Below are 72,089 nucleotides of genomic sequence, written 5' to 3' on the forward strand. Positions count from 1 at the left end.
CATTTCATGGCCTGAGAATCCCTTATCACATGATTTATGGCCCGGGACGTCATGGTCTAAAGACATCATCCTCACCGTCCAAAGACAACTTTCATGGTCCAAAGAAAATTTGTATCATGTTTAAATTCTCGCAATAACCCATATATACTTGCATGCATTGTGTTTTAAGTTTTGCAGGTAATCCAGGAAGTGACCGTTCTCCTAACGGGAGCAATCTTCGCTCTAGTTTCCGTTCAACATTCGAATCCTGCAATTATTTCAAACGCAGCCAACCACCATCAGTTACCCACTTTTACTTGATAACCGTTCAGATACTCATTTTGAGATACATCCATAACTTTTCAGATTCACATTTATGATTTCGCGTAAATTCATATGATATTTTTCTACCTAAAAGAACCCTTTCCGAAACATACGACCATTCCTATAACAATTCCATCAGTTCAATTCACCGATGGATCCAGAACTACATACGGCCTGATTCCCATAACACCAGGGATATGTAGGCAACTCAGGAACCAGGGTTCGACCCCCATTTTTTCAAATCATATTATCCCTCGTTCAATTCGATCAAAATCGGTCATCATTTTCTTTACCCGACAACTCTTTCATCATTCCCAGGTAAAGAGGGGCAGCTGTTGATACCCAATTTTGCCCTCATATTTTTTGAATACATAAATACTTTCAAAATAGCATATTTGCATCATTATTTAGTTTATAAACCTATATAAGCATTTTCTATAATTTTCCCATAATATTTAGAGCTTTAAATTAATTTTTCTTATATTCTAATTATAGATAAAATCCTTTAAATTATTTTTATGATGACTTAGTTGCCTAAAATAATTGTTTTTTTACCTATAATATATGTTTCAAATATTTTATTTCATTCCATATAATTACATTAGTATTTTTTAAGCTATTTATCTAATTTTACAATAATGGCCTATATTCTACAAATAATTGCGTTTATTATATTATTTATGCCAAAGTATCATTTTATATTTTTATAAGGTTGAGTTATTATTTTTAAAATAGTTTTACAGAATTAATATTATTTTTCCCATTTATTATAAGTTTTAATAATTTATTTTTAATTAATTTTCAAGGGTTTCAAGAGCTGGCCCAAAACAGGCTAATTTTCGGACCAAATTTTGGCCTAAACCATTAGCCCAACACCCCAATTACCCCAATCCCAACACCAACGACCCAATACCCTATACCCGTCCATTAACACGACCCGACTCTTTTAAAATCCTGGCCGTTGATCTCTAAGATCAATGGCCAACAATCAATCCCCCTTTCAATATCCTAACCCCTAACCCTAATCCCCATTCCCTCTTGAAACGCCGCCCTAAAATCCTCTCCCCTCTCTCCCATCGAAACCCTAGCCGCCTTTTCAATCTTCTCCGAATCCATCTCAATCATGGATTCCTTCCAAGATTCTCTTGCCTTTTATGTGTTACCTCAGTATTACTTGCAAGACTAGGGAGTTACATAGTACTTGCCCCAATTTTGGCAAGTACCAGTCCTCAAATCGGATTCCACCTCCTTCAATCTCTGAGATTTAGACGATATTTTGTCTATATGCATTCACTATCAGGCTATATGGTTCGATTCAGTGAGATTTTCAACCATCCGTGCTTTCCTTTTGAACTAGGGTTCGAGATTTTCCTTTATTCTGTACTAATTTTTGATTTATACTCTTCTCTTTCTCGTGTTTGACCGATATTTTTCTTATTTCTGTTTAACCTATCGTATTTCCCTATTTTATGTATTATTTGCCCTAATTTGATTCTAATTGATTCTGGCATATTTCCTTATTTTGTGTTTAATTTTACCATGTTTCCTGGCATATTTCCTTATTTTGTGTTTAATTTTACCATGTTTCCTATTTTATGTGTGAAATATGCTATTATATAAACCCCTCCCCTAAAACCCCTTAGACAGATTTGAATCCTGATCCCTGCTACTGTTTTCACTACTCTCTTCTCTCACTCACTCAATCACTGTTACACTCGAACACTCTATAAATTATTGAACAACCTCCTCCAGTGCAAGCACTGCTCGGAGCCCATTCTCGAGGCTCTTGTGAACTCTGAAGCATCGGGAATTTGGAATTTTTGCTATTACACTCTTCATTCTTTGATTCTGCTACTAGTTAGTATCTAAACTCTTGCAATGTTCAAATTCCCTTCTTCTTTTGCAATATATATTTGAACTTGCATGAGCATGATTCAACTATGATAATGTTCAACATTTTGATGTCAGTCTGTGTTAATTAAATGCATGAGATAACCTACTATTTGTGTTATGCTTCTCTATGATTTGCACTCTGTGATCTCTTGTCTTCTGTGATGGGTTCTGTACCCTGTAGCATCTTAACATGTTTAGTCTTGGACTTCAATAGCAGTCCACTTCAACATGAGCTTAACTATTGTGATTGTATGTTGTTAAGTTACCAATTTCTGCATATTGTGTTTAGATACTACCCTAACTCTATGGAAATTCCCCCTTTACTTGAATGAACCTTTTGGTACTGAGTTCTGTGTATATTGGAATGCTCTTTGTGTATTAGCCCTAACTCTACGGAATGCTGCCCTAAAATCTGCTCTAAACTTGTTTCATGCTATCCTGATTTTCTAAAAGACAAACACTCTATTTTCTATTGACTAGGACTTTACTCCTATGCTAATACTTTTTCAGTATGCCTTGGTTCATTTGCTATTCTATCCTTTTTGTGATTATCAATGTGTGTATCCCTCCATCATGGCTAAGTATTGATTAATATGGTATTAGGTTAGACTTAACTTAATTTAGACCCTTAGGTTTTAACCATTTTAACTTCATGCAACTTATGTATGTCTGCAAACCTGTTTCTTCTCCTAATTCCTATGATGGTTGTCTATGTGGTACTTTGGCTATGTGAACCTTACTGGGCTACTTGACCAGTTGTGTTGTATGCTCAGTCTGGTGATTTCTGTCCACTCTCCTTACTTGTTACTCTGATATTCTAAATTCTTATTCTTAGCCGGCAGAAAGCCAAGACTACCTAGGTTCTATTGTTGGCCTCCCTAGTGTGAGCACTACTCGGGGTCCAATTGAGGCCCTTGTGAACTCTCACACACTAGGGCTTGGTCCTAGTCATTCTTTTAACCTCCAAAACTATCTCTAATACTTTACTTCCCTATCATGTATTGTGTTCTATATAAGTTGTTCCAAGTGGTGCAACACTTGGTGTTGTGGCTCATTGAAAGGGGTCTGAACTCCCCTATGGATCTGTGATCGTATGGTTCTTTATTGAAGGCCTAAAGTATGCTATGCCAGAAGTAATGAAGTCCCAGTAAGGCTGGGTATCTAGTTATTTTATTTGGGCCTACTATAGGCATGTCTACTGTTATGTAATATTGTTACTTTATTCATTATTGGGCATGTAATAATATCCTTTGTATAAAAAATTGGGGTTGTTAGTAAAAGGGAATGGGGTAGATTTTAATATTTACATGCGATGGGTAGATAACATGCCTATAGGACTTAATAATGTATTTGTTATATGTGTCGTTCATTCTCTATGTACACTATAGAGATCATGCTATTAGGAGAAGCACACACTCACACTACTTGTCTACTAGCAAAGTATGAGCTCAAATGCTTCAATTATCCTTGTTTCTACATGTTATTAGAAAACATGCCCATAGAAAATAAATATCGTTGAACATTCCTTCAATTTGCATTGCTATAAATCATGCCTATAGGATTTGGATCATTTCATTTGCTACTGTATTGCAATGTTCACTAGAAACCATGCCTATAGAACTAAGTATAACAATAAAATCAGTTCCAAGTGCTAATCGTTAAAGATCTTGCCTATATGATACCAGAATTTGCCTTAATAACTGTTAATGATGCCCCTCTCAACATTGTTTATTGTTCATTTAGACCACTATCAAAAGCACGAGTAATTTAGGGTTTCTCCCGATAGATTCCACTGTATTTAGTACATAAATCACTTAGACGCAACATCTGCAGGATTAATAACTAGAAATCTACAATTTCAACAATCAATATACGACAATTGTACCATTATGTCTATGGGCGACGCTTGGTTTCTGAAACTGCTTGCATGCCTTAACGCCTTGTCACATAGAAATCATGTCTATAGGGATCTAAGTTCTAGATTCTGAACTGCTCAACATACAATTTGTCTTGCGTGCATTTTTTGCTTAAGTGTGGAGGCAAACTTTAGCCTTGACTGCCTATATGTAAAGTCCAATGTATTTTGTATGTGGCCTAGTTTTGACATTTTCGAGCAGCCTAAGCGAGGTCTAGAACCATACAGATAGTAGGTCTAAAGCCTCCTGGGCCATAGGCATGGGACGGGTAGTGCACGTATAGGACGCGACCTGAAATTGATTTAGAACGCTTTAAGTAAACAATTTCAGCATAGTAATCGGGTAGTAGGAGATGATAGTCTGTGCCCGCTGAATAATATGAGCAATTCCTATCTAAAAGGAGTTACGAAGTATTATTTATATTTCACGGGGTGATCCTTTAGGCTAAAAAATTTATGACCCCCATTTTCTCTTTATATACTTAGTCATCTAATATAGACCGTTATAGTTGTATCCTTGTAGTCCTTAAGATTTGTACTAATTCTCATTGTGTTATAATGAAACTCTTTGACCTTTTATTCTCTTTGTTTATTTAATCATCTTGCCTAATTATAATCCACATAGTCTTATGTTCGGCCGGGACCCACAGTTGTGGACCTCGAAGAGTGCCTAACACCTTCTCTTTGAGGTAATTTGAGCCCTTACCCGATCTTTGGTGACGCTGACTAGTCAAACAGAGTTATCTGCAAAATAGGTGCCCTAACGCACCTTAAAAAATCGTTAGGTGGCGACTCTTCTCCTTTAGCACTTTATCTCCCATTCTAAAAGGAGTCATCACATGTCGAAGCCCGCTTTTCGCGAGAAAAACGGGGCGCAACAAATATGCAACAACAACAATGCCCCCAGGCTATCACAAGTCATCACAATTCAATTCCCGACATAGCCTACCTTGTCTCGCTACATGTGCAATAATAAAGTAAATGCATGTCTTATCTCGCCACACGCGCTTGTCACGCCGCATGTGCATAAATCAATACTAATAATAGTACGGCAGAAACCTCGTGCAAACACCCAAACAAAACTTTTCAACAATATAACGTACCAATATCACATCTCATAAATTACACCTCAAGTGCTCAAATATTACAATTTATCACAGATTGCACATCAAGTGCTCAAATATTATAATTTATCACAGATTGCACATCCAGTGCTCAAATATTACAATTTATCACAAATTGCACATCAAGTGCTCAAATATTACAACTCACCACCAAATTCAACAATACATTATTTTTCACAATAAGGATCCCATGGCTCGACTATAATGTGCACAAAATCTTAACAAATATATCGGGAGTGAACAACTCAACAAAATAATATTTCACATAAAAATCAAGGTAAAAATCACACCAAATCATCATATAAAAACAAATCCTACAAAACAAGGATTTAGGCAAGATAATTAAAGGAATTAATGAGTGCCAATAATTTTCAATTTAATACATAAGGGCGTCTAAGGATTTTAACCAATGTAATTTGCACATATAAATCAAGTACGTACTCGTCACCTCGCGTACATGGTTTTCAATTACACAAATTGCACATAAGACTCAATGCCTAAGGGGAATTTCCCCCACTCAAGCTTAGGCAAGATACTTACCTTTTGAAGTTATGCCGATATTCCAAAATCGCCTTCTTGCTTGAATTGACCTCCGGACCGCTCAAATCTAACCAAATTAATTGCATAACTTCCTTAAAATTCATCGAAAACAATTTTGGATAATAATACGTCGACTTAAAAATTTATTCCAAAAAGTCAACAAAAGTCAACACGGGGCTCACCTCTCGGAACCCGACATAATTTTTATGAAATCCGAACACCCATTCCGATACGAGTTCAACCATACCAATTTTATCAAATTCCGATAAAAACTCGACCTCCAAATCTTAAATATTCGCTTTTTGGAAGATTTTACAAAAATCTTGATTTCTTCCATTAAAATTCGAATTAAATGATGAATATAATCATAGATTCATGAAATATGAACACTTTGAGATATAGAATACTTACCCAAGTCAAAGTCGTGAAGAACTCTTCCAAAATCGCACAAAAATCGAGTTCCAAAATCCCAATCGAAAATGGCGAAATGACCATTTTTGGTCCTTAAATGTTTTTGCCCAGTTTCGCACCTACGGACGAGTCGCCGCATCTGAGAGCCAAGATGCGCACCTACGCTGCATCCGCTTCTGCGAGCACAGTGGTCACACATGCGCTTGCGCTTCTGCACAATTGTTGCCGCATTTGCGGCCTGCTCCATCAGCCTTGCCTAGCTCCCTTTCACTCGCTTCTGCGAGAAGCACCTCGCTTCTGTGATGAAGTATCCGTAGAAGCAAGAATACGAGTAATCAAAATCCAGCAGTTCCAATTGTCCAAAAATCGATCCGTTAACCATCCGAAATCCACCCGAGGTCCTCGGGACCTCAACCAAATAGACCAACACGTCCAGAAATATAATACAAACTTAGTCGATGCTTTAAACCACGTCAAACAACGTCGAAATTACGAATCACGCATCGAATCGAATTATGAGTTTTCAAATCTTCCAACTTCTATATTTTGCGCCGAAATGTATCAAATCAATCCGGAATGACTTCAAATTTTGCACACAAGACATAAATGACGTAATGCAGCTATTCAAATTTCCAGAATCAAAATCTAACCTCGTTATAAAAAATTCCACCTTCGGACTAACTTTCCAAAATCTTCTATTTTTCCAACTTTCGCCAAAATGCGTCAAATTGCCCTACAGACTTCCAAATCCAAATCCGAACATACGCCTAAGTCCGAAATTACCATACGAAGCCATTGGCATCATCAAAATTCTATTCCGGGGTCGTTTGCTCAAAAGTCAACTCTCCGGTCAACTCTTTCCATTTAAGTTTCTAAATAAGAATTGTTCTTTTAATTTAATTCTGGATCTTCCGAAAATCAAACTCGACCACACACGTGGGTTATAGTATATATTGCGAAGCTTTTCGAGACCTTTAGTCGTTGAACGAGGCGTAAATTCATAAAACGACAAGTCGGATCGTTACAGAAGTAAATCTATACCTCGCTTGCATATTGTTATACTCATAGTTCTAGCAAGATACATTAGTGCACAAATTATACTAGACATAAAAACAAATCATGTACGTCATAATTGCTCAAATTCACATAAGGATTTGCTGAAACTTTATTTAATAAATTTCTTGGGAACTTAATATGCTTCAGAATAATTTAAATCCTTCAAGAATTTTCATTATACGCATAATAAATTTTTCAGGTAATGCCAAACTAAAATCTGAAAGCAACTGCATCCACCACAAGAGAACATGTTTCCATATAATCAATGTTAGGACATTTACAAAAAATCTTATTTCACCCCACTAGCTTTATACTTTCAGGTGTTGGGACTATTAGTCCAAAACTTCACGTTTTCCAAGTGAAGTCAATCTTGATTGAATATTTTTCATTGACCAATCATTTATCTGTCCATATTCTATGACAGATTTGAGCTCAAGATCCTCGTCAATATTAATAAAATTGAGCACTACATTATATCAACAATATCGTCGACGATCATTTTAAATCGGTTCCATCATCACTCAATAAAGACATAACTTATTGAGATTTGTTTATCTCATTATTTTTAGGTACCTGAGCCTCTCCCATGAGGTCTTATGAAGTATTATGTCGTGGTGCTCGTCTAGAGCACTTGCCTCCTTATTATGACCATCTTGAGCATTTGCTCCTCTCCTTCTACCGATTAGTCTATTACGCTTCATGCATGCCATAAACTTTGTCCATCATGAACTTTATATTATTCAGAGCATTAGCAACTGAAATATAACATTTAGTTGTGGGTCAGTAAATGCCCTGTCAATATTTTGCAAATAAATTATCACTTGAACTTCAAGTTCACATTTTTTGTACAAGGATCTAGATGCACTCATAATAATTCATTCCACGTGTCATTTTTTCAGCTGTCCATTTTCTTCCCCTAATGTTGGGATCACCAACACATATCCTAACCTTCTTTGGAAATCCATCTTTGTGCATTATGGTGGGATAATTAAATCATATAGCACATCCATATTTCTAGATAAAAATTATTTGGTTTTTGGCCCCGAACCAATTGTGATGGGGAGAATTTATTATAACTTGTTGGCTAGATGCGTACATGTGCTGTTGTATATTAAATAATATACTTCATACCAATTTTTTTGGGAGTTTTGTTCTCATAACCAATGGTTTAGCTATAATTGGATGCATACAATTTTTGCTAAACCAACTTGGATTTAAACTAACATTATCAAGATAAATCATCATAATTTATATTCTGGAACTATGCTCTAATAATTTGAGTAAAGAACTTACAAAAGCCAAACTTTAAGTTGATAACAAACGCGCATGTGACCATACAATATATGCATCTATAAAAATCATATAATAGTAAACACACACACACACACACACACACACACACACACACACACACACACACACATATATATATATATATATATATATATATATATATATATATATATATATATATATATATATATATATATCACCTTTTATTCGTTCCATAAATCAAGGGATTCAATCCCAACCTTAACTGGTATATCATGAGAATAAGCAGCACAAGAGATTTCTTGAAGAATTTCCATTTCTTCAATATATACCAATGTGAATTCTCAATTAATTTTCGCATCATAATTGAACCGGGCCGGTAGTACCAACTAATATTTATTTCAGTAAACCTCTAGCTTACTTGTGGCATGTGATTCCATCATCATGCTTATACATGTGTAGTACAAATAGAAGAAAGACGGGTAACCTTTCATATTTACCCGATATGATTATAGAATTATGAAGATATTCAATCTTCCTTTCATTTATAGCCTCAATATGCCAACTACTTTGGCTAATACATTTGAAACTCAAAAAGTTTCTTTTGAGACTTAATTATAATATCAATGTCAAGAACAATTTCATTCATCCGGGTAGTAACAAATTTATTCTTCCGGAACTCTTTATTTTGTACTACAAGATATTTTGTAAGACTATCTATATGGTGAATGTCTTCTTTACGAAGAAAATCATATCATATAATTGTCATGGTCAAAATCATCATAAGCAAAATCATTTCTTGTTTTAATTTTGCCTTTAATAACTTTTTATAAGGCATCGCAAAATATTTTTGGCGTACCACATGTACGCGACCAATGACATATTCATGTAGCCACATAATAAAATTCATTCTCTTTATTTCAATTAACCTCCTTTAGAGGTGAGTTGTGGGGTATTCATCCGATCATGCATTGCACGTCTTTATTTATTACTTTTATCACATATTGCTACATTCTCCTTCAGGAATAGATCTGCATTATCAATGCTTATCACAAGTCACATTCTCTTCAATGAATGGAGCATAATCATCGCGACGTGCTTTATTATTTTTTCATACCACTTTGATGGTGGGACAAGCTTCATGCTTTTTCATAAAAAATACGTTATTTTTCTTTAGTCATCATTATATCATCAATATGGTCCATTGAGGCACAAACCAACATCTTACCCATATAAAGACATGTTAGGCCATACTTGGGATGGAATCCAATGACTTATCATCATGGTGCACCAGGACTCAAACTTGATGTCTTAATCTATAGTGCGGTGGGACTTGAACCCACCGTCTTACTCTCAACCAATATATAACAGGTCAAATTAAAAGAAACAACTCCTATGTAGAAGAGCATATCAACGGTGTAATTACATCAAAATATTTATTAGGAGGCTATACACCTGAAATAAAATTAGTACTGAGTGATATGCTCAAATATTTCGCACACTAAAAGAAACCTATAAAATTAGTTGGTGAAAGGATAAATACAACCCCATATTACAAGTGTGAAGCACATGTATTTAATTACCAGATGAACAACACGCTAAATTCCGCGAGATGACATTAGCTCAAATAGAAACCAAATTACATTTGTTGCATTTTGATCATTGTGTGTAATAAGTTTGGTGAAATAAAGTAATCCAATACTTTCTGCAGAGAAACCACCCAAACAATGAAAGATATAGTTTTTAGGCCAAATACCTATACAACCACTTAAACTTGGCTTCAGTTTCTATTTTGACACTTTAACTAAGCCCATTACCTATTGAACACTTTAACCCAAATCAAAGTATGCCTATTGAACACAAAAAACTTAGTCCCAAAAAATAAAATAAATATATGAAGCTCAAACGCGCTTATGTGGAAATATAATCAATGAAAAGATGCCAGATCATTAAAACAAGCAACATCAGTAAAAAAAAAAAAAAGCCATGCAGTTATTTTTTTGGTTGTAAAAAAGCCGCTGGACCTTACTCGCCGATGTTCATCTTCTCCACTCCCATCGTTGGTCATCCTCTTTCCCCCTCCCCCGTTCTTCTTCTCCTTTTGTTCATAGGCCCCTCGCTCGTCGGGATCAAATCTAAAACTGATAGTCGGGCAAATCATTTTTGTTTTTGAATTTCTTTACTGTAACAACAAAAAATTTCAGATCTAGGTTGAAAGAAGATGGCGAAGCTGAAGAAGATGGTGAGTGGAATCTGAAAAAGTTGAAAAATAATGGATAGAAATTTGGAGAAAATCAGTCATTGACGTATTTATTTTGCCCAAATTTGTTGTTGGAGAAAAAAATATTCTTCTGTCCATTTGTCACAGTTCAGAAGCTGAAAATAGAGCAATAATAGAGATGCATACTTACAGAGGTGACAATGGTAGAGATAAGGTGGTTATGGGTGGCCTTTAGAAAAAAAGTCAATTTTAGTTTAAACATAAAAGAAAAGAAAAACATGATTTCTAAACCATCAAAATTCACGCGCCTAAGAGGGGTTGAAATACAGCTCTTTTGCCATGTCAGCTTTTGTGTTCAATAGGCATACTTTGATTTAGGTTAAAGTGTTCAATAGGTAATGGGCTTAGTTAAAGTGTCAAAATGAAAACGGGAGCCAAGTTTAAGTGACTTTATATGTATTTGGCCTAGTTTTTATGTTAAATATGTGCCTAACTTATAGACAGGATCAATTGATCTAAACTATATAAAATTACAAAAAAAAAACACATTTAAATTATTACGAGGATCTCATCATGTAAGCGACAACCTAACCCACTTTTATGAATTAGTTTTAAAACACAAGCATGATTTTGTATTAAAAATAGCTAGTCAATCAACTGATATTGTCCAATTAGAAAGTATTAATTCTAGAAAAATTACTTAGTATGTTTATCTTTCAATTACCATCATGTATCACCAAGTAACTAAAACGGAAGTCAAAGGTGAGAACATGACAGAAGGAGCATACTAATTATAAACCATACTTATAATTCATACTAGGTATACATTGTATGGGTCAAAATCTGCCTCAGTGGGATTTAGCATGTAGTGGTATCATGAAAAACGATATGGCCGGGGTCGATTAATAGATAGAGGGGCTCGCAGCCGAGTAGTCAATAACGACCAAGGTCGAGTATCAAGGGCAGTGCTAACGACCAGTTTTTGGTAATAGAATATTCAGGAGAATATTCTATCGAATATAGATAGAAAGAGAGATAGAAGATTTTATCATTCATTATTTCATATTTTTCCATCAGATCCGAGAATAGTTCCAATATTATAGTATATGCCTATCATTCGTCACTGTCAGAGGGAGGAATCGTCCACCCCATTCTATATTGGGTGAATTATTCTCCTTATTTACGTTAATGCTATTTATTATTATTTCTTCTATTTGAGATTCTTCTATCATTAATGACCGGCATCCTTAATAAGCCCGCTCAAGAGGCAGTTAGAGAAAATGCAAGGACTTGCATTGCACCAGCAATGGCCAAGCTGCACGACCCTCCCCCTCCAGTAACATGTATCACTCATAATATTAATAATGCAGGTAATGACACCCTCATGACCATTCTAAGAAAAATGAAAGAAATGAAAAATGAAAACAAAATGCTTCAGGGAGAATACTAAGAAAGAGTCGACAAAATACGGGGTGCCCCAAAACTCTTGCCAGAAAGAGACGCTGGTCGGTTCGTTGAGCAACCCGACAATGATGAAGCCGCCCCACATGGCATACCCAAGACCTTCAAGATGCCGCCTTATCTGGAAATTTATGACAGTATGACTGACCCCGAAGATCATGTGACTCGCTATGTCACTGCAGTAAAGGGCAATGATCTCTCCAAAGAACAAGTCTCCTCCATCTTGTTGAAAACGTTCGGCGAGACGCTTACCGGAGGAGCATTAACTTGGTATTCACAGCTGCCCGCGCGCTCCATTGAAACATTCGAAGAGATGGTCGATAAGTTCGTAACGGCCCATGCTGGGGCTAAAAAGGCGAAGGCAAGAGTGAAAAATATATTTGCCATCAAACAATCACCCGGAGAGGGATTGAGGGACTTCCTCGCTCGATTCAACAGAGTAATGATGACCTTACCAAATGTATCGGAAGGAATGGCTGTAGCAGCTTTCCAGAACAGGCTAAACAGGAATGGCTCAAGGGCGACCATAAAACTATTAAGTCGGCTTATGAAATATCCTCCAACAACTTGGGATGAAATACACAATGCCTACTGTGCCGAGGTCCGTGCCGACAAAGACGACCTGAATGGGCCAACCCATCGGTTGACCTCGGTACAAGCCGAAACCAGGAAGGATCGAAGAAATGATGCTAGGAGAGATCTTGCAGCTCCACAATCCAACCGAGAAAGGCATCAGCCATATGTCAGAAATGCCATCATGCCCCCTCCCGCCACGAAGAGGGCCCATCTAGGCCAATGATAGGGACTCACCGGAACGAGAGAGGTATGGCCCCTTTACTATTCGCTCACAATTTTTATGTGTCACCCTCAGAAATAGTCTATGCATTGGAGAAGCTCAAACCAAAAGCAATGTGGACACAAAAGATGAGGTCAGATCCAAGCACTAGAAAGTCAAATGCCCTCTGCGACTTTCACCAAGAGCGAGGTCACAAAACCAAGGACTGCATCGCCCTGAGGCAGGAGGTCGTGAACATGCTTCATCAAGGGCACCTCAAAGAATTGTTGAGCGACCGAGGGCAGACCAACTTTGCCCGAGGACGTGAACAACACCAGGGACTGCCAAAACCACCCTCATAGACTCGCACCATTCAAATGATGATCGGGTAGCGGCGACGACGTTTCGATCAACAACGTAAAGTTCACCACAACCCACTAGCTCAAACGGTCAATCACTCATGAACAGTATGACGAACTCGAAGAAAGTATCATCTTCGATAATTCAGATACCCACAGTTTGGTTTTCCCTCACTATGATGCCCTTGTTATCACTTTACGAATATTAGATACAGATGTAGGATGCATTATGGTGGACGATGGGAGTGGCATGTGCATTGTCCATCCTCGAGCACTTGCACAAATGAAACTTGAGGATAAGATAGTGTCCAAAGAATGCAGTTGAACGAACGTCCAAAGAAATCATACTACCCGTCCTGGCCGGCGGCGTCACTCTGGAAACCACATTCCACATCATGGACCAGGATACGGCGTACAACGCCGTAATAGGTCGACCTTGGATACATGCCATGAGGGCTATCCCCTTCAGCTTATACCAAATAATCAAATTCCCAACCCCATGGGGAGTATTCAGCATACGAGGAGAACAACGCATATCGCGGGAATGCTATCGCATCGCCCAGGATTATACATATACCCAACAAAGGAAGGATAAAGCATAGGACGCATAGCAATTAATAGGGTCGAGGTCGAGCTGTGATGAAAAAGCGGGCGTCATCAGAGATCCCGAAACAATAGACGCCACGGGATCGACCGTAGAAGATGACCCCGTCTAACTTGATGATAACGACCACAATAAGAAAGCCTACACCGGCCGCAAGCTTCGAGAACCAGGTAAATTCCGTCAATTCTTAACTGCTAATGCGGACTTGTTTGCTTTTTCCCATGCAGACATGCCAGGTATCTCGAAGGAGGTCACCATACACAAGTTGAACGTCGACCCGTTCTACCCCCGGTAAGGCAGGTTAGGTGGAAGTTCAATTCTGCAATAAACGATGCAGTCCGCGATGAGGTTGAAAAATTATTAGAAAATGACTCTATCAGGGAATCAAAATACCCCCAATAGGTCGCCAATGTGGTCATGGTGAAAAAGAAGAACGGAAAGTGGCAGATGTGCGTAGACTTTATATATTTAAACAAAGCATGCCCCAAAGATTTATTCCCGCTACCTCATATTGACCAGCTCATTGACGCAACGGCCGGTCATGAACTATTGAGCTTCTTAGATGCCTACTCAGGCTACAATCAAATCCTCATGGAAGAAGAGGACCAGGAGAAGACCATCTTCATCACCAACCAAGAAACGTACTTATACAGGGTGATGCCCTTCGGACTGAAAAACGTGGGGGCGACATACCAAAGGTTGGTGACCAAAATGTTCAAAGACCAACTCAGCAAGACCATGGAAGTCTACATAGACGACATGTTGGTCAAGTCCAAAAGGAAAGAAGATCACATCAACCACCTGAAAGAAGCCTTCGATATACTTAGGCAGTACGAAATAAAGCTGAATCCTGAAAAGTATGCATTCGGCGTGACATCAGGAAAATTCTTGGGTTTCCTAGTATCGCAAAGAGGTATTGAGGTTAACCCCGGCCAAATCAAAGCCATAAAAGGAATACTAGAGCACTTAACCGACAAAAAACGGGTTCAGAGGCTGACCGGCCGTATCGCCGCCCTGTCGAGATTCATCTCGCGATCATCTGACAGATGCCATAAGTTTTTCGGCATACTTAAGAAAGACAACGACCTCCAGTATGGACTTCTGAATGTGTTCAAGCTCTGAAGAATTAAAGGCTTATCTATCGTCACCACCGTTGCTTTCCAAAGCGGAACTGGGAGAACGCCTTCTTGTTTATCTCGCCGTATCTGAAGTAGCGGTGAGTGCAGCCCTGGTTCAAAAAGATAAAGGTACGCAATCCCCCATCTATTACATTAGCAGAACCTTAATCAATGCCAAGTCGAGGTATCCCCACCTCAAAAAATTGGCCCTAGCTTTGGTCGTAGCTTCACGAAAGCTTAGAGCCTACTTTCAGTGCCACCCCATCTCGGTAGTCACAACTTTCCCCTTGCGAAGTATTTTGCATAAGCCCGAGCTATCATTCAGGTTAGCCAAGTGGGCCATAGAAGTAAGTGAGCATGATATCACATATCAACCGCGGACGACGATAAAATCAAAAGTCCTTGCCAACTTCGTCGCCGATTTCAGCGCAAAAATAACACTTCTCCGTGAACACAAGATCTATGGATTTTGTACACCGACGGTGCTTCCAATGTGTCGGGGGTCAGACTGGGACTTGTGCTCGAAGTCCCGACAGGCGAAGTGGTTCGCCAGTCCATAAGGTGCCCGGACATGACTAACAACGAGGCCGAGTATGAGGCCGTGATTGTAGGGTTAAGGCTAGCACACAAGTACGGGGCGAGGCGGGTCATCCTACGCTGCAACTCTCAACTCGTCATCAACAAAGTCACAGGGACTTTCCAGATCAAAGAGCAAAGGTTACAAAAATACCAGGCCGAGATCTGCAAACTACTGCCCGAGTTTAATGAGTGCTAGCTCGACCAAATCCCTCGAGCATAAAACATCAAAGCAGACGACCTCGCCAAATTAGCGGCAACAACTAAAAGCATAACCAGAGAAGGAAACGTGGTCACCCTCCTCCACTCATCGATAGATCAAATCAAGGTAAGGACTGGCGCAACCGTATTGTTACATACTTACAGGAAGGCATACTCCCAGATGATAAAAAGAAAGCCAAGAAGCTTCGGATGCAAGCGGCCAGGTACAACATCATTCACAATGACCTATACAAAAGGACGTATGGCGCCCCCTAGTGAAATGCTTAAGCCCAAATCAGACGCAGCGCGTCCTAGAAGAAGTCCACGAAGGCCACTGCGGAGGTCACTCAGGCAATCGAGCTCTGGTCAGATATCTCATACGGGCAGGTTACTACTGGCCTACCATGAAACAAGAGGCCGCAGACTTCATGAAAAAATGCGAACAATGCCAAAAATACGCCCCAATGATCCATCAAGCGGGCAAGCATCTCCACCCGGTCACCTCCCTTTGGCCTTTCATCAAATGGGGAATGGACATCATCGGCCCCCCTCCCTACGGGGCAAGGTAACGTACGATTTCTTTTGGTTTTAACTGACTATTTTTCTAAATGGGTAGAAGCAGGAGCATTCGCCCAAATACACGAATAGGAAGTGATCGCCTTCATATAGAAAAACATTGTGTGCCGCTTCAGTCTCCCCAAAGAGATCAGTTACGATAACAGACCCCAATTTACTGGAAAAAAAGATCGCCGGAGTTTTTGAGAAGTGGCATATCAAAACAATACTCTCCACACCATACCACCCCGGGGCAACGGGCAAGCTAAATCCTCCAATAAATCAATACTGAACATCATGACGAAAATGCTTGAGGACGCCAAGGGATTATGGCCGGAGCTATTACCGAAAGTGCTTTCGGCCTGTTGCACAACGCCAAAGACGAGCACATAAGAGACACCCTACTCTTTAGTCTATGGGACTGATGCGGTAATACCAGTCGAAGTCGGAGAGCCCAATTTGCGATACTCCCATGAGAGCGGGTCGAGGAACGATGAAAGCAGAAGGCAAGAGCTCGACGAAGCCGAAGAACAGAGAGATATGGCCTACATAAGGATGGTCGCCCAAAAATAGCAGGCAGAACACTATTATAACAAAAAGTCCAAGATCAGACAACTCAAAGTCGGGGACTACGTGCTCAAGGCCAAAACACAAGCAAGTAAAGACCCACAGGAAGGCAAACTAGGGACGAATTGGGATGACCCATACAAAATCATGGCAGCAGCAAATAAAGGGTCATTTCAGCTAGAAACAATGGAAGGAAAACTGCTGCCAAACAACTGGAACGTCGCCCACCTCAAGTACTTCAACTTTTAAGAAAAAACGTCCTCCAAGTCGTACTCTTTTTCCCTCACTTGAGTTTTGTCCCAATCGGGTTTTATAGAGGAGGTTTTTAACGAGGCGACAAGGGGGACACTTCAAGTCAAAATACGAACGAAAAGAAACATTGGATGATTAGTTCATTGCCCAACCTCTCAACACGTCTCCAGGTCACCCAATGAAGGGACTAGATAGACTGGGACTGGAATGTCAGCCCGAAAAACATGTAAATTTCTCCAAGTATATGAGCAAAACACAAATGTATGATGTTCGCCCTATTTTTGCCAGAGCAACATTGCCTCAATATCTACCCGGCCCCCTGCCACAATTAAGTAACTTACATTCGACCTCGTTCGAATTAACTCACATTCGACTTCGTTCGAATTAACTCACATTCGACCTCGTTCGAATCAACTCACATTCGAGCCAGGTCGAATGAAATTAACTCACATTCGACCTCGATCGAATCAACTCACATTCGATCTCGCTCGAACCAACTTAATACATGTTACATTCGACCTCGTTCGAATTAACACCTACTAAAACCTATCCATGACCAAAATCAAATTTTTATGATTAAAACAACAAAACAAAACAAAAAAATGTGCAAGCCCGAACATAAAGAAAAGAATTAGATACGAAACAGCGAAAATGACATTTCATACTTCAAATATATTCCTTACAAAGGCTAAAGCAGATGCCAACAAAAGTATGTACAAGAATTACAAGCAAAAGAAAGAAAAGCAACTACGCGCTACCTAACTCAGCAGTGCTATTTCCACCCGTCTCTCCACCATCGCCGTCGCCGTCGGGATACTCATCTTCGTACCAGGCATCCTGCTCAATCCCTTCCACGTCTTCCTCAGCATCACCAGCTTGTGGTGTAGTGGGGTCATAGCAACAAGCAAACCGAGCTTCACGTGCCTTAGTATGTGCATTCTCTAAGTCGGCTTCCGAAACAGCCCCCGTCCCCATCAAATCGCTGAATATATCCAGCTGGGCCTCGGCGTGAATCCATTCCTCATACAGATCCTGAGGAACATCAGGAAAAGTAGTACGGGATGAGGACGGTTGCGCCAGTAACTGTGCCTTTTCGGCCTCGAGGGCAACAACTCGATCAATAAGGTCTGCAACCTCTTTTTCTAACTCCCCAATCTGCTCATCAAGTCGCTTCTCTTTGAGCCTAGCCGTCTCCATGGTGCAATCCTATTCAGAACGGATAACACGGATCATGTCCTCTAAATCTGCCGCTCTACGCATAGCTGATAACTAGGCCGACTCTGCCTTCTCCAAACCTGTTACCTTCTTGGCGACCTCGCCACTCAAAACGGCCGCTCGAAGTTGACACTCCTCCAGCTCGGCACGCAGCGAGACCACCTGGACTTGAAGGTCGGTGCATTGGGCCTCGACCCCCCTACTCACCTCGAGCTCCTCCTCTTTGTCCTTCAACGCCCCCTCGAGCTCACTATATTTTCCAATGACCTTCATCAATTCGTCATCCTTCTCCTTTAGCTCGTTTCAAAGGGCTCGAAAGTTGCTACTACCACCAAGTCGCCGGCAAAGCTCTTTGTGCTTATCACGATATTCGCGATATTTCCACTCTATCTTTTGGAAGATGGCCTTACGCCTCTCCTCTCGACGGGAACTTTCAATCTCCAAGATCACGGTTTGAAAAGAAAGCGAGAGCGGGTAAGAACAAACTCAGAATCGACATGAAAAATGAATATGGAAACAATACCAAACATACCCTAAGAGCAAGGCCGGCTATGCTCTTCGAAAAAGTGGAATCCTTCAGATTCTCGAGGGTTTTACCCTCCACATCGGAACAGAGTGGACCAAGAGAAGGGACCACGTCCTCCGTGTCAACTAATAGATCCCGATCCAGAGGGATTGCAATAGTCCGCGTGCTCCCTTCCAACCTCACCTCAAGTCGGGTAAGTCCTTCCCCCATCATCCTAACCGAAGCCCGTCTCATAATCCTCTTCGGCAACACTTTTTCCCTTAGTATCAACCCAAGAGGAAGGGTCCTCGGTTGGTAACGAGGTCGATGTCTCACCCTCTTGCAAGGCATCAGGGACTCACGCCGACAACCCTTCAAAACCCCGTTCCGACCTCAAGGAGTAACGCATATCCCTTGGTCCCCAATAACGGCGGGATCATGGACAGCAACTCATACAACTCCGAGATCTATGGTCGTCGTTTCTATGATGACAAAGCCCTCCATCACCGAACTCCCCACACGGACACCTCTATCGCCAATATTGACGGATCACCTCTTGCGGGGAAGCAGATTATCATCATTCGGTGACGATCCTTCCTCATCTTCCTCATCAACTAGATGAAGCATAGGGGAAGTGGAAATACCCACCGCAGTAGCCGACGACCGAGCAGGTCTCACCGCAGCAGCAGGAACAGAAATGGCCTTCCTCTTACGGAATGCCAGAGCAGGAGCTTTCTGCCTCTTCGAAGACCCTCGGTCTATAAAAGTGATTAGAATGACAACTCTCAAAGTCATGACGAACACGCGACCACAAAGTCAGGACGACATATGTAAAAAGTCACTGTATACGAATACGGACGGACAAACTCACCGGTCGCTAAAAGCTTGGGCCCAAACTTTTGGAAAAAGGTCGGCCACCCACGAATTCTCACTGTGTGAGGCAAGATCTGGCTGACCCAATCGTGAATATCCACGACCAAATGAGGGGGCTCGGTCTCAGCTGAAGGAGAAAAGGACAGAACGGTTAGACTATGACCAAAACAAGCAAAATGAGCACTTAGTGAAAATACTTACGGGCGTAATTCCACGCATCAGGAAATCCATTTGCGTTCGCCACCACGTCATCAGACTTGGCGTAAAAGTAATTAAACCAGAATCGATGATTTGCTTTATTATCCATCTTTACTACCAAACTTTTTCCTCCACGATGGCGAAGGTGCAACATCGTCCCTCTATGGAAACTCGACGCGAAGAGATGTATCAGGTGGCGAAGAGAGACCCCGCAACTAGCCAATTCCGTGTACTTCATCAGCATGAGGATGAGCTTGTAGATATAAGGATAAAGCTGGGTCAGGCAGACGTCATAGTAGGGCAGAATTCCTCTACCAATGTAAGAATGGGAAAAGAGTAGCCCACATAGAATTGATATGTGTAGAAAGCGCAATATCCAGGGCGATGAATTTGCACCACATCGCATCCAGCCGGGACTAGATCAGTGTGGACTGGAATTTTGAACTTCGCCCTGAAATTAGCAAGAGCAGCTATGTCCATCTTGGACTCTACAGCCTCAGGATCATCCTCGAGCAGCTTTGAGAAGTCAGTTCTAGCCTTCTCGCTACGGGGAATTATTTCCTCCACCGTAGGAAAGCTTTCATCTTCTGCAACAATGGCAGCCCCATTGCCATAGGGGAGGCATGCGCACTACCAAAGGAACAGGGTCAGATATCCCCCCAGAATTGGAACATGCATTAACCATTTTGGTTTATGGATAGAGAGGATGTAAACGCAGAAGAGTCGAGTAGCAAGAACCACCGAAATCAGTGAAGGCAGGAGTATGAAGTAAGGTCAAAGAAAGCATAGATTCTGATTGAGGAAGAAGAAGATATGAGAATCCGATTTTTAGAATGCAAAGAGTGAATCGAAGGATTGAGTATCCCCGTTTATAAGAGTTAGGGCATCAATATCGAGGAAGCAAACCATCGTTGCCCAACTCAAGAATCGAAATGGTAGAAGCGCGGGAAACGATATAGGGTATCGGAAAAACGCGTAATAATGACGCATGATGATATGACGTCACTCCGAAACGATGTGACCCTAGGTTGTGGCTCACAGAAGGCCACGTTTCCTTCCCGTCCGAAGCGCTACTACTCGACCTGCTCGCATAAAACTTCTCAACCCTAACTAACAGAGTCCGCTCATCAAGGTCGCCCAGGGTCGACCTCAATAAGCGGAGGGACTAACTGTATGGGTCAAAATCTACCTCGGTAGAATTTAGCATGGAGCGGTATCATGAAAAGCGATATGGCCGAGGTCGATTAGTAGATAGCGGGGCTAGGAGCCGAGTAATCAATAACGACCAAGGTCGAGTATCAAAGGCAGTGCTAACGGCCAGTTTTTAGTAATAAAATATTCAGGAGAATATTCTTGGTGTATGTACTTTTAGGGTTGACTGGGGAATGACCCATATAAATAGAAAGAGAGATAGGGGGAAAAATATGTAACATTTACTGATAATAATACTATTTGAGAAGAAGACTTTCTCTCTAAAAAAGATACAAACACTATCTTTCTGAGAAGATTCGCTTACATATTATTCCACACTTTTCCATCATATTCGAGAATAGTTCCAATATTATAGTATATGCCTATCATTCGTCAATGTCAGAGAGAGGAATCATCCACCTCATTCTATATTGGGTGAATTATTTTCCTTATTTACGTTAATGCCATTTAATATTATTTCTTCTATTTGAGATTCGTCTATCATTAATGAATTGGAAACATTGAATGTGCCTTGCATTTAATCCTCCGCCAACACAATTTGATTTTTTTTGAGTTGACTAGTTATAAATCTGGGGATATTACTATTAATTAGGTTTAATCTTTTTTATATAAAATAAATTAGTTTAATTAAAAGTCTATATTTTTTGGTCAAACATATATACCTCATCTCACTTATTTATTAGAAATGTGCATACCTTGTTCGTACCGTTAGAATGATCAGTAGAGGGTAATTCTTACTGTTTGATGGCCATATAAGTGTGGTATAAGAATAGTCACAAAACATGAAAACTATTGAAGGATGAACTCTATATAACACACTAACAAAAGTCAAGACCTCAACGAAGCTAATTCTACAATTCTGTTATCTTTTGTAGGAAGTGTAGATAAAATAGCAAATCGTGCTGATAACGTATTAAAAAACTTAGCTCAAAGTAACAATATAAAACAAGAAAAAATAAGATACATAGAGAGATTTTTATTTTTTTCATGTATTCAAGTGTGTATAATGTGATGTCCGAACTCTCTATTTATTGAATGATATTGAGGTAATATTAGGGGATGTCATGAACATAATATTAATTATTGAGATCATTGGGGAATATCATGTAGTGGATTATGGAGGTTTAAGAGTTACAATAATAATAGTAAGAAGTAGTGCTAGGTTGAAAGAGAAAAGCAGTAGGAGTTACTTTTTTTTTTAGGAGTTCGGATGCATAATATAATATTTCATAACAAAAAATAACTTTTTGTTTTAGTAAATTCCCCCCAAATCCCCAACCCGCTACTCGGCTAACCGCATATCACTCTCCTCTGCCGCCTCTGTAGCTCCCAAACGCCACTTTCAATCAGGTAAATCTTCGTCTAATCTGTAAGCACAAATTGCTTCAACGCAAGAAACCTATAATCGCTCAATTCATATTTCTTTAACTTATTTGACTGATATTATCCTTCTTTCCTTTTTTTAAGATGTAATTTAGGAACTGGGAATTTTTTGAGATACGTTTTCTGCAACGTGGATAATGATTAGTAGATGTCTGTGAAATAGTAAATATTTAGTGGAATTTGATTTTAGGCTCAGTCATGACGATAATAGATTTTCCATGTATATGACATGGGTATGGATACTTCGTTTTAACCCTTCAAAATACACGGCAAAATGGCTAATAATTGAGAAAATTGGGTGGTGTACTTATCCATACTGATGCTGGATACATAGTTGCCCGCGAGTTCATATAACATAGTTTACAATTAACTCCAGTGCACTATTATTGTTTGAAGTTGTCAGATATTTATTCTTAACCTTCTTGGCAATGAAATGTGACGAGTCTAGGCTAGCGTCGAGGGAAAATGTTATCTGTATAGGGAAAGGGGGAAGTTTTGGTTCGCGTTTGGCGAGTTTCTGGTTTGTATTTGTGGTCTAATGAGAAGAAATGGTTAATACTGAAGGGAAAAGATCATTAAGGTAAACTTAAGTATCACAATTATCCTCTGGGACCTTCAACCTTCCCAAGCCCTGCTCCTTCAGGCCTCTTCAGAAACAATTATCCTTCATAGTGGAGGAATATTTTCTACTTTTTCCTTTTCCTTCATTTGTAATATAAGACCACCTCTAGGGGTGGCAAATGGGCTAGTTGGGCTGAAGTTGGGCGAGTCAAGGTAGGCTGAATAAATGAATGGGCTAATACCCAACCCTGCCCAAAGTTCATTTGGATCAAGTCCATACTCACGCTACTCCATGCTATAGAGGGCAATATGTTGTGAATTATATTGCGGTACCTCAAAAGTAGCCCAGTGTCCGTCCTTTTTTGCCAACAACAATTAGTTAAATACATTATTCGACGAGTTCTTTTAGTTCAAGTTTCAATATACTTTTTCTTAGGTTGTAAGAGTTATTCCTCTCACTTTTATGTCATTATCAAATACCTGTTGGTTTAATTATTGAAAAGATGTCTCGGTAATTAATAAACAATAAATAAAATTACAGCTGAAAATATTAAAATGATTTACAGGTAATATGAGTAAATGTTTCAGAATATCCAGGGCAGCCAAAAAGCATTAGCTCCAAAGAAATTATTTTATCCAACTCAAAGTTGAAGAAGGAATATTACTAACTGGATTCTTATGATACGTACATGATATAATATTCCATCCTTTCCCAGTTATTATTAGGAACGCGTAAATTGTTTGCCATTATGAATCTGATCATGTTCTTTACCCCTTAACTTAATTATGAATTATTAAGAAAATGTTGTTTGTATAAGCAATGAAACATCCAAGGTTAAAACAGGAAATACAATTTTATTCAAGTCTGTCCACCTTTAAACCAACAACAACCCAATATAATCCCACATGTGGGGTCTGGAGAGGGTAGTGTGTACGCAGACCTTACCCCTACCCTGGGGTAGAGACTGTCCACCTTTAAACCAAATACATATTTTGGGTTGTATACAGGATATTCTATTTTTAATCCAATGAACCAAACAAGGTAATAAGATTGAATAATCCAAGGGATTATCAGGATAACTTTGTCTGCGAACCAAACGAACCCTAAGATTGAGCATTTCCATATGTCAAGGTTGGGCATCATCATGGGTCCATTTGGGCTGATGATTTGTGATGAGCTAACTTGGGCTAGCCCAAAATAGCCCATCTTCCATCTTCAAAACTGTGCCAGCCTAAATCCATTAAAATTTGTGCGGGTTTGGGCGGGTCAAATGGGTTTCGGTTAGTTTTGCCACCCCTAACCACCTCCCACGGGTTTGGGCCAGTGTGTGAAGGCTGGACCACAAGAAGGGATTTGGCATCAGTGACACAGAATGTGAAACACCTTCTACTCCTTTTAACAACTTTTTATGGTATGTTTGCCATTTTGCATTTATATTATGCAACTTGTTTGAATGAAGAAGAATGCCCCATTTAGATGGACTCAGTGCTTAAGTGTTTCATCTAAGGTAGCCATGCACTTGCAATATGCGCACATGCTTGAATATATATCTTTGTTGAGTGTTTATATGGGATGTATGCTCGAATATTAACTTTCACAGCACACACAATAATCTTATTTTTTCTTCTTTTGATTGGTGATACTAAATAATCTGGATTGAGGTGAGGACTGAAATGATGCAGGAACATAGGATATGATGATGGATGCTCAAACGCAAGAAGCATTATCCCCTCCTCAAGTGAAAGCCACACTCCGCCTTGGAACAGAAACACACTCTGTCGAGGTTTGTAAAGGGATTCTTTCTGAGCAATTGATCTCTATGAAAGAGCAAAGCATGACTATACTGAAGGACTACATTACCAAGCATAATGTTCCAAATGAGGTCCCTGATGAACCAGAAGAATTTTCTTCAGAAGATGATGGTGAAATTTCTGAGGAGCCCTCTGTAAAATCCAAGAAGCGCAAGTAAATCTATTTTCTCCTTTTATGCTTATGTCATTGTAGGTTTTCCTATTTTTATGATGGCTATTAACACTCTTACATGGTGAAATTGTAGTTGAAAAAGATGTTGAATTAATTTCCAGTTACTATAATTTGAGATCAGGGGAACTGTTTGAGTAGTTTATGAGAGTGAGATGTGAATGCTTGGTGAAAGTTCTGCTTTCTCTTTAATTTGACAATATTTCATTCGAATGGAGTGTAACATAGGCCTTTCTGTTTGTTAGAACTTGTAATGTTTTGAAGATTGTATTCGTACGTCATATCTGTCTTTTTAAATGATTGATCAAAAGTGATTACGATGTTATGGTTGTGGACAATTTCCTCATTTCTGACTCTATTTCATCTGTTTCTCCCCTGCTACCAAATGTACGAAGACCAAATTGGTCCGTGCAATGTGTTTCTTGGGTAAAAACATTTATAATGGGTAGACACCAATTTCAGTTCTACCGTATAATAACTACTGTTGAGTTTCACCTTTCAGAAAGCAAAACTTTCTTTACAAACATATCTTAGGACGAAAGAACACAGAAGTTCTGCTCAGGCTAGCAGCAAACTATACTGCAACCTAGCCATAGAGAGCACTTTCATACCATTTGGAATTCACTCATAGTCTTTGAAACAACTGATGGATACTCATCAGCATCATATGCAGAATTCACCTGGGTATTCTCATACTTCTCTTCATCATCCCAGACTGCATATGCTTCCTCTCCATGGATAGCATAATCTCCAATTTGCAACACCTCTTCCTCCAACCTAAGAGGCACAATCAACTTGATGAACAAGCAGACCAAGCTTGTCATGACAATATTTAGACATACGATGAATCCGATTCCAGCTAGTTGAGCTCCCATTTGACGTAGCCCAGCTGAGGTCCGGCCTGTCTGCAGACCGTAGGCTAGGCCGATATACCTTTCCCATCCAGGTACAAGGTAAAATAGCCGACAGAGCTTTGGCACAGCGAAAAAACCAGTGAGAATACCTCCTAAAATTCCAGCTAGGGCATGGGTATGAAAGACGGCAAAAGTATCGTCGACATGCCTTAAGAACTTGATCTTCTTGTGAAGGACTGTCATTGTGTACCACGGTACACTTCCTGAAGTTAAGCCCATCAGGATGGCCGCCCAACATTGAACAACTCCTGTATTAGGTGAATGTACCGGTTAGTCTGGATCTGGAATGGAGAAAAAAATCTCTCGAGTCTATCTTGGATTTAAGTTATGTGTACGGATAGCAGGTTATTACTCTATATTCTAGGTTCGCATATTCATTATATACTGTCAGTGTACAAAATTTAAACTTATCTAAGGCAACGGAGAACACACCTGCACCAGGGGTGATGCAAACAAGGCCAGTGATCATGCCGTTAACAGCTCCGATTACAGAGGGTTTGCCAAAGACAGACATGTCTAGGACCAGCCAGGTAAGGAGGCTGGTGGCAGTGCAGACATGTGTATTCAATACGGCTAGCGAGGCGTCGGTGCTAGCTGTATAAGGTGCTCCACCATTGAACCCAGTCCAACCCATCCATAAAAGGCCAGCGCCGGCCAGCATCATCAGAATGTTGTTTGGTGGAAACCTCTCTCTGTCTTTGTCCAGTCTCGGCCCTACCTGTTAAGATTAGTATTGCCATGGAATGTTCCAAGTCTTGATCAGGATAAAAAGATCACCTCAAAGTAAGATTCTGAATAATCTAGGGAGAGTTGAAACTTTCAAGATTAATACTCCAGTTTAAAGAACTATTTTATAATATGATTATATAAGGTGCGCCTCTCTATCTTCGTAAGGTAGAAGTAAGTTCTGCGTACACACTACCCTCTTCAGACCCTACTTGTCGGATTACATTGGGTTTGTTGTTTGTTTGTTATTATGAAAGGTGTATGAATTGATTATAGATTAAACCTGTCTGAAACTCACTTTTTTTCCCTTCAAATCTACTGCTATTTATAAAGTCTATGTCATTATTCTTTAATTATTTTTTCAATTTTTTCAGATACAAAGTGGATGGTATTTGTGCTTTTTTTTTTATTTGGGTAGTTTCAATATCATAGCGTTATTTTACACAAAACACATCAGCCATAACTTAAGTGAAATCAAGTGTCTATCTGGTAATTTAAGTCTTATGCTTATTTTATGTCCATTTGTCAAGCACCAAGCTATAATATTTACCGGAATACATCTGGGATTATTTGCTTTTAACATGAAAAACTTTATCATATATTAACCAAACTAGAAAGTTATGAGAACATCAACTTTTGAAAAACGGATAGAAAGGGGGAGTTAAGTCCATGGTCTTGCGTTAAATTAATTACTTACCCAATAAGCCGCAGTGAAACCAGCTACACCAGAAGAAAGATGAATAACATAGCCTCCCGCAAAATCAATCACTCCTAGCTTGGACAGCCACCCTTCTGGACACCAAATGCTAAATGCCCCAATAGTATACGAAAAAGTATGCCACAAAGGCACGAACAACATCCAAGCTATAAAATTCATCCTCCCAAGAAGCGCCCCAGCGATCAAGATTGGCGTAATCGCCGCGAAAACGAATTGAAAAAACACCATACTTGCTGTGGGTAAGTACCCCAAGAATGCTTGTCCGAGAAGGTACTTCTCGTCCAAGGCAACATACGGTTTTCCCCAAAAGGCTACAAGCTTGTCACCAAATGACATCCCGTAGCCCCATCCTACCCAACATATGAGAACAGAAGCAAAGGCATAGAGTGCCATGAATGCTGAATTGATTGCCCATTTTTTCTTTACCATGCCACCATAGAGGATGACCAAGCCGGGCACACACTGGAGCCCGACTAAGGTGGCAGCCGTGAGCTGCCACCCGTTGTCACCTTTATTCATCCATTCTGGACTTGCCTCATCTGGTGCTAGATTTGAGGGAAGTCCCATAAGTGATAGTGTCCCTTGCAAGAGCTCGATTCAACTGCTATGAGCTTAAATGAAGCAATGTGATCGATAAGAGTTCATATAACAGATTGCATGCATCTTGATTGAGATTGGGGTATAGTTGTTATTGTTGTAATGAAGCAACAATAAGCGAGAAATATAACAATGAGATTGAACTTTGAAGCTAATGTTATGTTCAGCTAGGGTTTAAAAAGTTTTCTTTAGTCGTTCTTTTTAATTGACAACTATTACGATTTAGAATATGATAGAGATAGTGACTGTCCAAAAAATGGGCAAATGGCTTTCGGTTGTCAGAGTTTCATAGGAATATTGTGTCTGTGTCTTTTCTCCAAGAATGTAAGTGATATGTCATTGCCGGCTTTGGTAGCTAGTTGGCCTGCTCTCGGCATTGTTTCAGTACGTATTATTGTAAGTGTACGTCAAAAGGAAAATCAACAAACAGAAGGCCACAAAAAAATTCAAGAAATTAAAGAATATGAAATTCTGAAAATTAAATTCGATAATCATCTTCCTTTTTGATGGTTTTTCTGAAATAGAAACGTTTTATTATCGTGTATATTACTCAATGTAGAAAGTATTAGTGAAGCAATTCCCAAATCATTTTTCTTAAAATTTCCATTGCTCAGAAACAAAAAAGCTGCTAAATATTGGTTGAACTCCTTTTAATTTTTTTTTTTTAAAAATAGTGTGCATCGGCTCATGACTATCTCCAAATCTCCATCATCTTTTTTCTTCTTTTGCGTTTTTTCCCTTAAGTTTTTGTCTCATTCTTACATTTTTCATATTTATTTATCTTTAATTTTCTAAAGCAGCTACCTCTCTACTACTTATGATTCTTTCTGTTATATTATTTTGATCCTTGTGAGGACGGAGATGGAAGCACCCTGCTGGCTAATAGTAAAAGCGGCAAAACTCTGCGCTTTCTTCTAAATAAATATGCAATTTTGACGAAGTCAAATTTAATTATTAAACGAGACCATGTTCCTTCTCTTTTTGTCCTTTTTAATTCATTACTAGAAAATTCCCCAAAAAAAGTTCGGATCGAAATCTGTCGAAGAGTAAACCGTCCAAGAAACCGTCCATATTCGGTTGGAAAGGGCCAAAATAATGTTTCCTTTTTAAAAAAAAAAAAAATAATTAAACCGTCCAAATTTGGTCGATTATCGCCAAAACCCGGGAACTACAATTTATTCCGACTGAAATCGGTCGGTATATAGTCAAACTTTAATTTTGTGTAGATAATAAAAGATAAATTAAATAATCTTGACAATTTCCAACCGAAATCGGCCGGATAATTAAACCTGAAAAATATTTTTCAGTTTAGCGATTAATTTCAGGTATTGAAGTCAAACTTTGGTCAAACATGAATAAATATATAAATCATATTTAAATTATAAAAATAATTAGAATTTTTGACCGACATCGGTTAGAATCTTGTTTTAAGTTTATATTTATTTTATTTCTCCAGTTTTTCGACCGACTCTGGTCAATATATTAACTTATTAGCATTATTTATGATGTAGTATTATATATTCCGGCCGAAGTCAGTTGGTATCGTTTGGTAAGAATTGGTCAATATTTCATAATTATTCAAAATTTACATTCAAGCTTAATACAATTATTATCCTAAAGAAAAATATAAAACCATTGTTTTTTAATACAAAGAAAAAACATACTAAAATAATTTTTTTATCTTTAAAATAATACAAATAATTTGTTAGTGTTTAGATGTCGTGGAGACAGACACTCGATCGCTTAGACATTTGACCTAAAAGATTTACTTACGAACTCAATAATTCTGATCATCTAGTCACATAAACTCAAGAATGATTCATAGTCTATATCAAATAAAGTAATTGATGTTTTATCCTATGTTCGAGTAGAATTGGTTCACCAATTAAGATCAACTCAAGTTCTCGAACGGACTACTGCTCACGTATAAGAAAAAGGCATGCAAGTGCATCAAAATATAACAAAAAACTATAAATTGTATTCATTAATTTGAGTACGAATTGAAATTATCGAAGACACAAAATTACTAAGGCATATTGTACCATCTCTTACTGAAATACTACCATAGGCAATTAGGCATATTACTGTGAGCAATTACGTCATGCAATTCCACTAAATCATATGCGATTTATCCAAAATTTATAAAATAAATAAAGTAGAATTGATGAAAAATGTTACATTCAACTTTCACATATCTCTGTGTGGATTGTCTCGCATATATTTTTTTTCGCACTCCCATATGTTATGACGAAGTTCAAAGTCAAAAATACTAGTGCCACTTTCATTCTAGAAATTTTTACAAATATACTATCCCTCCACCCCCCCCCCCCCCCCCCGCGTTTCTCTCTCCACCCCCCACGTATCTTCAATAATTCCCTCCATTAATGCCTATTTTCACTCTTCTTCAAAAATCTCTCTACATTTTTTCACTCTTCTTCAAAAATCCCTCTCCATTTTTATAGATTCAAGCTCTAAATACTCTACCACACACCTCCATTAACGCCTGTTGCTTGCTTAACTTTCAATGAAGAAGAAAATACTTTCGAAAATCAGCCCTAATTCCAGTAAGAGAGCAGCAGTTCCACCATTGACAGCCATTAAAAAGTTTTGAAGCTTTGAATTCGAATTTGAGTTTTCAAAAATCATTATTTGTTTGGATTGGGTGTTGTTGCAAACAACTGGAAATATTGTTTGGAGTTTATATCTTAATTTTGAGGGTGTTTTGGTGAAGATTAGACTTGATTTTGGCTGAATTTCAGATTGAAACTCGAAGAAGAAGAAGAAGACATGACATACATTATACTTACGAAATTGTAGTAAAATTGTATAAAAATTGTATTCTGTTATTTATATATATTTTTTATTTAAATATTGTATGAAAGTTGAACAATATTGTATAAATTTTTTATTTAAATTGTATGATATTGTAGTTGTATATAACTGGGTAGAAATAATATATGAAAGTTGTAGATAAGTTGTATAATATATAATTAGTTGTATGAAATTTATTTTTACTATGTATAAATCAGATACAAAATATACAAAAGACATATTGTATAAAATTTGTATAAAAATTATATTTAAGTTGTATGATATTGTAGTTGTATATAACTGGGTAGAAATAATGTATGAAAGTGTAGATAACTTGTAGATAAGTTGTATAATATATAATTAGTTGTATGAAATTTATTTTCACTATGTATAAATCAGATATAAAATATACAAAAGACATATTGTATAAAATTTGTATAAAAATTATATTTGTGTAATAAGAAATAGTGTCAAGAATAGAGAAGTGGCTGAATCTGAAGCCATTTTCATCTATTTTCTTATAAAATTGAAACTTCTTTTGTGAACTTTAAAAGTGTGTATTGGTACTGATTTTTGACTTGTTTATTTATAGAGAAAATATGAAAATGTGAACAGACTAATTTTAAGTGTGAAATTGAGGCGCTGGATATTTGGTGATTGGTATTATAATCTGATTCAATATTTTATCCTTATTAGTGTTCTCCGTAAGATGAGGGCCACTGGAGGTGGTGAGAAGAAGAAATGAAACCTGTATCCTTGGTTGATATCAAAGAACCCAGTTAGTTAATTCACTAGCTTTTATGTTTGCAATGTATTTTTGTTTTCAAGAACGAAGACTTGTGACTAAAAGTTTCCGATTTATGTTCCATGAATATTCTGGAATTAGTGACATTTTAGATATTTTTTTCCAAAAAGACAAAGATGTTGATATTGAGAAGCTGGTTATTATTGATTTACGTATAGGAAGATTATCGTATATTAAGGGGGAAGAAAAATAAGGAAAGAGAAGAGGGGAGAAAAAAGGAAAAGAGTGTAACTAAATCACTTGATTAAAGGCACAAATAATGGATTGGGGGCCTTTTAAGGTAAATTGTATATATTTTGTAACTAAAATGTGTTTAGATCGGATAAATACCAAAATATAAATATTTTTTGTAATAATATTTTAAATAGTGTATATCAATTTAAAAAAACCTTCATTCTATCGTTGGTAAAGTTCAAAGGGATAAACAAGACCCTCCTAATTTGATATCTTAAAAGCCCAATATTCCTAACGATCCATTGATCCTTAAATTGCTTCTATTCATCTTTAACTCTCCACTAAAGTTATCCGATTAGTTCGTTGAAAACTTTATTTTATTTTTCATTATTTGGTCCAACCTACCTATTTTATTTATTGGCCAAATAGATAGACAACCCCTTAAAGTTAAACACTTCTAACTAAGACTTTTTCCCATCGGACATTTCAACCCAACAAAAATGTGTTTATTAAACACAAATGTAACAATTCCAAACCAACACGCGTGAATCTCACTCTCCTTTAAAGTGGCAGACTAGACTAATAGAAAAATTACATGCCAGCAACCAAAAAGAAAAAAAGAGACAAAATTTAGAGAAAAAAATCTGACAAAAAATAAGAAAGAGAAAGGAGGTGGTCGCCGGGAAACCATCACCTGCAGAAAGGAGCTGTGTCTGCTACATTTTTTTGCATCATTCTTTTAGATTTTTATCAAAGATGAAGAAGAAAAGGTCAGATTTGAAAAAAAGAAGGCGTGGCCGGATCCGAAGGAGAAGGTGTTGGAATCTAAGCGGCAGAATCTGAAGAAGAAGAAGTTGGTGATTATGGTGGTCGCCGCCTGGGTCTGAAAAAGGCCGCATCAGTATTTCCGAAATCTCAACCTTTCGTTTTTTCAATCTCCATTACTCAATTGGGTGTTTGTGAATTTTATTGAAATCAACGGGGTTCTCATTAACCAGGCAAATCTTTCATTTATTTGAGGTAGATTTAAGTTTCACTTTTGCTCGTGAAAAATAAAGGATGGTAATTAAAACTGATTCTCTGTCTTCCTGTGTTTTTACCTCTTCTTCTTAACCTTTTCAATCCAAGAAGACTCGCTTGGTATGTACTCTGCTATGCTTATTTTCCTCCTTTGTTTCCTTAATGTTTTTCAGTATTTTGGGTCTTTTACTTGCAAGAATGTTGCTGCTTCCCGTTGCTAGCTTTCGGTGAGTGCTTATATTTTGTCTCTTGTTGCTTTAGCGATTGCTATTGTTATAAACACTTTACGTTTGTATTAGCTTCCTGTTACAAAAATGGTGTTTCCCGGAAGAGTGTTGGTGGCAGAAGGATGAAGAAGAAGAAGGTTGGTGTGGGCAATGGCAGAAGGGTACTGACGGGAGATTAAAAAAAGGTTCTTAAGGAAAAAAGACGAAAATATTATCATTTGATTCAATTCACGCGCTTAAGGAAGGTAAGAAACACTTCTTTTGCCATGTCAGCGTATGGTGTTCCCAGGTACACTGTTGTTAGTATTTGAGTGTTCAACAGGAACAAGCCATATATATATTTGGCTTTATTTATTTTATTTCATTAGCATTTCAACCAGAAGTATTCACAAGCTTTTTATAAAGAAGGGGAGGGTTGCCTTACCTTGACAACTTGCTTTCTGGTGATGTAATTATTTGATGCAATAATCGTACTTAGGGGGTGTAGATAGGTCGAGTCGGTTCAGATTTTTCAATTATCAAACCAAATTAATGGTGTCGGGTTTTTAAATTTATAAACCAAACCAAACCAACAAAGTCAAGTTTTTCAATCTCGATTTTTCTCGGGTTTTTCGGATTTTTTCGGGTATTCGGGTTTTTTTCCGGTAAAGTCTTCATAGCATAAAATATATAACTTGTACTCCAAATATTTCTTAAGTCCTAGTAAAATACAACTATATAATGTATTTTCCAAGAAACTAACACAATAATATGAGATAAGTCATAACATTATACTAAAATATTCAATAACAAAGATAAAATAATAAAATTACATAAAACAAATATTGCTAATTAATAAGCCATAATAAAAATTAACATAATCTAAAAATACTATATAGGTTATGCTAAAATAAGTATAGCTAATGAGTACTAATATTAATTACATAACTAAGCACTAAAAAGTGAGTGTTGGAAAACACTTGTAAAAGAGTGAGTGTTGGGAAATACTTGTGTGAACGCTTTCTTTGGAGTGATCTTGTGAGGTTATTCTCTTGAGGTATTTGAGATTAATTAGAGTATTTACTCTAATTTTGTACTCACTTTTGTACTATTGTTTGTATTGTAAAATTGCTCCTCTCCGCTTGTGAACGTAGATCACTTTGACCGACCCACGTTAAATTTGTGCCTTTCTTTATCTGCTTTAATTACTGCTATTATAAACTTATATCTTCTTTTTTATTATCATTATAACGTTGTTTGGCTAAATTCCGCACTACCCGTGTTCTCGATCCTAACAAATTATTTGGCTTTATCGGGTTTTGTTTGAGTAGTCAATATGACTCTAACAAAGACTTATGTTGAGAAATTTGATCGAAGTGTAAATTTCGGAATGTGGCAATTAAAGATGAAAGATATCCTAATTCAAGACAGCTTAGATTTGGCACTGCAAGGAAAGGAGAACAAGCCAGATAAAATGACGGACGAGGAGTTTGTCGTCATAGACAAAAAGGCAAAAGAAGGTATCATTTTAAATCTTTCAACTGAGGTTTTGCGTGGAGTTGCCGCAAAAAGCTCAGCCAAAGACATATGGGAAAAGCTGAAAACCCTGTATTTGAAAAGAACAGTAAAAAACATGCTTTATGTTGACTTGAGCAGTTTTGGTTTTGATGATTGACAAAGGAACACATGCATGAACCAGGTCCATGGATAGTGTACACAGGTGACAGACAGAGTCAAGCAAAAGGCATGCACGTGAAATAGGTAAGTATAAGTGGTTATTTCTGATAATCCCTGAACGAAAAGGTCGCATATTTCATAAGGAGCAGGACTCCTTACTTGAAGAGAACTCTATCCAAGATAAGGGAATAGTTAGAAGTTGAAGTCGACTAGAACTATTCCACCAAGAAAGAGTAAAGCATTAGAACTCTAGTTAATCTTTATTTACTAACTCTATATATATCAGTTGTGTTCTCTTTTACAGATGATGCACACATACTGAAGTTAAACACGAATTGAGAGCAAAATAGCAAGGCATTTTGTGAGCAATTCCTGCGAGATTTAAGAGTGCGATCCTGAAGCTACATGAATCAGATTGAAGAACCAACTCCATAAAGAGTTTTATGTGTCTTTCTTTATTTCTAGTTCAAAGTGTAGTAGGCGTTTTGAGTTGTACCTTTCAACTTTCTTAGAAGCAAATTATACTAGGTACCTGAGTTGTATCTTTCAAGTTAGAGTTAACTTGAAGTAGTCATAACAGCCTGTGACGTGTTGCTATAAGGGTTAGAGTTAATCCTTAAGTATGTAAGAGGTTATAAACTCTAGTTGTATTATTCAAGTTAGAGTTAACTTGAAGCAGTCGCAACAGCCTGTGGCTGGTTACTACTAAGGTTAGAGGTAATCCTTAAGTTTACAAGAGTTTGTAAACTTTATTGTTGGCTCAGAGTTATAGTGAAGTGTTTGGAAAAAATCTTACTGGGTAGTAGGTCGTGTTTTTTTACCTTTTGAGCATGGTGTTTTCCACATAAAATCCTTGTGTTCTTTACTTTCTGCATTATTTATTTCACAATTATAGTATAAGAAATACATAGAAGAACCAGGTCCTTCGATAATTTAGTGCACGCGAAAATTGGGCACCACACAAATCACCCCCTCTTGTGTGCTATTGAAGTATAAAACATCACTTTACCTAAAGAAAAAACTCTAGACTTTTCGTATGACAAAAGGTACCTCTATATTTATACATCTCGATACTTTCGATTCTTTTATTATGGATTTGAGTAACATAGATGTTGAATCAAAGATGAGGATCAAGCCGTGTTATTGCTTGTTTCCTTACCTCAATTATTTAAACATATAAGAGACACTATACTTTATGAAAAGGATGATATCTCTTATAAAGATATCAAATCTATTTTGAAATCAAAAGAACAAATAGATAGAGATATTACCGGAAACTAGCGGGAACCAAGGGGAATGCTTGTTTATAAGAGGTAGATTCAATAGGAAAGATTCAAGTAGCTGGGGGCCTAAATCAAGGTCAAGATCCAGATACAGAAATTTCATGTGCAAATATTATCACAAAAATACCACATTATTTATGAATGCTTTAAGTTAAAATATAAAGAAAAGCATACAGAGAAGAAAATTGAGCACAAAAATATTGACGCTGGCGAAGCAAGTGTAGCTGCTGATGAGACTGAACGAAATATATTTTTAGCAACTAATAATAGTTTCAAATCTAACAATGAGTGAATTTTGGATTCGGGTTGTTCTTATCATATGTATCCCAATCGGGATTTGTTTACCACATATGAATCTGTTGAATGTGGAGCTGTCTTGATGGGTAATAATGTTGCCTGCAACGTTATTGGTAAAGGTTCAGTCCGAATCAGAATGCACGATGGTGCGGTGAGAACTCTCACCAATGTTAGACATGTTCCTGACTTGAAGAAAAATCTCATCTCTTTGGGCACTCTAGAATCTCTTGGGTGTAATTATACAGGTGAATGTGGTGTTTTGAAAGTTTCCTGTGGTGCTCTTGTAGTCATGAAAGTACGCAGATATGGTACATTGTATATTATATTGGGATCTACTGTTACAGGTTCTGCTGCAGTTTCAATATCAGATAAATCAGATTCTGACATTACCAAATTTTGACATATGCGATTGGGGCATATGAGTAAAAAAAGTCTTTTCATCCTCAGCAAAATAGGTCTCTTGTGTGGCCAAAGTACCGAAAATATGGAGTTATGTAAACACTGTGGGTTTGGGAAGCAATTTCTGGTGCTGATTCAACCAAGTAGTTGATTGCAATGAATGAAAAAATTGAGTCTCTCCACAAGAATGGTACTTGGTCTCTTGTGAAGCCGCCATCAAGAAAGAGAATTGTTGGTTGCAAATGGATCTTCAAGAAAAATAATGGCATTCCAGGGGTTGATGGTGCCAGGTACAAGGAACGATTAGTTGCAAAGGGCTATAGTCAGGTACACGGAGTTGATTTTAATGATATTTTCTCACATGTTGTTAAACATAGCTCTATTCGTATCTTGCTTGCCTTAGTTTCCATGTATGATTTGGAAAGCTACATTACAACACATAGTAGCTTTATCTATGGTTGAAGGGTCTATTTGCTGAATTCAATTTACACCAAGATGATATTATCATTTTCTGTGATAGTCAAAGTATCATTCACTTGACTAAAGACCAGATGTATCATCAAATGACGAAGCATATTGATATCAAGTACCATTTTATCCGGAAAAGCATTGCTGATGAAAAAGGTCTCTGTTCAAAAGATCAACACTAGAGAAAATACTACTGACATGTTTATAAAGCCTCTTCCAGTTGGCAAGTTGCTTGAACTTGATTGCTATTTATGAAGAATGATTTAGCCTATATGGGCTTTTGTGGAGAGGGTGGAGCAAATTTACTATATTAGCCAAAATTAGGCTAAGGTGAAGATTTATAATATATTTTGACTAGTGGGGTCCATCTCATATAGGCATAAGCCTATTTGCGCCTATTTGCAAGAAGAGATGACTGCAATATTTTTTCCTTGGAGCCAAAGTATGCATTGCATGGCAGAGATTATTTGATCAATTTTCTTTTCCTTTTATTAGTGCTTCTAAGAGAGTGAGTGTTGGAAAATACTAGTGTGAACCCTTTCTTTGGAGTGATCTTGTGAGGTTATTCTCTTGGGGTATTTGAGATTAATTAGAGTATTTACTCTAATTTTGTACTCTCTTTTGTACTCTTCTTGGTATAATAAAATTACTCCTCTCCGCTTGTGGACGTATGTCACTTTGACCGAACCATGTTAAATTTGTGCCTTTCTTTATCTGCTTTAATTACCGCTGTTATCAACTTATATTGTCTTTGTTATTATCGTTATAACGTTGTTTGACTAAATTTTGCACTATCCGTGTTCTCGATCCTAACATATATTTTTCTACACAAAAAGCAAAAAAAAAAAAAAAATTCTCTAACTTGTCATCATTTGACAAAATTGAAGCAAGCAATGACTCTGAAAATTGTAAGTGAAGTTTCTAAGCCTAATAGTATGAGAATATTCAAATTGAAGCAAGCAATGACTCTGAAAATTATAACTAAATATTTTGAGCTAATATCTTCAACTGGCTTAACCTCTCATATAATAGATAATATGTCAAAAACTACAGTATTGATGATCACGTATAGTTCTAGATCACCATCTTCAAATTGATAGAAATAATTTTGAGCACATAAAATATGCAAATCATATAATATTATAACTTGAAAAAGTTTCCAATTTTAAAACATCGATAGACTATCAAAAACATTAGTTTGAAAAAAGAAAAAAAGAAAAATGACAAAAAAATTAAAAAGTATCTCTCACAGTTAACATTAAAAAAAAATTCGTGTAAACTGTGAAGGGGATAGTCAAAAGAACTCAAAATTTTAGAAAAATAGAAAAGATAAAAGTCAAGAAAAAAAAATGAAGAACGGAGAAAAAAGAGAAATGTGACTCTTGGCATTAGAGAGTATCAAGTCACTTTAGCTATGACCTAACTTTATATAATATATAGATATGGATATAGAGTACCAAATGAAAATTAGGAAAGTATTACTTTTTTTTTCTTGGTAATTATCAAATTTTATTATCAGGGAAAAATATTTACAAGTAAAGCAGAAAACCCCTAGAGTTGACATAATTCCCAACTCTAGTATAATCAAACTTCAACTAACTATAACTATTTCGTCTCCAATCTACTCCTCAGACTCAGATAGAAATTTAACTTCTGCATGTGCTTTCCCAACTTTGACTTCATGCTACCTCGACAATGGACTTCTTGCACAATTGATATTGCTATGTCTTCCGGTGTCCTCTTCTTCTGTTGGAATATTCTGTAGTTCCTTTCTTGCCATATGTGATAAGCTGTACAAGCCAAGCTCATTCTATAGATTTCTGCCAGCGAGTTCTTTACATTAGCTTACACTCTAGCCCAACTAATCTCCTCCCTCCATCCCATAGGACATCTTCTTATGCCGAGCCACTTCAGAATATGCATCCACACCTTTGCGGATGTGCAGCACTTGAAGAACAAGTGTTGGTGACTCTCCTGTTCATCTTCACACATTACACAAATAGAGTCAGTCCCCATACCCCACTTTATTAGCCTATCCTTGGTATATAACCTCTTTTGTATCACTAGGAACAATATGAATATCCATTTTGGGCTTGCTTGGGTGTTACAAATCAGCTTCTTCCAACTCACTTTAGGGAAGTCCCCCCTAAGCATGTTATACATTCTCCTTATATAGTATTCCTCATCTACCACAACATCTTCAATCCTCAAGGTTGCCTCTCTCTAGATATTTCTTCACATTAATAATCTTTCGAATTGTCCACGAGGCATTTTTGGCATCCACATCACTTATATCCCCGCCTTTCACATAATAAATATGTACCCGTCCTTTTTTTTTTAGACAAGTTCCAGTAATGTTTCAAGATTGCAACTTTATTCCATACTTGTACATAAGTGATATTTAGACCCCAAGCTGTCTTAGGTAAACACAATTGGTTCCATGCCACCAAAGCCTTCTTTTTTACTTCTGTATTTCCTGTCCAGAGGAAGGTCCTGCATACAACTTCAATATCACGACCCCAAATTTCCTCCGTAGCAGGTCGTGATAGGACCTAGTCTCTAAGACTAGGTAAGTCTATCAATGCGGAATAATAATAGATATCTGAAATAAATAAATTACAAATCAAATAATTTACAACTCCCAAAACCCGGTAGAAATAAGTCACAAGTTTCTAAGAATTTATCCTCAATGTCTCTATATATCAAGGTCTAAAGAAATAAGAAAACAACATGATAATGATAGAAGGGGACTCCGGAGTCTGCGGATGCTAGCAGATATACCTCGAAATCTCCATACACCGGTAACTCACTGATGTCTGAGCTGGTAAGATGTACCTGGATCTGCACAAAAAGATGTGCAGAAGCATAGTATAAGTATACCACAGCGGTACCCAGTAAGTACCAAGCCTAACCTCGGTAGAGTAGTGACGAGGTCAGGTCAGGCCCTACTAAAAAAAAAAATAATGGCTGGTAAAAATGTTTAACAATATAATAAGATAAAATGACAATGGAAATGAGTCAAGTAGTATGTTACCATTTAATTACACCAAATAATGGCAATTAATACCTCGCGGAAACAAAACAGAATTTATTTTCAACTTTAAGAAAAATCACAACAATAATCAAAGGCAACTGCAGCCATAAATCAATATCAACAAGGGCACTCCCGAGATACCGCCTCGTAGTCCTAAATCATAAATAAATTCACAATATCTCAATTTCTTTATATCACCGCGGGAGCCTTCACAACTTATTTTAAAGAAAAAAATTTTTCCGAAATAGCATCCCGCGTTTTAGCCATCCTTATCACACCGCATGACTCTAGTAGTCTCCCCTACTAGCCACGCGTATCAAGCCACCCTTATCTCACCGCATGCATTTCAATACCCAGACCTTATAACGCCGCATGCGTATCAATATCACAATATATCACAATTTACACCTCAAGTGCCCAAATATTTCAATTTGCCAAAATAATTCAACAACAATATTTTTTCATAATAAAGAGCTCACGGCTCATGCCAAAATAATTCAACAATGATATTTTTCCACAATAAAGAGCTCACGGCTCATGCCAAAATAATTCAACAAAATATTATTTCAAAATTTTAGTACGTTGCTTAAATACCAAATTTAAAATGTCAAATAATTCATATTAATAATATTTAATTTAAAGAAAATCACCCTTCAAATAATGCACAGAATAAAAGAAGCCAAGTTTCAACTAAACACGTAAAACAATTAGCAGAAAATGTTCAAGCAAATTTAAAGTTTAAACATTTAAATCAATGATGAATAATATAACAAGGTAAAATTATTTAATTAATATGCAATAACGATCTACACAATTTAAAGACATAATCTTTCACATTTAGCCCGTGTACACACTCGTCACCTCGTGTACACGACTTTCAACACATTTTATTTTATCACTTCAATACCAATCCTAGAGAAAATTTCCCCCACACAAGGTTAGACAAGTCACTTACCTCGACTTGCTCCAATTTAACCAAGTAGTATGCCTTTTCCTCGATTTTTCGACTCCGATCGACTCGTATCTAGTCATAATTAATTCGATACAGTCAACAAAAATTGTAAAATCAATTCTATAAGAAAATACTACATTTTAAATAAAATCCGAAATTAACTCAAAAATTGTCCGTGGGGCCCACGTCTCGGAATCCGACGAAAGTTACGAAATATGAACGCCCGTTCAACCACGAGTCTAACCATACTAAAATGACTAAATTTCAATAATAATTCGACCCTCAAATCCTCAAATCTATCCAAGAGGGTTTTCAAATTTTTTCAACTTAAATCACCAATTAATTATTAAAAACAGTGATGGATTCGGGTAATCTAACCAAGATTGAGTTAAGAACACTTACCCCGATTTTTTCTCTGAAAATCTCCCAAAACTCGCCTCAATCCGAGCTCCAAATCGTTAAAAATGCAGAACTTAAACATTCTACCTGGGCTTTTTCTTCTATGCGATCGCGGCCGAAGGCACGCGATCGCGAAGAACAAAATAAGGTTGCCCAGAATTAACTCTACGCGATCGCGGATATCCCCATGCGATCGCAAAGCACAGAGTTCCCAGCTCTACGCGATCGCCACCCTCTTCACGCGATCACATAGAGCAAACGCGTGACCTCCACTTCTGCTCTGTTACTCTACGCGAACGCGACCTTCTTCATGCGTTCGCGAGTCACAAAATATCAAAGCTACGCGATCGTATCCCGCTTCACGCGATCGCGAAGCACAAAACTCTACAGCCCTCAATTAACCCTACGCGATCACATACCTTCTCACGTAATCGCGTAGAAGGAAACCAAAACTTGCAGAAACCAGAACTTCAGCTATCAAGCCAAGTCCAAAAATAATCCGTTAGGCATCCGAAACTTACCCGAGCCCCTTGGGACCTCAACCAAATATATCAAAAAGTCCTAATACATCATATGAACTTAGTCTAGTCTTCAAATCACATCCAACAACAATAAAAACACGAATCACACATAGATTCAAGCCTAATGAACTTTGAAACTTTCAATTTCTACAATCGACGCCGGAACATATCAAATCAAGTCCGATTGACCTCAAATTTTGCATGCAAGTCATAAACTAACTATAACTATTTCGTCTTCAATCTACTCCTCAGACTCAGATAGAAATTTAACTTCTGTATGTGCTTTCCCAACTTTGACTTCATGCTACCTCGACAATGGACTTCTTGCACAATTGATATTGCTATGTCTTCTGGTGTCCTCTTCTTCTGTTGGAATATTCTGTAGTTCCTTTCTTGCCATATGTGATAAGCTGTACAAGCCAAGCTCATTCTATAGATTTCTGCCAGCGAGTTCTTTACATTAGCTTACACTCTAGCCCAACTAATCTCCTCCCTCCATCCCATAGGACATCTTCTTATGCCGAGCCACTTCAGAATATGCATCCACACCTTTGCGGATGTGCAGCACTTGAAGAACAAGTGTTGGTGACTCTCCTGTTCATCTTCACACATTACACAAATAGAGTCAGTCCCCATACCCCACTTTATTAGCCTATCCTTGGTATATAACCTCTTTTGTATCACTAGGAACAATATGAATATCCATTTTGGGCTTGCTTGGGTGTTACAAATCAGCTTCTTCCAACTCACTTTAGGGAAGTCCCCCCTAAGCATGTTATACATTCTCCTTATATAGTATTCCCCATCTACCACAACATCTTTTATCCTCAAGGTTGTCTTCTCTAGATATTTCTTCACATTAATAATCTTTCGAATTGTCCACGAGGCATTTTTGGCATCCACATCACTTATATCCCCGCCTTTCACATAATAAATATGTACCCGTCCTTTTTTTTTAGACAAGTTCCAATAATGTTTCAAGATTGCAACTTTATTCCATACTTGTACATAAGTGATATTTAGACCCCAAGCTGTCTTAGGTAAACACAATTGGTTCCATGCCACCAAAGCCTTCTTTTTTACTTCTGTATTTCCTGTCCAGAGGAAGGTCCTGCATACAACTTCAATATCATGACCCCAAATTTCCTCCGTAGCAGGTCGTGATAGCACCTAGTCTCTAAGACTAGGTAAGTCTATCAATGCAGAATAATAATAAATATCTGAAATAAATAAAATACAAATCAAATAATTTATAACTCCCAAAACCTGGTAGAAATAAGTCACAAGCTTCTAAGAATTTATCCTCAATGTCTCTGTATATCAAGGTCTAAAGAAATAAGGAAACAACATGATAATGATAGAAGGGGACTCCGGAGTCTGCGGACGCTGGCAGATATACCTCGAAGTCTCCGTACACCGGTAACTCACTGATGTCTGAACTGGTAAGATGTACCTGGATCTGCATAAAAAGATGTGCAGAAGCATAGTATAAGTATACCACAGCGGTACCCAGTAAGTACCAAGCCTAACCTCGGTAGAGTAGTGACGAGGTCAGGTCAGGCCCTACTAAAAAAATAAATAATGGCTGGTAAAAATGTTTAACAATATAATAAGATAAAATGACAATGGAAATGAGTCAAGTAGTATGTCACCATTTAATTACACCAAATAATGGCAATTAATACCTCGCGGAAACAAAACAGAATTTATTTTCAACTTTAAGAAAAATCACAACAATAATCAAAGGCAACTGCAGCCATAAATCAATATCAACAAGGGTACTCCCGAGGTACCGCCTCGTAGTCCCAAATCATAAATAAATTCACAATATCTCAATTTTCTTATATCACCGCGGGAGCCTTCACAGCTTATTTTAAAGAAAAGATTTTTTCCGAAATAGCATCCCGCGTTTTAGCCATCCTTATCACACCGCATGACTTCTAGTAATCTCCCCTACTAGCCACACGTATCAAGCCACCCTTATCTCACCGCATGCGTTTCAATATCCAGACCTTATACCACCCCATGCGTATCAATATCACAATATATCACAATTTACACCTCAAGTGCCCAAATATTTTAATTTGCCAAAATAATTCAACAACAGTATTTTTCCATAATAAAGAGCTCACGGCTCATGCCAAAATAATCCAACAATGATATTTTTCCACAATAAAGAGCTCATGGCTCATGCCAAAATAATTCAACAAAATAATATTTCAAAATTTTAGTACGTTGCTTAAATACCAAATTTAAAATGTCAAATAATTCATATTAATAATATTTAATTTAAAGAAAATCACCCTTCAAATAATGCACAGAATAAAAGAAGCCAAGTTTCAACTAAACACGTAAAACAATTAGCAGAAAATGTTCAAGCAAATTTAAAGTTTAAACATTTAAATCAATGATGAAGAATATAACAAGGTAAAATTATTTAATTAATATGCAACAACGATCTACACAATTTAAAGACATGATCTTTCACATTTAGCCCGTGTACACACTCGTCACCTTATGTACATGACTTTCAACACATTTTAATTTATTACTTCAATACTAATCCTAGAGAAAATTTCCCCCACACAAGGTTAGACAAGTCACTTACCTCGACTTGCTCCAATTTAACCAAGTAATATGCCTTTTTCTCGATTTTCCGACTCCGATCGACTCGTATCTAGTCATAATTAATTCGATACAGTCAACAAAAATGGTAAAATCAATTCCATAAGAAAATACTACATTTTAAATAAAATCCGAAATTAACTCAAAAATTGCCCGTGGGGCCCACGTCTCGGAATCCGACGAAAGTTACGAAATATGAACGCTCGTTCAACCACGAGTCTAACCATACTAAAATGACTAAATTCCAATAATAATTCGACCCTCAAATTTATCCAAGAGGGTTTTCAAAAATTTTCAACTTAAATCACCAATTAATTGTTAAAAACAGTGATGGATTCAGGTAATCTAACCAAGATTGAGTTAAGAACACTTACCCCGATTTTTTCTCTGAAAATCTCCCAAAACTCGCCTCAATCCGAGCTCCAAATCGTTAAAAATGCAGAACTTAAACATTCTGCCTGGGCTTTTTCTTCTATGCGATCGCGGCCAAAGGCACGCGATCGCGAAGAACAAAATAAGGTTGCCCAGAATTAACTCTACGCGATCGCGGATATCCCCATGCGATCGCAAAGCACAGAGTTCCCAGCTCTACGCGATCGCCGCCCTCTTCACGCGATCACATAGAGCAAACGCGTGACCTCCACTTCTGCTTTGTTACTCTACGCGAACGCGGCCTTCTTCACGCGTTCGCGAGTCACAAAATATCAAAGCTACGCGATCGTATCCCGCTTCACGCGATCGCGAAGCACAAAACTCAACAACCCTCAATTAACCCTACGCGATCGCATACCTTCTCACGTAATCACGTAGAAGGAAACCAAAACTTGCAGAAACCAGAACTTCAGCTATCAAGCCAAGTCCAAAAATGATCCGTTAGGCATCCGAAACTTACCCGAGCCCCTTGGGACCTCAACCAAATATACCAAAAAGTTCTAATACATCATATGAATTTAGTCGAGTCTTCAAATCACATCCAACAACAATAAAAACACGAATCACACATAGATTCAAGCCTAATGAACTTTGAAACTTTCAATTTCTACAATCGACGCCGGAACATATCAAATCAAGTCCGATTGACCTCAAATTTTGCATGCAAGTCATAAATGACATACCGGAGCTATAAAAATTTTTGGAACTGGATTCCGACCCCGATATTAAAAAGTCAACTCCCTGGTCAAACTTCTAAACTTAAATTCCTATTTTATTTATTTTAAGTCTAATTTAACTACGAACGTCCAAATAAAATTTCGAACATACTTCTAAGTCCAATAATACCATACGGAGCAATTGGAATCATCAAAATTCTATTCCGGGGTTATTTTCTTAAAATGTTGACCGAAGTCAAACTTAGCATTTTAAGGCCAAATTAAGGAACCAAGTGTTCCGATTTCAACCCGAACACTTCCAAATCCCGAACCAGCCATCCCCGCAAGTCATAAATTTATAAAAGTACATACGGGGAGTTTTATTTAGGGGAACGGAATTCTAAAAGTAAAAATAACCGGTTGGGTCATTACATTCAACTTGTTGATGACCTTCTTAGGCAACAAGAATATCTGAGACCAGTAAAACTGAATGGCTATTAGCACACTTTTAATCAGTTGCAACCTCCCTGCATATGATAGAAACTTTACAGTCCAATTGATTATTATTCCAAGCATTTTATCAATCAAAGGTTGGTACTGTGCTACAACCAACTTTTTGGAGCTTAATTGTACTCTAAGGTACTTAAAAGGCAAAGTACCAATAAAGAATCGAAGTTGTTGTACTATCTCATGCTGCACATGGTTAGGTACTCCTCCAAAGTATATACTACTTTTGTTTATGTTAGCTATCCGTCCCGAGGCCTTGGAAAACTGTTGAAAGTTATCAAATAGTAGCTTAGCTGATACCACATCACCTCTGCAAAACATGAGGAGGTTATCAGCAAAACCTAATTGTATTATGCCCAGTTTTTTGTATCTAGGATGATAATTGCAGTTTGGATTCCCCTTTAGTGTTCTGAGCAATCTAGTAAGATACTCTATGGCAAGTACAAACAAGTAAGAGGATAAAAGATCACCCTGCCTGAGCCCTTTTTTTGCCTTAAATGGTAGTGTTGGATTTCCATTTATAACTATTGAATAGGAGACAATTCTGATGCAACTTCTAATCTATGTGATGAACCTCTCTGGGAAATTCATACTTGACAAGATCTGCTCCAGAAAAATCCATTCCAATGAGTCGACTTTTTGCATGTCCACTTTGATCATAATCCTTGGTGACACTCCTTTTCACCAAGGAAAGTATTACTTTCAAAATATTGAACACAAATATTCACAACTTTTAGTTCTCTATGTATTTTAGTAATACATTTGTAATTCAATGATATAATAATAGTTTCAAGAATACCAAATATTGAAAATCCAATTCAAGTTATAGATTTTTTTAAATTTTTTTATGATACTTCTTCGTTCTCTACTTCCTTTGTATTAGAGAAATGTAAACATCTTGGCCTGCTAGTTGGCAGTCAAAAACTTGTGTTTGGTATTTTTGTTTAGTATCCTTGGAATTAGTAACTATCATAAAATACAAAAGTAATTGAGAAAAACATATAAATAGAAAGCAAAAGTTGTGTTTTGTGGAGAAAATAATAGAAAATATTAATTTTAAAACACTGAAAAATTCTTAACAATTTTAGTTTTTTTATGTACTTTCATAATATTTGTGTATTTTTATTATTTTCAAATATTCTGAGAAATCATCACAAGGTATCTATATGTTAAACATTTGAAGTCTCAAGAATATTGAAACTCCTTATTTAGTCAATTTAACAACATCAGCTATGGTACTTCATTTGAAGATAAATGGTGCTAAATAAATTTAAAAAATCTTATTCATAAATTATTTCCTGAATTTAGAAATTTAATGCCACATACAATAACAATATATCAACATTTCATACAACCGAATAAAAGAAAAAATCAGTTCTAAAATAGAGCTATAGTAATTTTAAAGTATATGACAACATTTTTATGAAACTTAAAATATATAGTTGGAATTAGAACTGATCAAGAAAAAGACTTGTGGCATTGTTTTCTTTGCAAATTATGGTCCTGTTTGTGATACTGAGAAAAATAAGAGTCAAAATAAGATTTGAGAAATTTGATGCAGTTAAATGTTACTTTTAGTTCGTCAATTCCTTTTAATTTCACCCCATTGATTAGTCTCGGACATGTTATAAAGGACAAAGATAATGATAAAAGGTGTTTAGAAAATTAATATCGAAATTACTCCTTATATATCGGCCATTTTCAACTCTAAAACGCAGCAGATTATTTTGTGAAGCTAACACATTGATTTCTCAATACAATTGCATTCGAAAAGAATTAAAAAATTGATGTCAAATCTCATAACGATATATAAATAGAGACATTGACATTCGTTATCCGAACGCCACCATTTAATGAGAATATTTGGGAGTTATATAAAATGTATTTTGTGTCACAATTTGCTATAGCTAATTATAAGTATATTTTGAAGATGTTGGAAGTCAACGACAACAAGAATTTGACTTTCAAATTAAATATGAAAAACAAAATATTTACCAACTATTATAACATATAGTTTGAATTAGAGGGAGATAATTGGGATTAGATGTAGCTTTTTTTAAACCTCTTTTGGGTGATCGAAGTAACTATATTTCTTATCCAAAGTTCAAATGAGCAGAAACAAAAATAAAAAATAAAAATATAATGATAGAAGGCTTAACGTAATCGTTGACGCAAGCCACCCCTGCTTACCTAATCGCTCTCCTCATGCAGGTCGCTCCTGTAGGGGTAGGTAGGTGGGGGAGGTTTTGGGGGGGAGGGGGGGACACAGATGGTGAAAGTGTATATATCTGCATTGAATGAGTGCAAATTTACTCAATTTTAGTCATACTAGTTGAGAAAAGCCCAAAAAAGAAGAAAACAGCAAAAAGAGTTAAGAGAGTTTTCTTTCTTCTTCTTCTTCTTCTTCTTCTTCAATTGAGCAATGGCGGACGCAGTTGAGATGCCAAGAGTAAAATTGGGAAGCCAAGGACTTGAGGTAAAACTTCAGGCCATGTGGTTCTTTCTTTGGACAATTTACTATATTTGCAGCTGTCTTGCAATAAACCCTTGTGCTTAATGCACCGGGCTGACCCTTTTTTTTTGGTCAAATCAAGTCTTTGGATATTTTTATTTTGGATATTAGATTACTTTGATTTCGGTTGGTTTTTACACATTAGTGGTGAGATTTAACTTGTCTATCGTGGAATTCAGAAGGAGACGACATAGTACTTTATTTCTGTAATGTGAACATTATTGTTTTGTCATTGTATTGAACCATAGTATGAATTTATTTTAAGGAAGAATGGCGCTCTTTTACCTATAACATCTCTACTCAAAGAGCTTTTAAGCATCAACATTTGCCATCTTAATTGGTCCCAGTGAAGGATCCAAGATTTGAACGCCGTGGGATCTGAGTTGGGAGTATGGGGTTCATATATGTATCTGACTCTAGCTTTACTTGTTTTATATATTAATGTGTATATTTATATGTATATGTAAAACTATTTATGGTTCGAGGTGAATGCCATGGATTCTGAACCTACAGAACCCCTCTGGATCAGTGATTTGTTGCTACATTTGTTGTTTAAACATAACCATGATCAACTTACAGTTTGGATCAGAAGCCAAATTTCATGAACTTTCTCATCTGAATTTGATAGACAAGTTTATTATACTTTGAATGAAGCAGGACACTGTTCCCTTTCCAAAATGGATGCAGTAATTTGCTTTCTAGCTGTTATTTCCCAACAACAACAACAACAAACCCAGTATAATCCCACATAGCTGTTATTTCCCATTCATAAAGATGTTTCTTTTTTCAGTTATTATTTATATGATAGTCATGGTCATTGACGGCATGCAAACCTTTGTTTCTAGGTCTCCAAATTAGGTTTCGGTTGTATGGGGCTTACTGGAGTCTATAATGCTCCTCTTCCCGAGGAGGAAGGGATTGCAATAATTAAGGAGGCTTTTAGTAAAGGAGTCACATTTTTTGACACGTCCGACATTTATGGCATGGATCATGCGAATGAATTCTTGGTCGGGAAGGTAAATACAGACAATTGGCTACTCATGAATCATGATCATCACAAGATGCATTTTTCTTTAGCAGTTCAATTTCAACTAAATGTTTTGTCCATAGAAGCAATCACTTGTTGAGGCTACTAGTATTACACTATCTGATGAACACATTAAAGATGTAGTACAATATTACAGAGATTTTTTTTTTCTTGAACAATTCCATATGGTTTGTCTAAGTGGTGATTCTGGTGAACAGGTCTCCTCCAGTATTACAGTCTCTACGAGATACATATAATGCTCTCTTTAGTATAACCTGAAAAGGGCTGGTCCAACTATATGACTCTCAAAGATGAGAGGATTACCATTTTTCTCATGCTTTGCTCAGATAACTGTCCTGTCGGACTAATTTTGTTTTTCAGTATGAAAAAAGAGAAGTTGCTACAAACTTCTTTCTAGAATCGTTAACTAAGTCATACTTTTCACAGTAGAATATATAGATTTGAAGAGTTCAATTTTCCCTTCTAGCATATCTTAAGTTGACGAAAAAGAAAAATGGAAGATAAATGTTAATGCAGAATTTATGAATATATAACCGACAATGTTGGACTGAAGAAAATTGAATTCTGTTCTTCATGTTCAGATCGTCTTCTACACGAGGTAATAGAATTAGGAAGACCCATTGTTATTCAGTTAAATAGCTGTTTGGTTTTCCTTAAGTAGTCTGTAATCCGTCTAATAACTTCACTGTTTCAGGCATTAAAGCAATTGCCTCGAGAAAAAATACAGCTTGCCACAAAGTTTGGTATTTATAAGATTGAACCAACTAAGATTACAGTGAAAGGAACTCCAGAATATGTTCGTGCCTGCTGTGAAGCTAGCTTGAAGCGCCTACAAGTGGATTGCATTGATCTCTACTATGTGCACCGTATAGACGTAACAGTGCCCATTGAAGAAACAGTAAGTGCTTTGCCAATTTATGGTTCAACTTTAGTTACTTAGCCCACACAAAATTCATCTGCTATGAGTAGGGGGTCGCCAACAATGCTGGCATTCCTAATGAAGAATCTTGCTTTTATTTTTTCCATGAAGCATTTTTATGTCTTATTTTGTCTTTTTTCCATTAACCACGTCACAGTTTGCTGATAAGCTAATTTTCTGATTCTGCTTTTCACTTATCTTTATTTTTCCTTATTGTGGTGAGATTTGTTACAGATGGAAGAACTTAAGCAGTTAGTTGAAGAAGGTAAAATAAAGTATATAGGCCTCTCTGAAGCTCACCCGGAGACAATAAGGAGAGCACATGCAGTTCATCCTATCACTGCTGTACAACAGGAGTATTCCTTATGGACGCGTGACATTGAGGATTATATAGTTCCAGTTTGCAGGTTTCTCTATACTACATTATACATTTTCAAAAAGAAAAGTACCTTGAAATCAAAGGAGTACTATTTAACTGAAATAGGGGCATGTCCGGGGGAGATATTTATTAGTCATTTTTATTGTTGTTTTCTTTTGTACGAAAATATATTATTTCCTCCTTCCCAATCAGAATTATGAAGGACTAAATAGAAAAAGCTAATGGATAGCGATGCTGAGAAATATTAAAGTTACTTTTCTTTCTATCTTGAATCTACTAGGGAGCTTGGAATTGGGATTGTTCCATATGGCCCTGTTGGACGTGGGCTTTTTGCTGGAAAAGCGGTTATTGAAAGCTTGCCCGCTAACAGCTTTTTGGTAAGAAAACAGACAAATTTTATTTTACTTCTACATTATTTCTGTTTTTCACTATTATTATAATATTGTTGCATGAATCCATTTTTGACGTACGCTTGTGAATTTGGAATACATTTACCCTCTATCAGGTTACACATCCTAGGTTTACTGGAGAGAACTTTGAAAAGAACAAATCTATATATTTTCGTCTGGAAGGAATAGCGAAGAAGCATCGTTGCTCTCCGGCTCAACTTGCTATTGCATGGGTCCTTCATCAAGGGGATGATATTGCACCTATTCCTGGTAAGCAATTCTTCTCATAGCTGCACTAATGCAAGATGATCTCAGAGTACTTGCAAAGAAAGAAAGTAAGTATAAGAAAAGCAATGTTCTCTACGAACTGAATTTGTCGTCAAATGCTGAGTTAGTGAGCATTGTTTTCAGGATTTTGGCTAGTTGAAAGAGCTGAACATACTAAGAAGCAAGGGATGGTGTGATTTACTTCAAAGTAGAAAATTTCCATTCTTACGTCTCTAATATTAATACCAATGTATTTTTTCCTTCAGCTTAGTTAAAAACATTACTCAACATGGACTTCATGCAGTGTTTTTAACTATTACACGAGTGCACTATAGGCTGTTTGGAAGAAAAAGGGAAGCACCTCTTTCTCATAATGCAAACGATTTGGATTTTACATTTTAGAGCTTTCACGAAGATGCATTGTAAACACCAGCCATATTAACCATAGTAAAATCAAGGGAGATAGACATGACACCAGAACCATCTGGTAATGATGACTTTAGGCACAAATAATGAAATTAGACTTTGTATAACTTGGGGAGAGGGTGGGTGGGTGGGGGGGGGGAGGGGGGAGATGGTTTTTCATTGATGCGGACATGATTGTTAATTAGCTGCTATTAAGTTTTGTAATGCAAAACAAGCTTTATCACATGAAAGCTTTGTGCATATGCACTCACTTGACACTTGGTTAACCAGAAGATTTGGAGGCTGTATCCATAATAAAAAGGAAAAAAATGAAAAGAAAGCGGTGCAATATTTCCTGTATAAAATTTCCTGCCTCAAAGAAACGGAAAGCATCAAGAAATCAGATGCCGATACAAATTGTGCTTTGATTTCTTAAAGACATGGTGTTGTGAATACTGAGTTAGCTTCCTCTCTCTTACTATAGGTACATCGAAGATTAAAAATCTTCATGATAACGTAGGCTCTGTGAGGGTGAAGCTCACAGAGGAAGACATAAGAGAACTTTCTGATGCAGTGCCCATTGGTGAAGTGGCAGGGGAGAGAATTGGTGAGGCTCTTTATAACACTTCATATAAGTATGGAATTACGCCACCCCCAAGAAAATGATTGATGCACCTGTTGCAAGTGGATTGAGCATGTTGTTTCCTTTTTTACTTCTTAAATCCATTGCCATCTGATTCCTCTTTTTGTACTCGACAGTTGAATAATTAAAGATCAGTCTTCTTGTATTGCTACAGTTAGAATAAAGATCTGTCTGCTTGTGTTTTGTCTCGGGCAAAGTGGAAATGATGTTAGCTATTTTTTTTTCTATTAGAGTTACTTGTGGAGTAATCAAACACTGGCTACTATTGTTAGGCCTAAGCCTTGACTTTTTCCATGAAGTATCATTTGTGCCAACTGTATCACTATTGTGTGACATTGGGTCTTAATCCACATGCTCTTTATAACCACATTCTCGTGTTCACACAAATTAAAGGATTAACAACAACATACATTTAAAGCATTCACACAGTAACAGAATTAACAATATATTTTACATTTCTTTAACACCTTTAAAGGGCATTTATCTTGATTGTGGTTTATTTGGAAAATATGATCCTGTCTACTTCTTATTGCTGATGCTGCAATACATGCTCACTGCAACTTCTTGAAACTGCATTTTAAGGGATTCATATAGGACTGATTAAACTATTGTTCCTCGCCTAAGAAGAAAATGGTAGGTTTCTTTGGCTCAATGATCTCCACTGTTCCTTCCAACATCTTGGCCACTTTCCCCATTGATGGCCGGGCATCTGGCCGATCTTGGATGCACCACAGTGCTGTCTTCACCATCCGATTTACCATGTCAAAGTGTGCCCTTGAATCATATGATTGTTTGATTCGAGGGTCCAAAATATCATCAATGTTCATTTCCTTAAACACCTTATCAAATGCCCAAGCAGGGAAATAATACTGATCACTATCCACCTTTGAGTCATAATGCTCAAAATTCCGTGAACCAGAAACTATTTCCAACAGCACCAATCCAAAGCTGTACACATCTGCTTTCGGAGTGATTGGATCAGCCTTGGTCCATTCTGGTGCTACGTATCCTGGTGTGCCTCGAAATCTTGATATGGTCATCACCTCCTCTTTCTTCTTTAGCTTCGCTAGCCCAAAATCAGACACCTTAGGGCAGAAATCGTCACCTAAGAGAATATTTTCAGGTTTGATATCACAATGTAATACCCATTCCAAACACTCTTCATGTAGATAGGCAATTGCTCGTGCCATGCCAAGTGCTATCCTATACCTGATATTCCAATCAAGTATCGGTTTCTGAGGTCTATCTGGCGATCCAATCCGAGCAGCCTTTTGGAACAGGAATTCATCCAATGAACCATTAGGTACATACTCATACACAAGTATCCTTTTACCCTTTTCAGCACAGAAACCCCATAACCTTACCAAATTCAAATGGTGCATTCGGGCAATGATCGTGACCTCAGCCCAGAACTCAGCATCACCGCCCGTGACATTCTTCAAGCACTTCACTGCCACAACCCGGCCATCGTTCAACTTCCCTTTATAAACATCTCCAAACCCACCTTTCCCAATCTTATCAATGAAATTGTTGGTTGCAGTCTTGATCTCAGAAAAACTAAACCTTTTTGGTCCAATTGCAGGCATGACTTCAAGACCAAAAGTCCTAGCCATATCCCTGTACTTAATATACTTCTTGAGGAATGCCCAAAAGAAGAATACCCCACTAATCAACTCAGCTGCAAAGATAGTTGAGATGATCACAATATTCCTAGTGGTTGCCTTAGACTCCTCTGGTGGAAATGGAAGGCTAATGCTCACTGGACATGAAGTCTCCATCAAACTAGTCATACCAGTGAAATTTGAAACATCTTTTTCTTCATTATCAACCCTCAAATACGTAACAACTTCATTCCCTGGCGACCAAAATCCATACAACAGCTTATCCAATTGAAGCACACAATAGCCAGTCCCATCATACTTGAACATAAAACCTAAGCAATTTTCCGTATCAAGACACTGTTTTTGGCAACTAGAGAAGTTCAAAACCTTAAGGTCAACCCCACCAGTAAAATTGACATAATCTAAAGGCAAAAACTTGGTCTTGCTCAAAAGTGGGACTTTCCTTTCACAAGATTCTCCAGAGATCTTCTTAAACCCCGGAGGACAGACACAAGAAGTCTTAGTAGTAGAAGCATCATACATGCATATAGAGTTTGTACCACACGTACCATGGATTGTACATAGCTGATAAATTGCTTGCCAAACAACAGTCCATTGTTTTAAAACAGGATCAAAGCTGTAGACTTGGAGATTCCCATCATCTTCAAGCTTCAACCTTCTCAGTTTCAGGTCACCGAAATCCGATGAGTAGAAGGGATTTCCACTAGATTGAGTCACTAATCCCGTATCCTCTAAGCGCTGAAGAGAATTTTGAAAAGCGAAGTAGCTGTCATTTCCATTGTAAAAAAGCGTTCTGGATCCGAGAAACTGGAATTTTCCATTACTGGAAGTTGCATTTGTGCCATTGATGTTCTGGTTTGGCAGATATGTGTCAGTTGGATTCAAGAAACTACCCCAGTTACCATAAACCAAATTTCCACTTTCTTGTAAAAAAAGCAGCGCTGAAGTATTTCTGACAACCAAAATACTCTTAGGCCAAAGATTAGGAGCTGAGGAGACTCTAGTTTGGGGGCTTAACTTGAGCTCACCAGAGGTGGAAATGGAAAGGGAAGCAGAAGAATTAACAGGGGAATTTGGGTTAGCAGACCAAACTATAGTTTTGTTGGGTATTTCATAATACCAAATGGAGAAAACATAGGAGTTGGTGGAATTTGATGGTAGAAAACCAGCAGCAAAAGTGGAGTTGGGAGAAAGGAGGATTTGGTTTTGGGTTGGAGTCCAAGGAGAAAGTGTGGAATTGAATATTGTTAGGATTTTGGTTGATTTTTGGGCAGACGAGAAGAGTGGATGATTCAACAGTAAAAAGAGGAGGAACAGAAGGGGAAAGGGAGGAGATGGACAAGACATGGTTGGTTTTGGCATAGAAGGAAGACGGAGTTTTGGACTAATCAATCATATATGGCGGTTTTTTGAGGACTTGTGAGTTGTTATTTGTGTTGACTCTGGACCGTTGACTTTGCTGGCGGCTCTCTCTTTGGAACCAACCCATGGAATACGTCGTATTTTCTTAATTTATAGATGGAATGATTTATGTAAATATGTCCTAAAAATTTGTGGGACTATAAAATCTTTTGAAGCTTTTTTGAAGACTTGTAATTTGGGTTGACTCATGACCCTTGACTCTGTTGGCAGCTTTCTTTTTAGAACCCATGGAATACGCCAATTTTTTTAATTGGACAATTTTCACTTTTAGTCCCTCGAATATTGGTAAATTATATTTTTGGTTCTTATTATATCTGGTTAAGCACATTTAACTTCTGACTAATTGAATGTGCAGTTTTTATCCCTTCTGCTTTTGAATTTTTCACAAATTTAACGAGTTATATATCGTTACATGATTTGACTATCCATGCGTTAGGATAAGTTTGCATTTTTACTTCATTTTTGAGTATAATATAATTTAAAAATAGTCCAAATATAGCATATTCCTTTATGAAGGGATAAAAAAGTTAATGTGTTTCTATAAAGGATAGTATTACTTAGCGATAGTTAGTTAAGTTAACTATAGTTTGTCAATTAGAGTTAGTTAATTATATGTACAACTGTCAATTAGTTGTAGCGATTAGTGGAGCAATACTACATATACGTGTAATAGTCTAGCTAGAAGCTTAATAAAACGGTAAAAATTTTGCCAATCGCTGTTCACTTCTTCTCATTACAATTTCTGCAATTCGCAGATTCAACATGGTTTCAAAGCTATCAATCGAGTGATTCTAGAGATTTCTTCGTGCAATTAAAGAGGAAATCGAGAGAATCGACTCTGTTTATGTGCTTTTCTTTTAACCCTAATTGATTTTGTTTGTGCAAATTCCATGGCAATTGACGATGAATCGAGCAGCACGACTGTCAGAACTGGTGTAACCGGCGGCGGGGCGGTAATTCTCGATCATAATCATTCATTATATCCCCATCCGTCTGATGGATCAGGATCGATGACAGTGGGTCTACTGTTAACTGGAATTGACAATTACATAATTTAGAATCGAACAATGAAAGTAGCATTGCTAGGGAAGAACAAATTGTGTTTAGTTGATGGATCCACTTCCAAAGCAGATTTTGGACCAGCATTAGCACATCAATGGGACCACTGTAATGCCATTGTGACCTCGTGGTTGATGAGCAATGTAAGTCAACATTTGTTAACGGGAGTTCTCTTCTATGAAAATGCATAAACAATTTAGACACAACTTAAGGTACGTTTTGACAAGGTGAACGTATCTAGACTTTACAATCTGCAAAAATAAATTTTTACTTCTACTCAAGGAGTTTCATCAGTATCAGTTTATTTTACTAAATTGACTGATCTATGGGATGAATACGACTCAATTTTTCCACCACCACCTGCTAAAGATTATGTTGAACAGTTGCAATTCCAATACCTATTATAATTTTTAATGGGACTAAATAATAGTTTTGAGCAAGCTAGAAGCCAAATACTCCAGATGCCCACTGTCTCAACCATTAACCTGGCTTATGCAATGGTAATTCAAGATGAAAGTCGTAGGATGATGACATGGAATAATTTTGGAATGCCTAATCATAATAAACCTACTGCTATGTTCACAACTCAAGCTAGACCCAAACAGAAGAGGAATTATGAATTGGAGTGTGATTTCTGTAAGATGAAGGGGCTCACTAGAGATGGCTGCTATAAACTCATGAAGTGTGACTACTGCAACCAAACATGACATTTGAAGGAGAATTGTTATACGATAATTGGTTATCCTACAGACTTTAAGTATAAGAGGAAAGTGAATACAGTACAACTACAGGGCAGTAACACATAGGATGTTGAGCATAGAGCTGTACCACCACAGGTGTTCACTCAGGAGCAGTATGCTAAAATTTTGCAAATGTTGAACAACTCCTCCCTTGGGGAGAAGACTACTCAGAATGTAGCAGCAATGACAGGTACTCTTTTCTGTTGCAATGTTAACCTTCCTAAATGGATTGTGGACACAGGTGCTACAAATCATATGATAGGGGATAAAAACTTATTAGATAATTGGATGTCAGTAGGTAATGGAGGTCAAGTACAAATGCCTACAAGAGACTCGGCTAAGGTCACACATGTTGGGGATTGTCAGTTAACAGGAGGTGACACTATCAAGAATATTCTTTGTGTACCTTCATTCAAGTTCAATCTTTTGTTTGTGTCAAAGGTGACAAAAGAGCTGAACTGCTTTGCATCTTTCTTTCCCACATTCTTTGTCTTTCAGGATCTCTTCTCTGGGAAGGTGAGGGATATTGGTAGAGAAGAGGATGGTTTATACACAATGCTTTCTGCAACCAAACAAGAGAAATTGGGGACTTATCAAGCATTCACAGTAGTAACAAAGAAAGCTGAGGACATTTGGCATAAAAGGCTGTGGCATGTGCCTATGCAAGTCATTAGAATAATGTCTACTTTCATTAGATGTGAAGTTTTACATAAGTGTGAGATTTTTCCTTAAGCAAGGCAAACTAGAGTTCCTTTTCCAGTTAGCCATGGTAGAAGCCTAAGTAGTTTTCAATTGATCCTTGTGGATGTATGGGAACCCTATAAGACAACTACTCATAATGGAATGAAGTTTTTTCTTACCTTATGAGTAGGCTTATAGGGTAGATCACAAGCAAGGACATTCCAACAATTATCTTTACCAATTTTCCAATAAGGTAGAACCAACCACTTTTCATGAAGCAGCAAAAGAAAAACGTTGGGTTGAGGCTATGTAGGCTGAAATCAAGGCCTTAGAAGACAACAATACCTGGTAGTTGGTTCCATTGCCACTAGGTAAGAAACCTATAAGATGCAAATGGGTTTATAAGATCAAGTATAAAGCTTATGAAGAAGTGGATAGATTCAAGGTAAGGCTTGTAGCTAAGGGTTTCAATCAGAAGGAAGAACTGGATTACAGGGAGACATTCTCTCTTGTAATCAAAATGGTGAATGTTAGAAGTGTTCTTTCCTTAGCTGCTTCTAGGCATTGGATCATTCACCAAATGGATATGTACAATGATTTCTTACAAGATGATCTCATTGAGGAGGGGTTTCAGTAAGCCTAGAGATACATCATTGGTTTTTAGATTACATAAATCACTTTATGGTCTTAAACAAGCTTCTAGACAATGGAATCTTAAATTGACCTCTGCTCTCATTGCCTCAGGCTTTCACCAAAGCCATCTAGACTATTCTTTATTCACCAAACGACTGCATGATCACATAGTGGTAGTTCTAGTGTATGTCGATGACCTGCTCATTACTAGTGATGACATGTCCTTGATTTAGATTATTAAGGACGATTTGCAGTAGAATTTCAAAATCAAAGACTTGGGGGAGCTCAAGTATTTCTTGGGGATCTAGTTTGCTAGGAGTGCTGAAAGGATTTTGATGCATCAGAGGAAGTACTCACTTGAGCTTATTATTGACTTGGGTTTGTCTGGTGCTAAACCTGTAGCTTCTCCTATGGAACCTAATATGAAGTTGACAAGCTGTGAATTTTATGCTTCTATAGGTATCACTGATGATACACATCTTGATGATCGTGGATCTTATCAAAGGCTTCTGGGCAGGCTGCTTTATCTTGCTGTCACTAGGCCAGACATTTTGTTTGTTGTTCAATGCCTTAGCCAATTTATTCACAAACCTAAAGTGTCCTACATGGAAGTTGCTTTACGTGTAGTTCGGTACATTAAACACTGTCATGGATTTTGTATTTTGCTTAAGTCTCATTGTTGTGAGTCTTTGTCAGCCTTATGTGATGCGGATTGGGCTGCATGCCCCAATTCTAGGAAGTCTGTCACATGCTATATTATTAAATTTGGTGATTCCATCATCTCTTGAAAATCCAAAAAGCAATCTACTATTTCTCGAAGCTCTACTGAGGCTGAGTATCACAGCCTAGCCTCTACTATTGCTGAAGTGGTGTGGCTCCTTGGCCTATTCAAAGAGTTGGGTGTTCCTCAATATTCCTCTGTACCTGTCTATTTCCATAGCAAATCTGCTCTTCAGATTGCTGCAAACTCTGTGTTCCACGAGCGCACCAAATATATTGACATTGATTGTCACTTTATCCGCGAGAAGATTCAACAAGTCTCATCTCTACTTTTTCTCTGGCTTCAACTGATCAGCAAGCAGATTTACTTACCAAAGGACTTGGCCGGGCTCAACATGACTACCTTGTGTCCAAGATAGGAATGAACAACATCTGCATACCTCCTAGCTTGAGGAGGGGTATAAAGGATAGTATTACTTAACCATAGTTAGTTAAGTTAACTATAGTTTGTCAATTAAAGTTAGTTAGTTATATGTACAGCTGTCAATTAGTTGTAGCGGTTAGTAGAGCAATACTACATATACGTGTAATAGTCTAGCTAGAAGCTTAATGAAACAGTGAAAATTTCCCCAATCGCTTTTCTCTTCTTCTCTTCTTCTTATTACAACTTCTGCAATTCACAGATTCAACAGTTTCGCCATTTATCATAAGGACCAAGATAAAATTTATCAATAACTAAGGGACTCAAATTACTATTATAGTATTATCCCTTATTAATTATACAGAACCTTATATATTCCATATGTTAAGTTATAAATAAATAGAGTTCAAATAAATAAATATTCGAAAAAGAGTTTCAAATAAATAAGGTTTGATATAATAACGTAGTGCATTCTAACTCAAGTGACAAAAAATATGCTCGAGCACTCAAAACTAGAACATAAATTTTATTTTCAAATTACGTGTAAAATTATTGAATTCTTAAACCAAATGGTCATTTTAAGTTTGGGAAGTGCTCCATTTTGTTCTTCTTAGTGCAGTAACAATAACACCTATAATCCTTTACTTCAACGAAACACTCTAAGGAAGCAGAAACTTGTAACTTTTCTTGGAAGCAGAAGATGAAGCAGAAATTAATTTTTCTAGGACAATATACCCTTGTAAAAATTTTATACTCTATTTACCAAAATAACCATTTTAATTTTTATATATCTTTTTTTCGTAATTTGGCGCTAAAATAATTTTTTTTTTAAAATGACAACAAACAACTCTTATTTATTTATAGTTTCTTAATATAATGTCAAAACAATAGATTTTGTAAACTTGGTTAAATATGTCCTTAAGGGGAGTTTTAGGTTCAAATGTCATGTCCTTAGTCTTTAACTAAGTACATGTGCGGCACTTGACAACTCGCTCACGATCTTGCACAACTTGCTCACGTTCTTGTGATGCCAAGTCAGCCTTATTGCACTGAAGATCGCTAAGGGAATATTAGAAAGAACACAAGAGAATTGCTAAAGGAAGCTTTGTATTAGAGGAAACTTGAATTGTTTTCTTGGTGAATTACAAATGAATGGCCCCTTTATATACTAGTCTCCTAGGGGCTAGTATGTAAATATTAATTGTTATACAAGTCTTTAATATTTACAAAATAAGGGCTTTCTCTAGAACTCTCTACAAACCTAGAAGATTCCAAGGACTTTTCTAGCAAATCCATAGGGATCTAGGGTCTTCCTAAGAAAATGTCCATACTTCTCTAGAATCTTCTCACAAATGCTAGACTTCCTCCTATGTAAGCTTCCACATGGTATTAATATATGCCAAATGGCACCTATGTGGTATGATGACATGGCGGGTCATCACCCCCCTCCCCCACCTAATGTTGCGACGACCGCGACGCAATGCTATTTCATAAACTCTGGGATTTTATCTTTGAATTGCCATAAGTCTTCATAACGTTCCCACGTGGCCTCCTCTAGTGATTGCCCCTTCCAATGGGCGAGGAACATTGCAGTGGCTTTCTGCCCTTGTTTTCGCCTGCCTGGTAATCAATGATAGCCTCAATCTCCCGATCATGCGAGGCAGTGATAGTAATAGGCACTCGACTTGATTGGCCCCTACTCGGATCATCCTTGTCTTCGTGATATGGCTTAAGCATGCTGTCATGGAAGATAGGATAGATCTTTGAAAAAAATAATTTGCCTCTTTCATTTAGTGTTCATTGTCGAATCGGAATCTTAACCCCCGCCCCCAACTACGGGAGAAGTCACACTTTAACTTCCTGTCTTGACCTAGGCCTCACATTGATCGTTCTGTCCATTGAACTCATCAATCAACCTTGACCTTGACTCTCATGTCAAGCTTGCATGAGATCTTGCCTACCTTGGCGACGATCTTAGATGACCCCTCATACTTACGAATCAGATTCTGATGCATGCCCCGTAGTGCCTTGAACTGTCTCGGGTTAAACTTCACCATGAACATGTCCCCAACTCTATAATCTATGGGACGCCGCTTACGGTCCGCAAACTTATTCATCTTCTTAGCTGCCTTAACCAAGTACGACTTAGTAGTGTCAAGCTGCTCCTCCCATCCCTTAGCCATATGATAAACCCCAAACTCTTTCCCCTCGAACGCGACTGGTAATGAATGTGGAGTTTATGGCTGTTGGCTTGTGGCTAACTCAAATGGTGTTCGCCCCGTGGACTCACTCCGTTGCAAGTTATAAGAGAATTGGGTAATGTCCAGGAGCCTTGCCCAATCTTTATGATGCGCACTTATATAGTGCCTCAAGTAGCATTCCAGTAAGGCATTGACTCGTTCCATCTATCCACTCGTCTGTAGGGTAGAAACTAGTGAAAAAGTGCAGTTCTGTTCCAAGTATGTCGAACAGCTCCCTCCAAAAATTTCCAGTGAAATAGGTGTCTTGATCACTGATGATATACCTTGGTAAGCCCAATACTTCACTACATTCTTAAAGAATAGCTTGGTGACTTCCTTGGTTGTTCAACCTGGTGAGGTGGGCATGAAAGTGGCATATTTAGAAAATCTATCCACGACCACCATAATAGTACCATAACCATCGGACTTCGGTAGGCAAGTGATAAAGTCCATAGTCACGCTCTCCCATGGACGCTCTGCAACTGGTAGTGGCTCCAAAAGTCCTCCGGGTTTTTGTTGCTCAACCTTGTCCTGTTGACAGACAAGACAAGTCTGCACATAACACTCTATGTCATCTCGCATGCGTGGCCAATAGTAGACTGACTCAACCAAGGCCCTAGTGCGACATTGGCCTGGATGACCAGCCCACATTGTGTCATGACTCTCCCTTATGATCCGCCGTCTAATGTCTCCAAACTTAGGCACGTAAACCTGCTGACCTGTAGTAAGCAATATGCCATCTTCTACCCAAAAACGTCTCCTCTTGCCCTGGTTAGCTAACTCGATAAGTTGTTTGGCTGCTGGATCATGCTGCATGCCTTCTTTTATAGCCTCATGAATGTCCTAACTTGGTGAAGTGATGGCAGCAAGCTCGGCTTTCCGGCTTAAGGCATCGACTATAACATTACCTTTTCCCGGCTTATACTCCAGCACATAATCAAACTCGGCCGAGAAATCCTGCCACCTAGGCTGTTTTGATGTGAGCTTCTTCTGCGTATGAAAGTAGCTAGTAGCCATATTGTCGGTCTTGACCACGAACCTCAACCCAAGAAAATAATGTCGCCATGTACAAAGGTAATGCACAATGGCAGTCATTTACTTCTCTTGCACCATATAATGTCGCTCCGTCTCATTTAACTTGCGGCTCTCAAACGATATGGGATACTTATCCTTCATTAGGACACCCCCAATGGCAAAGTCTGAGGCATCTGTGTGCACCTCAAATGTCTTATCAAGGCCAGGTAATGCCAATACTGGCTCCCCTGTTATAGCTGCCTTAAGGCTTTCAAACGCCTTTTTACAATGCTCCGTCCGAACCCATGGCTTGTTCTTTTTTAGCAACTCAATCAATGGTGCGGCCTTTGCCGAATAGCCACTGATGAACTGACGATAGTAGTTAACAAGGCCAAGGAAGGATCTCAACTCAATTACCATAATAGGTGCCTCCCACTCCTGGATAACACGTACCTTGGCCTCGTCCATGCGTAGTTCGCCATTACTAATGACATGGCCTAAGAAGTGCACCTTTAATTGTGCAAACTAGAATTTCTCCCTCTTGATGTATATCTCGTTCTCCCACAAGACTTGGAAAACCTTTTTTAAGTTCTCCATGTGCTCCTCCAAGGTGTTGTTGTAGATGACTATGTCGTCTAGGTAGACTACCACGAAATGATTAAGGTAGGGATGTAAAATCTTGTTCATAAGGGTGCAAAATGTGGCTGGTGCATTGGTTAAGCCTAAGGGCATCGCCAACCACTCAAAGGCTCCATATCTCGTCACACATGCCGTCTTCGGCTCATCCCCTTCTGCAATGCGAACCTGGTAGTAGCCCTTGCGAAGATCCACCTTGGTAAAGTACTTGGCTTGCCCAAGTCTATCGAACAAGTAATCAATGAGCGGGATAGGGTACTTATTCTTCACTGTGACTTTATTAAGTGCTCAGTAGTCTATGCATAAGCGCAATGATCCATCCTTCTTCTTTTAGAACAATACTGGCACGCCGAAAGGTGCCTTTGATAGGTGAATGTGACCAGCATCTAGCAGCTCTTTCAATTTTTTCCCGAGCTCCTCTAGCTCCGGCGGTGCCATATGATATGGGGCAAATGCGGGTGACTTAGCCCTGGATCCAACTCAATCTTGTGATCCACCTCTCGCCTAGGCGGCAAGTGATTAGTCAACTCCTCGGGCATGACATCTTTGTTTTCCTCAAGTAACTTCTCTATGCAAGGAGGCAATGACTCTAAAAACCCTTGTCTTCCTCTAGATTTGCAATAGTTGCCACGAATGCCGGTTTCCCCTTTTTGATCCCCTTGACAATTTGTATAGCTGGGAGTTGTGCTGGCTTTTTCTATGTGGCATCGTCACTGTAGGTACCATGCAAGATACTTCTCTATCCATAACCAAGAGACGCTGGAGGTAGGGGTCGATTAAAGTATGACAATGTCTAAAGAACTCTTGCCTCAGTATGATGTCAAATATATCCATAGCGGCTACGGTAAAGTTTGCCATGCCTTTCTAAGTTCCCAATTTGACACCAACTCCATTAGCTACCCCACGAGCATTCTGTACCTTGGCATTTACGGTCTTGACGTGAGAGTTGGTTGGGGAAAGCTTCAATTCTAATCTCTTTACGGCAGCCTCAGTCACGAAATTATGAGTTGCTCCAGTATCTACCATTGCACGAGTGGGCTTGTTATTGATGGTGAGATCCACGTACTGATTGCCATTCTTGGTTGGTTGGATAGCTTGCTTCGTGACAGCACCACATAATCTGATCATACCCAACTGTGCGGTTCCCGAACTCTTTCCTTGCGGCTGCTCCTTCCATTCACGGACCATGGCGTCGAGGCTCTTTAGGTCGGGACAATTCTTGAAGCCATGCGGCCCTCCGCATATGTTGCATCTCTTCTTCTCAGCCTGCGCCTTCTTCTCGGCATAGCCCTGACGGCCACTCGACTTTTTGGAATTTAGAATCTTGTAGTATTGTCTTTGTATCTCCTTGCCTTTTCCACGGTCTCCCCCACCTTTGACATTGTTAACCTTTAACTCTTTGCCTTTGCCTTTGTCATGCTTTTCATGCCTAAATCCATCAATGATCCAACCTCCGCTATGGCTTGGTCTATATTTGTGACTTGTCGGAGTTACAACTCCCATTTAGCCTAATTTTGCAACTCGTCCATGAAGTGGAACAACAAGTCATCATTGGTGAGGTTGGGGATTTGAAGCATAAGGGTAGTGAACTCCTTGACATAGTTACGTATGCTCCATGTTTGCTTCAACTCCCTAAGGTTGCGCCTTGCCTCATACAAGACATTGTTCGGAAAGAACTGTTGCTTGAACTCGGCTTTGAACTGACCCCACGCGCTAATAGTAAATAGACCTTTATCCACGCCAGCCATCTTCCTTCTCTACCATAGCATGGCAGTCTCTGAGAGGTACAACAGCATAGTGTTGATCTTGGCCTTGTCGTCCCTCACTTTACCGTGCCTGAAGTAGTTCTCCAAGTGCTAAAGAAAGTTTTCCACTTCTTGTGCAACACAAACATTTTTGAACACCGGGGTTTTGGGAGCCTCGATCTTGGCTTCCCTCGTCACAATAACGTTGCTAGCTTCCTCGGTCATGCCAACATCGACATGCTCTTCGAGTGACTCTATCTTTGCCTTCATAGTATCGATAGTACTCAAAGCCTCCATGAGTGTAAGGCCCCGTAAAAAATTTACCTAAACCCTAGGGTTTCATCGTGCTAAGGTAGAGTAGTGTGATCGAGGGTTATAGAAATTCATCGCGGCGATCAAGCTCGCCGCGGTACGGACTTTTTGGATTGAACAGTACGTTGGGGAGTTGAAGGAATCATTTTTGCAGACCATGGCATTTCTACGGTCCACTATGCGACCGCATAACCACTTTGTGGGCTGGAGATCGGCCGCAAAGTGAATCAGAACTTGAGCAAATTTTGAGAACCATTATACGACCGCATAACCGTTTCTCGGGCCACACATCCATCGCAGAAGATAGCATGAGAAATTTCGGAAGGAGGTTCTACGGTTCTTTATACGACCTGTACAGAAATGCCCAATTCCAGAGGGCCATTATGCAATCTATTTTGGGGACCGCATAAGTGTTATGCGGTTCTTTATGCGACTGTAGATCTGCATCGGGGCTTCATCTTTTTCTAATTTTATAACCCGATCCTATTTTGATATATAGTCGTTAGGGACCATTTGTAAAGAGAAAGTCTGATATTTCTGGAGAGAGGAAGTACCATAGAGTGAGAGGGGAAGTTTCTAAGCTTATTGTTCATCAATTCTTGCTCAAAAGTTAGAGAATTCACAAGGAAAACTCACTAGGTCTTCATCCTAGAGGTAAGATGCTACTCCCTAGCCTTCAATTTCGGGATTTAACTGAAAATAGGTAATGATAAAAGCAATTCTTGGGTGTAGGAGTTGTGATCATTATGCATGCATGTACTATCATGGTTTGTGAGAAGATTGTTGAGCTCAATTTGGGTTAAACTTTGGGTAGTGGGATGAAGGAATCCACCATAGGAGGACCTTGAAATCATAATGTCTACTTAGTGTTTAATAAAATGCTCAAATGAGCTGAAACTATGAAATCCTTCCTAATTTGTGTTCAATTTTGTTATATTTCTAAATAGATCGAAGTTTCTAAGATTTTCGAAACATTTTAGTAATTTAAGGAAGCTCAAAAAAAGGTATGTTGGCTAAACTTCTATCTTAGAATTGAATCCCACGATGTTCTTGTATGTCCCGAGTTGTTCATTATAACTTGACTATTTCGAGAAAGCTTTGTGTCAAAAGATATATGTTCAATATGTATTCCAAATACTCTTGTCATGTTATGTTACTATTTGAGAATGTGTTCAACGTATGGGTTGTGTATCTAGATGTTATGGCTTCAAGTCGTGTTTCAAATGAAAAATATTATGCCAATTTGTGTAGAGATCTCAATGTGCTTAAAACTCTTATTTGCTCACATATGTACTCAAAGTCTTGAATAGAAATACTTTGTTGTTGATGATCTGTAATGATATTTGAAAGTGAAAGAGGTGAGCATGAATTATGAAATACGACCAACGTGCCAAGGGTGATATTACATTTGGGCCACTAGTGCCAATGAAACTGAGAAACGTGTAAAAGATGTTGAAATATTTTGTAAATCCTTTAAATAATAAACACTTTAGGATTATCGTTAGTCACCGAGAAAGGGTAGGTTGAAATAACCTAACCCCGAAACTACACATGCTAGTGTAGGAGTGAATTGTGATTATTCCCTTCATTTAGGATGAGATTGATATGATGAGAATATTCCTCTTTATTGGGATGAGATGATTGCTAGAAAGGGGTGATATCGATCCACACGGCATTGTGGTGCGACGGCCTAGCCGGTCGGGTCGTGATCGGACGCCATGCCGCATAATGGTGGTGATTGTGCTTGAATTTGTGATTGAGATACTGATTGAAATCGTGATAGTGATTGTGATTGTGGTTGATGTCTTGGGGTGAGTCGGCCTAGCTGATTGGGCCATGATCGGACTCCGTGCTAATATCACAGTGGTATATCGGTGCTAAGATCTCCCAACCTAAAATAATGGAAATTTACTTGAAAACTACTCTTGCTCCTAACTTGATGTTTTAGTATTTTTTGAGGCTTTCATTGATTTTATGACTGTTCTTACTTGTATTGTTACCTGTTCTAATGAGAGGGTGTTTACCCATACATACTAGTACTATTCCATGTGTATTAACGTCACTTTTTTTCGGTGGTGCTGCATCTTTAATGGATGCAAGTAGTTCCACATCAGGCAGCGTTGGTCAGTGATAGCGGTACACCCTCTTTCCAGCTGACTTGGTGAGCCCCACTTTATTTCGGGGGCATGTATCTTTTGTCCCATGTGTATTATATTTTGAGGTATAGTCGGAGCCTTGTTGCCAACACTATCATAATACTCTTTTGTATTCATTAGAGGCTCCGTAGACATAGTGTGGGTTGTATGTTGGTGACCGGGAAGGTCAAACTAGTAATGTTATATTTGTACCGCTTGTTCCACTTCAAACTATGAAAATGTATTTATTTTGAAACTTATAAACGATGTAACTAATGATAAGGAATTGGTGTTGTTCACATGATCCTCCCTGTTGTCTAATTAATGAAATAGATCTCCTCTTTATGCATGAGTGAGTTCGGGTAGAAGGTATTGTATATGCTTGCTCGGTCGGGTTATCTCGATTGAGCGCCGGTCGCGCTCCCTGAGGTCGGGACGTGACAATGAGTCTGAACTCTAAGGCAGTGATGGTTTGCCTTAGTTTCATATCGGTCTGTGTACGTCCCTCCAAGTCATTTCGGATACTCTCAATCTCTTCAAGAGTGTGCCCCTCAAGAACGTTAAGGGTGCCTTCCACCTTCCCCAAGTGTTGGCCAAAGATCTCCACGACGTTCAACCCCGCGTTCATCTTCATCACCTACTCTTTACCGAGCGAGACGTCCTTAGGCAGGACCTCCACATCATCCTCGCTCGCCTCAGTGGCAGATGGTTCTTGGAATGTAAGCCCTTCGTTTGACACAACCTCGGGTGGCACCTCTTAGCTCTTGTTGGTGGCATTCTTCTTCTTGTTATGACCCTTCATGTGAGCAGTATCCTGGATGATGTTGGCTTAAGTGTTGGCAGCATTAATTTCTCCGTTATTCACCATTCCTTAGTAATAACCTTTGCTCTGATACCACGTTGTCACGTCCTTAGTCTTTAACTAAGTACACGTGTGGCACTTGACAACTCGCTCACGATCTTGCACAACTTGCTCATGTTCTTGCTATGCCAAGTCAGTCTTACTACACTGAAGATCGCTATGGGAATATTAGAAAGAGCACAAAAGAATTGCTAAATGAAGCTTTGTATTAGAGTGAACTTGAATTGTTTTCTTGGTGAATTACAAATGAATGACCCCCTTTATGTACTAGTCTCCTATGGGCTAGTATGTAAATATTAATTGTTATATAAGTCCTTAATATTTACAAAATAAGGGCTTTCTGTAGAACTATCTACAAACTTAGAAGATTACAAAGACTTTTCTAGCAAATTCATAGGGATCTAGGGTATTCATACGGAAATATCTATACTTTTTTAGAATCTTCTTACAAATACTAGTATTTCTCGTATGTAAGCTTGCACATGACATTAATATATATCAAATGGCGCTTATGTGGCATGATGACACGCGGGTCATTACACAACTCTAAAATTACCCGTAAAATCCAAATGGCACCTTAATCTACTTGGTGCGAGTTAAGCCCATCACAAAGTTATAAGTTTGTAGCTTGATTGATTCTGTTTTCTCTATTTTAGTTGCGGAGAAAATGGAGATTCTGTAAATTTCTGCCGACAGCGGTCCCTTGTTATATCTCAATCAAGTACGCTCCGTACAAATTATGTTCCCCCGTTAAAGAAGCCATGGGCAGCATTCCTAATTTTCTATTCCTTTGTCCCCACAATCTTGAAGCGAGCAGCTCAAATGGGGTCATATATAATTGTCGCCTATCGATACCCAAGGTGAATATTTATCTTCTCAACCCCTCATTCCAGATACTATTTTTTTTCTCTCGCCAGTCTAGGGTTAGTGAAGGTCGCAATTCAATTATCTGATTTTAGGGTTGTGGTGCACTGACATTTTTAACATGAAATGCTTATAGACTTGCTTATGCTCATCCATCTAGTAACCTCAATAAATAAATAAAGTAAAATTTCATGGCCTTTTACTTGAGCATTTTCCCCTTATTCCAGTTTCATAAGCATAAATAATGAAGAGCTTCGCTGCAAGTCTGCTCTCACTAGCTTCAGTTTGGATATTGTAAACAATAATCTAAAATTATCTTGTTGTAATATGTCTGCGTTTGGACATAAGAATTGTAAAATTCTTTAGAAAGTGCATTTTTTTTAAATTAAAAATGATATTTGAAAATTAGAGTTGTCTTTGAACACGAATATAATTGTTTTTGAATTTTATGAGTGGTCTGAGTAAAAATTTTGAAAAATAGTTTTTTGGAGTTTTTCAAATTTTCGAAAAAATTTCAAAATTCATGATTAAATGAAAATTAGAAATTTTATGGCCAGACATTGATTTTGGAAAAAAGTAATTTTTTTTTATGGCTGAACTGGCTAAGTTTGCACTTGTTACCATTAGAAAAAAAGTAATAATTGAAGTATTGGTAATCCGCATTCCGCACACACAAATTTAAAATTATAGATCTATCTATGAGTATGGAAGCCTTCATCTATGTGGTGTCGCCCAGAACTGTCTGCTTATCGACTGTTTAAATGAGAAGGGAGGGGCCGGCATGCAAGCTGATACTTGTTTTATTTTGTTTTCCTTGACAGCGGTTAAGAAATATACATATTGACATACAAGAAGGTGTTTGGTCTATTCTGAAATGGTTATACCATAAGGAGTTAGCTGGAGTTTACCTAGGTGATAACATGATATGTCTGATAGCAATAAGCAAATCACCGAAATAATTTGGCAAGACTCTATAGAGTTGGGATGCAAGTCATTGATGAACTCATTGTTGAAGGAACCAAAGACGAATTCATGATTTAAACTTTATTGGTTCGGTATTTAATTAAGGTTTTTAAGACTCACAGTACTTTTAGAATTATGTGTTCAGATATAATATTTATTGAATTTCTTAGTGAGGTTTAACATATTTATTTACACCGTGCGTCAACAATATTGGGTTCGGATGAACCCGTTGCCGGAAAGCTGCATCTTCCACTGGGAGGAACATAAATATGGAACAATCAAGATTTCACTAGACCGATCCCAGTCAAACACGCAAAGTGTTATGAAAAGTTACTGTTTTATGATCACAATTCTCTTGAAATTCTAATTACGCCTCTATGTATGTGTTACTTGTGTCTTCATGTAAAAAATGTATGTGTTACTTTTGCCTTCTTGTTAGATGTGATGATTTTTAATCTAATTTAATTGTATGACGACGATACCATTTTAACATCTGCACTGGTATAACACTCATATGATGCATATGTGGGGCCTTGAAGGAGTAAACTTTACTTCAATATACTGTAAAAAGCAGTGAGACATATTTAGGAGAGGCAATAAAAGAACAAAGTTCTAAATGGATGAGAAAGAAAAAAGGAGAAGAGCCAAGTACTATTTGGCTATTCTTGTGTCTTTAGCTGCACCTTTAGTGATTGAACTTTTCACTTGTTGGATACAGGAATGCACTTCATAATCCAACCAATAGGCCATGAAAGTGAAGAAATACCCATGCATACGGCCCATTGCCTCCAGTTCAGCCTTTCAGTATTGGCAAACCTCCTCAGGAATTCAACCATAATTACCTGGAGAAGTATTGTCATTCCCACTATCCCAATAAACAGTCTGTTCTTCAGTATTCCATGGAATATGTTTTTCTTCTCCAACTTCCTGGCATTGAACTCATTGAAGATTTGACAGAAGACGAAAGTGTTGAAGATCAAGGTGTCTTTTACCTTCTTATTCACATGAAAGATGGCACTTCCTTTGAACTGCAGGATCAATAGCACTGTTACCTGGTATAAGGCTTGAGCAATGATATTCCTCCACATCACAGCAGTTATCAAAGG

At 37.9% G+C, this 72,089-nt stretch overlaps 4 protein-coding genes and 2 long non-coding RNA genes across 7 annotated transcripts in view; 3 read left to right on the plus strand and 3 right to left on the minus strand.

Moving 5' to 3' along the window:
* Positions 1-22,316: 22,316 nt before the first annotated feature.
* On the plus strand, positions 22,317-25,372 carry LOC107782008 (uncharacterized). The gene is made up of 2 exons (XR_001647135.2): positions 22,317-22,556; positions 24,834-25,372. It is a non-coding gene; the product is annotated as an uncharacterized LOC107782008 (long non-coding RNA).
* A 106-nt stretch (positions 25,373-25,478) lies between these two features.
* On the minus strand, positions 25,479-28,330 carry LOC107782009 (ammonium transporter 2 member 4-like). Its single transcript, XM_016602842.2, has 3 exons — positions 27,469-28,330; positions 26,478-26,763; positions 25,479-26,293 (listed from the first exon to the last, which is right to left on the minus strand). The coding sequence occupies exons 1-3, from the start codon at positions 28,054-28,056 to the stop codon at positions 25,737-25,739; spliced, it is 1,431 nt and encodes a 476-aa protein (XP_016458328.1). The 5' UTR covers positions 28,057-28,330; the 3' UTR covers positions 25,479-25,736.
* Positions 28,331-32,259: 3,929 nt separating this feature from the next.
* Positions 32,260-35,629, plus strand: LOC142173279 (uncharacterized). 2 transcript variants are annotated; one of them, XR_012702901.1, is made up of 3 exons: positions 32,302-32,938; positions 33,070-33,123; positions 33,196-35,629. It is a non-coding gene; the product is annotated as an uncharacterized LOC142173279 (long non-coding RNA). The 2 variants fall into 2 exon arrangements; XR_012702900.1 differs by having other exon boundaries at positions 32,260-33,123.
* A 13,014-nt stretch (positions 35,630-48,643) lies between these two features.
* On the plus strand, positions 48,644-53,117 carry LOC107782007 (perakine reductase). Its single transcript, XM_016602841.2, has 7 exons — positions 48,644-48,828; positions 49,710-49,880; positions 50,607-50,810; positions 51,066-51,238; positions 51,491-51,587; positions 51,716-51,869; positions 52,756-53,117. The coding sequence occupies exons 1-7, from the start codon at positions 48,775-48,777 to the stop codon at positions 52,935-52,937; spliced, it is 1,035 nt and encodes a 344-aa protein (XP_016458327.1). The 5' UTR covers positions 48,644-48,774; the 3' UTR covers positions 52,938-53,117.
* Positions 53,118-53,271: 154 nt separating this feature from the next.
* Positions 53,272-56,039, minus strand: LOC107782006 (G-type lectin S-receptor-like serine/threonine-protein kinase At1g34300). Its single transcript, XM_016602840.2, has one exon. It carries the CDS (start codon positions 55,896-55,898, stop codon positions 53,520-53,522), a length of 2,379 nt encoding a protein of 792 aa, XP_016458326.2. The 5' UTR covers positions 55,899-56,039; the 3' UTR covers positions 53,272-53,519.
* A 15,470-nt stretch (positions 56,040-71,509) lies between these two features.
* LOC107782005 (putative calcium-transporting ATPase 13, plasma membrane-type) overlaps positions 71,510-72,089 on the minus strand; it is a 3,630-nt gene continuing 3,050 nt past the window's right edge. Inside the window, exon 3 of the mRNA XM_016602838.2 lies at positions 71,510-72,089. This exon is cut by the window's right edge and continues 1,224 nt beyond it. Within this exon, the coding sequence (XP_016458324.2) occupies positions 71,685-72,089 (405 nt within the window). The 3' untranslated portion in view covers positions 71,510-71,684.

The sequence above is a fragment of the Nicotiana tabacum genome, chromosome 19 (genome assembly GCF_000715075.1).
Source record: "Nicotiana tabacum cultivar K326 chromosome 19, ASM71507v2, whole genome shotgun sequence".
Lineage (NCBI taxonomy): Eukaryota > Viridiplantae > Streptophyta > Magnoliopsida > Solanales > Solanaceae > Nicotiana > Nicotiana tabacum.

What these genes read in the sequence shown, in the direction of transcription:
- LOC107782009 (XM_016602842.2), bottom strand. Translation starts at nt 28,056, where the DNA reads ATGGGACTTCCCTCAAATCTAGCACCAGATGAGGCAAGTCCAGAATGG. An exon ending in GTTTCACTGCGGCTTATTGG is followed by an intron (nt 26,764 to 27,468) that starts GTAAGTAATTAA and finishes TAATCTTAACAG; the next exon opens with GTAGGGCCGAGACTGGACAA. An exon ending in TTGCATCACCCCTGGTGCAG is followed by an intron (nt 26,294 to 26,477) that starts GTGTGTTCTCCG and finishes CACCTAATACAG; the next exon opens with GAGTTGTTCAATGTTGGGCG.
- LOC107782007 (XM_016602841.2), top strand. Translation starts at nt 48,775, where the DNA reads ATGGCGGACGCAGTTGAGATGCCAAGAGTAAAATTGGGAAGCCAAGGA. An exon ending in CAGTGCCCATTGAAGAAACA is followed by an intron (nt 50,811 to 51,065) that starts GTAAGTGCTTTG and finishes GATTTGTTACAG; the next exon opens with ATGGAAGAACTTAAGCAGTT. An exon ending in TGCCCGCTAACAGCTTTTTG is followed by an intron (nt 51,588 to 51,715) that starts GTAAGAAAACAG and finishes ACCCTCTATCAG; the next exon opens with GTTACACATCCTAGGTTTAC.
- LOC107782006 (XM_016602840.2), bottom strand. Translation starts at nt 55,898, where the DNA reads ATGCCAAAACCAACCATGTCTTGTCCATCTCCTCCCTTTCCCCTTCTG.